General features: G+C 47.3%; 1 long non-coding RNA gene across 1 annotated transcript; it reads left to right on the top strand.

Annotated features, from left to right (window-relative positions):
- The first annotated feature begins 40,613 nt into the window (after positions 1 to 40,613).
- Positions 40,614 to 67,179, top strand: LOC146809704 (uncharacterized). Its single transcript, XR_014966476.1, has 2 exons — positions 40,614 to 41,316; positions 65,290 to 67,179. It is a non-coding gene; the product is annotated as an uncharacterized LOC146809704 (long non-coding RNA).
- Positions 67,180 to 72,089: the final 4,910 nt, after the last annotated feature.

Genomic DNA, 72,089 nt, shown 5'->3' with positions numbered 1-72,089 from the left:
TTAGGGAAGTATTGTCTAAATATCAATCCTATGCCGAGGATGAGCTTAAATATGTGACCAAGCGTACAACGGCGCGTCAATATGGAGAAGGTGGTAGACCGGGTAGGAGCTTGGCAACTAAAATCTGCTCCGGTTCTCGGACACACACGGTACATGCGGTAAAAGATGCCACGGGTACACTAAAGCACGACATGCAGGGTATACTGAGTGAGTTCATGGGCACATACGAAACATTGTATGCCTCACGACATACAGCAACACCGGACGAGATAATGAACTACCTAGAGCACGGTTACTCATAGTACGGCCCGCGGGCCGCCAGCAGCCCGGCAAGCCTTCCTTGGCTGCCCGCGGACCTTGCAGACAGCCTCCCAGTGTTTAAAAAAAAAAATTAAATAGTGTGGGCATACACTGCCGGGTGCAGCAGCCCGGACTCTGAGACTCTGCTCTGTGGGGGCCTGGGGATTCCAGTGTTGTCAAAGTGGAGATGCTGGGGCCTAAGAGGTGAAATACAACAAAGCTTTATTAACATGTAAATGGTCTTTTAAAGACCTGTGAAGTACTCGGGTGCGGCTGTGTTAGTGCGCTGGGAAGCTGTCTCAGTGGGCTTTGTGTGCATGCTGGGAAGCTGTCTCATCCCCGGCTGAGGGCTGACACACACACGGATTGAGATGACAGAGGGTGACGGAGGGAGGAAGAGGGAGACAGAGGGAGGGAGACAGAGGGTGACAGAGAGAGGGAGATACAGAGGCGCAGTATGGGGTAGACAGAGGGAGAGAGACAGAGAGGGAGGGAGAGGAAGGGGGACAGAGAGAGGGAGGCAGAGAGGGAGGCAGAGAGGGAGACAGAGGGAGGGAGATGGAGGGTGGCAGAGAGAGGGAGATAGAGAGGTGCAGTCTGGGGAAGACAGGGAGGGAGACAGAGGGAGAGGGAGGGAGGCAGAGGGAGAGGAAGGGAGACAGAGAGAGGGAGGCAGAGAGGGAGACGGAGGGAGGGAGACAGAGGGTGACAGAGGAGGGGAGGGAGCGGGAGGGAGACGGGAGAGAGACCGAGGAAGAGGGAGGGAGACAGGGAGGGAGACGGAGGGAGGGAGGGAGACAGAGGGAGGAAGAGGGAGACAGAGGGAGGGAGACAGAAGGAGAGAGACAGAGGGAGAGGGAGGGAGACAGAGGGAGGGAGAGAGACAGGGAGAGATAGAGGGAGGGTGGCAGAGGGAGAGGAAGGGAGACAGAGAGAGCCAGAGAGGGAGGCAGAGAGGGAGACGGAGGTAGGGAGACGGAGGGTGACAGAGGGAGGGAGACGGAGGGAGAGAGACAGAGGAAGAGGGAGGGAGACAGGGAGGGAGACGGAGGGAGGGAGACAGAGGGAGAGAGGCAGAGGGAGAGGGAGGGAGACAGACAGAGGGAGGGAGAGAGACAGGGAGAGATAGAGGGAGGGAGACAAAGAGAGAGACAGGGAGGGAGACAGAGGGAGGGAGACAGAGGGAGGGAGACAGAGGGAGGAAGACGGAGACAGGGAGGGAGATGGAGGGTGTGAGAGGGAGGGAGAGTGAGACAGGGAGGGAGACGGAGGGAGAGAGACAGAGGGAGAGGGAGGGAGACCGAGGGAGGGAGACCGAGGGAGGAAGGGAGGGAGAGGGAGGGAGACAGGGAGGGAGGGACACGGAGGGAGACAGGGAGGGAGGGAGACCGAGGGAGACGGAGACAGAGGTAGGGAGACAGAGACAGAGGGAGGGAGACAGAGGGAGAGAGACAGAGGGAGGGAGACAGAGGGAGAGAGACAGAGGGAGGGAGACGGAGACAGGCAGGGAGAGTGAGACAGGGAGGGAGACAGAGGGAGAGAGACAGACAGGGAGGGAGACAGACGGGGAGGGAGACGGAGGGAGACGGAGATAGAGGGAGGGAGACAGAGGGAGAGAGACAGAGGGAGAGAGACAGAGGGGGAGGGAGGGAGCCAGGGAGGGAGACAGAGGGAGAGAGAGAGAGACAGAGGGAGAGAGAGAGGGAGAGGGAGGGAGACGGAGGGAGGGAGACAGAGGGAGGGAGAGAGACAGAGGGAGGGAGACAGACAGGGAGGGAGACAGACGGGGAGGGAGACGGAGACAGGGAGGGAGACCGAGGGAGTGAGGGAGGGAGACGGAGACAGGGAGGGAGACGGAGACAGGGAGGGAGACGGAGACGGGAGGGAGACGGAGACAGGGAGGGGGACGGAGACAGGGAGGGGGACGGAGACAGGGAGGGGGACGGAGACAGGGAGGGGGACGGAGACAGGGAGGGGGACAGAGGGAGGGAGACAGAGGGAGGGAGACAGAGGGAGAGAGACAGAGGGAGGGAGACAGAGGGAGGGAGACAGAGAGGGAGACAGAGGGAGTAGGGCGACAGAGGGAGGGAGACAGAGAGGGAGACAGAGGGAGGAGGGCGACAGAGGGAGGGCGACAGAGGGAGGGAGACAGAGGGAGGGAGACAGAGAGGGAGGGAGACAGAGAGGGAGGGAGACAGAGGGAGGGAGACAGAGGGAGGGAGACAGAGAGGGAGACAGAGGGAGGAGGGCGACAGAGGGAGGGCGACAGAGGGAGGGCGACAGAGGGAGGGCGACAGAGGGAGGGTGACAGAGGGAGGGCGACAGAGGGAGGGCGACAGAGGGAGGGAGAGGGGGAGACAGAGAGGGAGACAGAGAGGGAGGAGGGCGACGGAGGGAGGGTGACAGGGAGAGAGACAAGGGGAGAGAGACGGGGGAGAGAGACAGGGGGAGAGAGACAGGGAGAGAGAGACAGGGGGAGTGAGACAGGGGGAGAGAGACAGGGGGAGAGAGACAGGGAGAGAGAGACAGGGGGAGAGAGGGAGGGAGGGGGAGGGATGGCGAGGGAGGGGGAGAGAGGGAGAGGGAGGGGGAGAGAGGGAGGGAGAGGGGGAGGGAGGGGAGGGAGAGGGAGAGAGAGAGAGATGTGTGTATGCCGGGTCTGGTGGTTCAGTGGACGTAGGCGTCTGCTGCAGGGACCTATATTCAACCTCATGGTCACAATTTGTTCTTGCTTTAGCCCCGCCCCTCCCCCTCTGACCCCGCCCCACCGGTGCGGCCCTAGGCCACAAACCACACTGTAAATTTGGCCCCTGAGAGAAAGTCTCTGAGTACCCATGACCTAGAGGATGTTGCCATAGCATGGATGTCGGACAGACAGAGAGAATATCTATCACTCCCAGTCACGGTGGAGGAGGTAACGGAGGTGATTAAATCCCTGCCGAATGGGAAGGCCCCGGGCCCGGATGGGTTTACATGTGAATTTTACAAGGCATTTGTAGACCAGCTGGCACCGCATCTAGTTGAAATGTATGGGGATGCCCATGAAAAACAACGACTGCCGCCAACATTGCGTGAGGCCATGCTGATCGCATTGTTAAAACCGAATAAAGACCCTGAACACTGCGATTCATACCGTCCTCTGTCCCTAATTAATGTGGACACCAAGATCCTGGCTAAGCTTCTCGCGACTCGGCTGCAGCCTCTAATGCCTAAATTGATACTGCCAGATCAATCGGGGTTTATACCCTCCAGGTCCACATCCCACAACACTAGGACACTTTTCGCATTATCACACTACTTGCTTCCCCATACCAAGGCGGCGGCGGTGTTGCTGGATGCTGCCAAAGCATTCGATTCGATCGAGTGGCCTTACTTACATACTATCTTGCAACGTATGGGCTTTCCCCCACTATTCCTGCGATGGGTGACTCTCCTTTACACAGAGCCGACGGCACGGATAAAGGTTAATAGATACATATCCGACCCGATCAAAATTGCGAGAGGTACAAGACAGGGATGCCCGCTGTCTCCATTATTATTCGCAATTGCGCTGGAACCCTTGGCCTGCAAAATAAGACAGAAACACCATTACTCGGCGCTCCAGTTTCCACAAAGACCACTGCACATCTCGCTATATGCCGACGACATGACACTATATGTGCGTGATCCGGAGTCCAACCTGAATCCGTTATTGAGGGAATATATAAAATTCGGCCAACATTCAGGTCTTACAATTAACTGGTCTAAATCGGTGATCATACCCTTGACAGATACCACTGACCCTTGTTTAGTGGACTTCCCACTGGAATGGCAATCGGAGCCTGTGAGATACCTGGGCGTCTGGTATCACCGAGACCCCGAAGTGGTGATTCGCACAAACTATGGACGGGCGATCGAGGTGCTGGAAGGTAAAATAGGGCGCTGGATCCAGCTGCCATTGTCACTGGCCGATCGCATAGCCATTGTAAAAATGGTTATTCTTCCAAAGCGGTTGTACCTTTTTAACAATATCCCAATTCAGCCCCCGTCCGAGGTTTTTCGCAGGATTTCAGCCATGATCCTCCGCCTTATCTGGGCGGGTAAGCAAGCTAGGATCGAATTGCGTGCTCTCACGCTACCGTACATGCAGGGTGGGTTTAGGGTTCCAGATTTCTTACTCTATTATTTATGCGCACAAGCGCAATACGCGCATTTTTGGTAACATCCGGTTCCATTCCTTACACACGCTGCAATTGAAGAGGGAGATGCACACCCTATCCCACTGAGTGCTATTATAACACATAAAAGACCTCCACTGCACAATCGGGACATAAATACTATCGACACGACAAATAAAGCCTGGCAAACTATGGGTAGAAAAGCGCATAAACTGCCGTTGTATGCTCCGGCGCTGCAGCTACAGCATCACCCTGAGTTTTCAGTTACTCAGGAGAAGGTTGGTATGGCTTTGCTCAAGCAGATAGGCCTGGATACTATGGGAGATCTGTATGAAAATGGTTCCTTCAAATCACACGAGGCGTTGACATTCATTAGCAACCCAACGTTATTATTTCAGTTCACGTACTATAGACTACAGAGAGCATTGAGGAAATTATATCCGGCATATCCTGCTGAGCTACCCCAATTGACTGCTTTGCAGTTGCTGATCACTACCCCTACTGCTAAAAAGTTAGTGTCCAGACTATATGCAGCACTACAGACAGACATTGCTGACACCACGCACAAGGCAATGGAACGGTGGAACTGTAGTCTACTAAGCCCATTGACAGAGGAGGAATGGGGTATGGCTTGTTCAATCACTGGTATGTTGACACCGAATGGGAACTTGCGTATGCTACACTATAAATACCTCCACCAGACATATTATACCCCAGCACGGCTTTATGAATATGGGTTAAGGTCCGACGCTAAATGCCGTCGCTGCGGGGCAGACTCTGCAGATTTTATACACCTGGCATGGCACTGTGTAGCAGTGACAGAATTCTGGAAAAAGGTAATACATATATTGGGTGCCATGGTGGCTGCAGACCTTGAATGCACTGCTCGTACATGTCTGTTGGGCCTACTGCCCGGGGTTAGAGCAAACAAGCGTAAATTTTGTATGATTGCACTGCTATTCGCCAAACGGAGAATATCCTTGTGTTGGGGTGGCAGCATGGTACCCAAGGTTAAACACTGGATTCAGGATCTGACTTACTGTAAGGACACACTGCAAACATATGAGGAAGAGCTGCCCACAGGGTCCAAGCCTAGGGACTACTGGAAATATTTAATTCAATATTTGCAAACGCACCAAGTTGACTAACTGTATTTTAACGAGAGACACCAGGTATATCGAACTATCAGTGTCATTGCATGTTGTTACATGCTGGATGAAGGATGTTGTTGTACCATGATCTGTAAGTTGTTTACATGTTGTCATAGTATGTTTTGCCTATTTTTGTTACAACATGCTACTAAAACCAATAAAAAAAAAAGAAAAAAAAAAAAAGAAAAAGAGGAAGAAAAACGTGGTGGATTATCCCGTGTGTATAGGTGTGTCCCAAATATCTGGGCAAGAGAGTCCTTAGTGTGCACGGAAAAAACAAGGTTTAACAGGAATACTGTGTGCCCAAAAGAGATAACAGGTAGAACTATTGTAACTAAGCACTTACGATTTTGGAAGTTGCGAGTAGACAAGTCGTTAAGTACAAACGTCTCAGCAAAGGTGGGCAGTGTTACGGCAAATCCGGAAGTGTCAGCCCATGTCAATCAAAGGTAGATTTAAATACACCCAGTGGTTGCGCGAGCAAATCAAGGGGGACGTGAATATGTAAGCGAATCGTATAGGATTTCGACACAAAGGAAAGACCAATACATTAGCGTGTATGTTAAACGTTAGATAGCAGATAGGTTCAAATTCACCACGTGATCATGCGGAACAAATCGCATTGAATAAAAGGGAGACGAAAGTTGATAAAAAAAAAAAGAAAAAAAAAAAGATACTCAAGCTGGATGATCTCCCAGGACCTAGTGGTTCTGGTGGGGTAGGCAGAGTGAGCGGGGCAGCAGCTGAGGGTGGGCCTAGTGGCGGAAACTCCCCTGACGCTACCTCTAATGCTGACCAGACTGATGACATTGATCAGGATCTGGTGAACATAGCTCCCCTGAATGAGGATGAGGAGGATGACAACAATGCTCCCTCCTTTATTCCTCCAGGAAGAGTTGAAAGTAGGGCTAGAAGGGATAGATCTCTCTCAAGGGGATCTGTCCAGTCTAACTCATCTATAGGGACCTCTGTCTCTTCTCACAGAGGGAGGGAAACCTCCCAGGAGAGGAGAAAGAGACTGCTGAAGTATGAGCAAAACAAGTTCAACCTCAGAAAGCAGCAGATGGCCTTAGATAGGGAAGCCCTAGAGCTCTACAGAGCTAGTAAAAAGGAGGGACTAGAGTCCCTTGGTGGCAGCAATTTCCCTAGAGATAGGCAGAGGTCTTATGACCATAGAAACCTAAGTAAGATTGTCCCTCCTTACCAGAGTGGGGATGACATCCACAAATGGATAACTGCCTAGGAGAGGGCCTGTAAAGTACAGAAGGTCCCTCAAGGTCAGTGGGCAGCAATCTTATGGCTCTCCTTTGCAGACAAAGGTAGAGAGAAGCTCCTCACTGTAAGAGAAGAGGATGCTGATGATTACCAGGTCTTGAAAAGTGCACTGATAGATGGGTTTGGCCTAACCACTGAACAATACAGGTTAAGGTTCAGAGACACCCATAAAACACAATCAAGACTGGGTTGACTTTGTTGACTGTGCTGCTAAGGCTCTGGAAGGTTGGTTATTGGGCAGTAAAGTGTGTGACTTCATAGGATTGTACAATCTGAGCAGATTCTTAATAACTGTCAAAATCAGCTGTTGCACCAGTACCTGGTAGACTCTGATCTGACCTCTCCCCAAGAATTGGGAAAGAAGGCAGACAAATGGGTCAGAACCAGGGTGAGGCAGAAGGTACAGAACCAAGGTGGTGACCCAAAGAAGCAGGATTCTAAGAACTCTGACAAGGGTGGGGACAAGGGTAAATACCAGAAGTCTTCTCAAGGGCCCCAGAAATCTTCTTCTAATGGGGAGTCACAGTCTAACAAGGGAAAAGACCAAAAGAAACCTTGGTGCAAAATCTGTAAACAGAAAACTCACTGGACCAGTGGCTACACCAAGTCCAAAGAATCTACTCCAGCCACCATTGCCTCTAAGGTAACTGTTCCCCCTAGTACAGCTACAATAGGTGGTGGCAATGTGCAGAATAAGGGTGTAGTGGGGTTGCCCCTGGGTTCTGAGATGGACTCTGGCCTAGTCAGAGTTCCAACTCAGGCTGAGCTTGTCTGTGATGGGGGCATGGATATGTCCCCCTTTGTGAGTCCTAGTAACCTGGGCAAATACAGACAACAGCCTTTGATAAATGGAGTAGAAGCTTGGGCATTCAGGGACACAGGAGCAAGTGTCACAATGGTGACAAAAGATCTTGTGGATCCTGGGCAGATTATACTTAGTGAAATATACCAAGTGACCACTGCTAGCAATGTCAGAATAGTCTGTCTGGCAGTTGTTAACTTCTCCTGGGGAGGGGTAACTGGCCTTAAGAAGGTTGTGGTAAGTGCAGACCTACCAGTACAGTGCTTGCTTGGCAATGATCTAGAGACTTCAGCTTGGGCTGACGTGGAGCTCAGGACACATGCAGAAATGTTAGGGATCCCTGCCCATGTATTTGCTGTGACTAGGTCACAGGCCAAAATTTCTAAAGCTGGACAGGCCCTGGATTCTGGAATAATGCACCAGGTGCCTCACAAGAGGAGGAGCAGTAGGGTTAAGGCTGAGCATTCCCACCTGACTCATAATGCTGATCAGTCTCCTCAGGGAGATGATCTTGAGCCTGAATAAGGAACTGTCCCAGATGAGCTTGAACCTGACCAGGTTGAGTTCTTGGGGACAGGGAGCTCTTCCAGGTCTGATCTGAGCCAGGAGCAGAAAACCTGCCCCTCTCTTGAACCCCTCAGAAAGCAATTTGCTGATGAGGCTGCTGGGAATGCTAGTGGCACCCATAAGGTTTATTGGGATGATGGACTCCTTTACTCAGAGAGTAGAGACCCCAAGCCTGGTGCATCCAGAAGGGTGGTTATACCTCTGAAGTTTAGGGGCTTCCTAATGACACTAGCCCATGATATTCCCCTAGCAGGACACCTGGGCCAGAACAAGACTTGGGACAGAATTATCCCAAACTATCACTGGCCCCACATGTCTGAAGACACTAAGGAGTTTTTTCGCTCCTGTGTAACCTGCCAAGCCAGTGGCAAAGCAGGTGGCACTACAAAGGCCCCCCTGATACCACTACCTGTGGTGGGGGTGCCCTTTGAAAGGGTAGGGATTGACATTGTTGGCCCCACGGATCCCCAAACAGCATCTGGGCACAGATTTATACTGGTGGTGGTGGATCATGCCACCAGGTACCCAGAGGCAATTCCCCTAAGGACCACTACAGCACCTGTAGTGGCAAGAGCTCTCTTGAGTGTATTCTCAAGAGTAGGCTTTCCTAAGGCGGTAGTATCTGACATGGGTGCAAACTTCATGTCTAGTTACTTGGCTGCTATGTGAAGGAGTGTGGAGTGAACTACAAGTTCACCACACCCTATCACCCACAATGCAATGGTTTAGTTGAAAGGTTCAACAAAACCTTAAAGGGCATGATTAAAGGACTCCCAGAGAAGCTTAGGCGAAAATGGGACCTACTCTTGCCCTGCCTTTTATTTGCATACAGGGAGGTGCCTCAAAAGGGGGTTGGCTACAGCCCTTTTGAACTTTTATTTGGACACCCTGTCAGGGGTCCATTGTGTTTGGTGAAGGAAGGATGGGAGTTACCTCTCAAGCCCCCAAAGCAAGACATAGTGGTCTATGTACTTGGTCTCCGCTCCAGGATGGCTGAGTACATGAAAAAGGCAAACAAAAACCTTAAGGCTAGCCAGGAACTGCAAAAAGCCTGGCATGACCAAAAGGCTGTACTGTACTGACTGTTTACCAACCAGGACAGAAAGTATGGGTGTTGGAGCCTGAGGCCCCAGCAGCCCTCCAAGACAAATAGATTGGCCCCCATACAATTGTTGAACAGAAAGGGAAGGTTACCTACTTGGTAGACCTTTGAACCCCTAGGAGTCCCCACAGGGTACTTCATGTCAACATACTTAAACCATATGTTGACAGGGCAGATATGGGCTTGCTCATGGCTACTGATGAAGGACAGGAGGAAGAGAGTGACCCACTCCCTGACCTGCTTTCTCAGAACCCTGATGATGGGTCAGTTGATGGTGTAGCCTTGGCAGGCAGCCTCACTGCCCAGCAGCAAACTGACTGCAGAAACCTTCTCAGCCAGTTTAGACATATGTTTTCCCTGACTCCAAGTCAGACCACCTGGTGCACTCATGAAGTGGACACTGGGGACAGTCTACCTGTGAAGAATAAGATCTACAGGCAACCTGACCATGTCAGGGACTGTATAAGGACAGAAGTCCAAAAGATGTTGGATTTGGGTGTGATTGAACCCTCAGTTAGCCCTTGGGCTAGTCCAGTAGTTCTGGCACCTAAACCTCACACCACAGATGGAAAGAGAGAAATGAGGTTTTGTGTAGACTACAGGGGTCTCAATGCAGTCACTAGGACTGATGCCCATCCCATCCCCAGGGCAGATGAGCTAATAGATACTTTGGCCTCAGCCAAGTTTCTAAGCACATTTGACCTGACAGCTGGCTACTGGCAGACCAGACTAGCTGATGATGCAAAGCCAAAGACAACATTTCCTACCCCTAGTGGGCACTATCAGTTTGTGGTAATGCCCTTTGGTTTGAAGAATGCACCTACCACTTTCCAGAGGTTGGTGAATCAAGTCCTTACAGGCCTGGAAGACTTTAGTGCAGAATATCTAGATGATATTGCTGTCTTTAACTCCACCTGGGGGTATTACCTGGTCCACCTGAGGAATGTTTTGGAGGCCCTGCAAAACGCAGGCCTAACTATCAAGGCTACTAAGTGCCAGATAGGGCAGAATCAGGTAGTGTACCTGGGCCACCTTGTAGGTGGAGGCCATGTTCAACCATTCCAGAGCAAAATCCAGACCATAATGGACTGGGTTGCTCCAACTATCCAGACTCAGTTGAGAGCCTTCTTAGGCCTGACTGGGTACTATAGGATATTTGTCAAGGAGTATGGATCAATAGTGACACCCCTGCATGACTTAACTTCTAAAAAGATGCCCAACAAGGTTCAGTGGACAGCTAGCTGTCAAAAGGCATTTGATCACCTGAAGCAGGCCATGTGCACTGCTCCCATTCTGCAGAGTCCTGACTACTCCAAGAAGTTCATTGTCCAAACAGATGCATCTGAATTGGGGGTAGGGGCTGTACTGTCACAATTGAATGATGAAGGTCAGGATCAGCCAGTAGCTTTCATAAGCAGAATGCTGACCCCTAGAGAGAAACGTTGGTCAGCCATTGAGTGGGAGGCCTTTGCTGTGGTTTGGGCTCTGAAGAAGTTGAGGCCATACTTGTTTGGTTCTCACTTCCTTGTTCAGACAGACCATAAACCCCTCTTATGGCTAAAACAAACGAAGGGTAAAAACTCCAAACTGCTTAGGTGGTCCTTTCCCTACAGGGGATGGACTTTACTGTGGAACATAGACCTGGGAGTAACCATGCCAATGCAGGTGGACTCTCTAGGTATTTCCACGTAGAACATGAATACTCAACTGGTCAAGGTTAGATTAATGTCCTGTGTTGGGGGGGGGGTTCTGTAGGAGAGTAGGATCTGCTTCACATGGGTACCCCCACTTTTTGCTGGTGTTTCACTGTTTTGCGACCTTAGTCTGGCTGTGGCCCTGCTAATCAAGACTCCAGCCTAGCTGCTTCCTCTCTAAAATGGTTTCCATGTACATTAGGTACATATCTAATTGGATTCTGGAGTGCCTTGTAAACCCCTAGTATATGGTATACTATCTACCTAGGGCATAGGTACTTCAGAGGCCTACCAGGGGCTGAAGCATGTATTATGCCACCCCTGGGAAGCACTCAAAAAATGGCACCACAGCTCTGCTACTGCAGCCTGTGTAAGGTGGTGCTTGCACCCCTTACTGTGATATAGGCTACCTATATCACTACCATTGCACACACATATAAAACCTATAAGTCACTCCTAAGGCAGACCTTGACAATCCTGAAGGCAGAGTGCTTGGTTTTTATGTGAGAGGGTGCCCCTGCATGAGCAGAGCCCCTCTGCAGCGTTCAGAGTACCTCCTCTGATGCTGTTTGTGGTGCATCCTGACCATATGCTCTTAAGTGCATTGTTAACCTCACGGTAAATGCTACCTTTGGGATGGCTGCACGGAAACATGTTGTGAGGGCACACTTGGTGTCCCTGTGCATAGTCCAGTTCAAACCGGTTGTAGGGGCTACCTACCCCTGCTCTGGCGCGAAACTGGACAAAGGAAATGGGTGTAACCACCCCTCTTTCCAAACCCTCCCATAGGTGGGTCCCTGGAGTATGTCCAACCCTCAAACTTAGTATAAGTATGGGAACCCAGTCCTTGTGACTTTAGATCACCCTGGACGAAACTCTGCAACATTTATCCTGGACCTTCGACTTTCTATCTCGACTAGAAGATGGAAGAAATCTCCCTTGGGGTCAAGGAGTGACTCCCCTGCTTGGCAGGCACCAAAGAAGCAACTGTCCGGTCTGCAATTCTGAAGCTCCTGTTGGAGGCTGAAGTCTCTGCATCACCAGACGTGGATTTCCTGACTTCCCCGAGGCTACCTTGAGTCCACAGCAAATCTGGGGCCTGTGGCTATCGAGGGTTACGAGGAACCGTGACCCCTGGGCACCGCGTACTATTGCTGGTACATCAACTTCCTGTTTATCCTTGAAGTTCTGCTTTGGGCTCCGAGTAGCCCCAGCTTGAGCACTGACTGCACTGAAGAATTCTGGCCTCCACTCCACGAGTGACCCGGGGGCCAGTTTCAAGTGCGACCGCTCGAGGCTCCTTCACGATCGCTAGCCCGTTGGCTAGTAGGTCCCCACGAAGGCAAATCCTCTTCTGATTGGGCTTTCCTGGTTGCTCCAGATGTGCCCCAACTTACCCTCGCTGGGTGAGTCCCTCAGACCTTGCTGGTCTGCACCGCAGTCCTTTCTCTAATTTCCAATAACTTGCCGTTGCCAAGGCGTGTTGGGTCCAATCTGGTCGCCGACACCGCAGCACTCGACAGACTTTGTTGCACAGCTCAAATCCAGCTCCTGGTCATCATCGGCGCCTCCTGGACCTCGTGGCTGAAGAGTCAAGACACCCATCAACTCACCTGAAGCACCCGACATCTGTGGCCATTGGTCCATCCTGCCCTCGGTCACTGGCAAGTGACCCAGACTCTGTCCCCTCTGCTTTCAGGTTCCTTCCATCCTAGATCCAGGCTTGGATCTCTTCGGACACTTTTCCTCTTCACGGCGGCAGCACTTCTTCGCCAGCTGCCATTGAAATCGACGTGACCCGACACCAAAAGACACCTATGCACCCGGCTTCCCTGGGTGAGGTAACACAAGTACTCCGGTGCTCCCGTGGGTGCTAGCCCTAGAACTTCCTAAGTCCAAAAGGGTTTGGTCCTAACTCGATTCTAAGTGTCCCTAATCTTTAATTTTCCAACCGCGACATTGCCCATAGAAGATAAAGGGAACCCGGGGTTGTGTTTACACACTGCACACGGCCCCCGTGGCTCCCCTGTGTCACTACCATGGGTGGTTCCTTGGGTTCCCAGTGATTCTACAGGCTCTAGGCCTTGTGTCTAGGTCAGTCGTGGTTCTTATACCACTTTATTGGTATATGGTTTGGTACGCCCCTAGGGCCCAAAAGCGTATTTGTGCTATTACTGTTGATTGCTAACTTGTAAATTAAGTACTTCGAACTCCAGTCTCATAAAGAGACTAGAGAGGTGTGTTTTATCTTAAATACATATATTTTAAATATATACCTGGTGTGGTTGTCCTTTCATTTGGTCATTCAAGAGATGATAGACTGGTAAAACAAGCTGCTTTACATTCCTTCAAGACTTAGCCTGAAGGCTGCTCTCCATAGCTACCACTAGGATAGCTTTCAATAAAGGTTGTCTTTAACCTATTCACCATAAGGGGTTGTTTGGACTGATACAAGGTGCCCACTATAATTAGTGGACAGCATATATCAGGCCAACTTCTCACAGAGGTGACTCACCAGGTTCTGTTACCCAGAATCCTCAACATTTGTCCAAAAAAAACACATTTTCCTCACATTTCTGTGGTGGAAAGTTCTGGAATCTGTGTAGATCCACAAAATTCCACCTACCCCGCATTTCCCAAAGTCGTACTAGAAAAATGATACCTCACTTGTGTGGGTAGGCCTAGTGCCAGTGACAGAAAACTGCCCAAAACGCAACACACCACATTTTCGCAGTGAAAACGAACCCTTTATTTGCAAAGTGCCTAGCTGTAGAATTTAAACCCTAGCCCTGCCGGCACCTAGGGAAACCTAGCAAACCTATACATTTTTGAAAACTAGGCACCCAGGGGAATCCATGGTGGGGTGACTTGTCTGGCTCTCACCAGGTTCTGTTACCCAGAATCCCTTGCAAACCTCAAACTTTGTAAAACAAAACACATTTTCCTCACATTTCTGTGGTGGAAAGTTCTGGAATCTGCGTGGATTCACAAATTTCCTACCACCCAGTGTTTCTCCAGGTCTCCCGATAAAAATGGTACCTCACTCATGTGGGAGCCCAAAGTACCCGCGATAGACAAGGGCCCAAAACGTATTGAGGAGACATCAAAATGACCTATCACAAAACAACCTGGTTTTGCATGTGGAATCATCTGGGGTTTTGGCCCCAGGCTCGGCAGCCATCTTGGGAAATCTAGAGATCTACCAAACCCACACATGTCTGTAAACTATACACCCGTCCAGCAAGGTATGGCTTGTGTGGGTCCCCCAATGTTTTCTTACCCAGAATGCCCTGCAAACCTGAATTAAAAATAAAAATATTCCCTGATACCTATTGGTCTTTCTTCCCCACGGGAGGCAGATAAGGGGCTTTTGCCCCTATCTGTCTCCTGGGGGGAGGGGGGGGGGGACAGAAAGACTCTGGCAATTTTTTGGGGGGTGGGGGCAATGACATACCCATTCTGGGCAGCCCCCACCCCTACATATATATTTTTTTTAAATCCCTGGTGCTTTTTGGGCTGTCAGCCCCCACGGGGGGCACATCAGGGGCTACTGCCCCCATCTGACTCCTGGGGGGGCAGAGACTGTGGCATTTTTGAGGGGTGTGAGGGCATTGGCATGCCCATTCTGGGCAGCCCCCACCCCGAACTTTGGAGAAATAAATCCCTGGTGCCTAGTGGGAAGATCTTCCTCACCTCCCAAAGCAAAAACAAAATGGGAAATCTCAGCAGATGGAATTTTTAAATGTGTGCTCATGACGGAATGGTTCAGTCATGAGCACACTGGCACTTATGCTCATGACGGAACCATTCCGTCATAAGCATAGAAGGGGTTAATGGGGGATTACTGGCACTTCTCAGCAGCAAACAGGTACTCTACATACAGAATACCAGCACTTCTATATTTCCATTTCAAGCACTGTGTGAGGGTTCAAATTCTAGGCCTCTATTTGCGCTCTCTAGATTTCCACTCTTTTGGAGACTTCCCATTACAAGTGTCAGAAATAACAAACCTTGCCCCTTCTTTCAAAAAAGAAAAAAATAGAGAGCCTGGTGGTAGAAGAATTATGTATAAATTAATGGTACTTCTCACACAGCATGTTTGCCTGAAGGCATCTTGGTGCTAGAGCTGTCTGGCCAGGTGAAAAAAACTAGGAAACCAAAAACAATCAGATGTACCTCTGATGAATGGGTTTTAAGGGTTTACCGAAAAACACCTACAAAATAAATTAACGGACTCTAGGGGCAGAATCGCACTAAGTGCCCTGAAAATGCAATAGGTGTTTGAGTCCACTTTTTGCAGCCCTGAGGGGGTCGCGTTGTCATATGCTTGTGTGGGCTGTTTTACAATATGGAACGTACAGGCACCCATTTTGTGCCAGTGCGATCACAATGGGGAATTCGCTCACTTGTATTAGGACATGGCTCCTGTAGTGTCTTGTATTTACTTGAATAGGGGGGCCCTTCTGGTCCCCGAAGGACTCCACAAACTCAGACACAGATGGTGAAGAAAATGGCTGTGCGATGATTGTGTCTACGAGTAAACAACGTGCACATGTAGGTTTGGCCTCATACAGAGAAGAGTCCAAATCCAAGAGAGGTCATCATGTGGAACAACTAAACTTCTTTGGACAGTACCTTAATATCACACTTTTATCATTGACAGTGGTGCACTGATAAACATCATGCCGGCAGAAAAATATCATGAACTGTCTCTTGTGCCCTGCGTGTCGCCTTCAAAGACAACGGTAAACATGTGGGCTGCTTCGACGCTATTACAGAGTCAAGAATCTTTTGTACCAAATAAGCGGCACAAGAAGACGAAGGTACAAGTGCGGATATATGTTCTTCAAGGCACTTCATCAAGCGCATGTTTATGCAGTTTCAACACTGCTGCTGACATGGGGGTCTGATTTCTATCAATTACAACATACATGCACATGCAGACATAGTAAGTGAGTTCCTGTCCTTATTTCATGGCCTAGGAAAGCTTAAAACCATGAAGGTGCAGCTGTACATTAATGAGGACTTTTGTCCTGTTGCTCAACGACAGGAAGCTGTTGAAAAAGAACTGGAAATTCTGTTACAGCATAACGTCATTGAACGCTCTACTGGTCCGACGGCATGGGTCTTACCCATAGTGGTAGTGCCAAAAAAGGACATTGGAGGTGCTCTGTGCATCTGTGTTGATATGCGCCAGGCCAACAAGGCATTTGACAGAGAACAACATCCAGGGCCACACACTGCAGACATGATTACACAGTTGAATAGTGCCAAAATATTTTCCTGCCTTGATCTGAACAACGGATATTATCAACTCGAACTGGAAGTAAATTGCAGGTACATTACAACCTTTTTGACCCATGTTGGTTTGTTCAGATATAAATGATTAAGCTTTAGGGTATCGTCAGCAGGTGAACTCTTTCAGGATGTCATTCGCCATATAATACAGCCTGCCACACATGCCTTTAATTACAGTGATGATATACTGGTGTTTGGTGCTACTGGAAAGGAATATGACAAAGCCCTGACACAAGTCTGCAGTTTACTTGCTGATGCAGGTCTCACATTGAATGCAGAAAAGTGTGAGTTTCCAAAAAAAAAGTTAAAATTGTTTGGACATGTTTTCTCTGAAGGGAGAATGACACCGGACCAGGCTAAAGTACAAGCTTTATCGTCCACTAGTCCCCCACAGGATGTGACCATGCTATTGTCCTTCCTTGGCATGGCCAGTTACTGTTCCAGATAAATTCATGATTTTGCCACGGTCAGTGCACCATTGAGAGACCTGACAAAATAGAACGTGTTCAGGTGGTCGTATGAATGGGATCGTAGTTTCAAGAAAATCAAACATGCAATTGAGAACACTACTGAAATGGCCTATTTTGATCCAAAATTGCATACTGAGATTGTGGTCAATGAAAGCCCGGTGGGGTTGGGTGCAATCCTGGCTCAGCACTACGGTTGTGAAAATACACAGAGACACTTTCTGGCTTATGCAAGAAGGAGTTTGTCACAAACTGAATGTGCTTATTCCCAAACTGAAAAAGAAAGCCTAGCTGTGGTGTGGGCTTGTGAACACATGTGTTTCTATACAGAAAATATTTCCCCCTTGTCACTGATCACCAGGTGTTGCTTACCATTTTTGGTAATCCAAAAGCCTAGATGCCTCCTTGAATTGAGAGGTGGGGATTGAGACTACAAGAGTATGATTACACTATTGTGCACCGGCCCGAGAAATATCAAAATCCCACTGACTTCTTCTCACGAGTACCTTTGCAGTCTCATGATACAGTGTCTAAAGTGGCTGAGGCCTATGTGAACTTAATAGTCAAATCCAGCATGCCCTATCAGTAGAACAAGTTCTGACTGCGACAAACAACGATCGAGACATGATTATTCTCAAAGACATTATTTCACAACAATACTGGACAAAACATACTTGACCTCTAACAGATGACTTTGAATAGCCAAAGTTCGAAAATGTCAGAGAAGAACTTTGTTACTAAAGAAGGCATTATAGTACGAGGATTTTCATTCCTGGGAGCCTGAGACAACAATTTATTGAATTGACTCACAAGGGTTATTGTGGCATTGTCACCACTAAGAGAACTAGTTCACAAGGGTCATGGTGTCATTGTTGCAACTAAGAATGCCTCCGAGACCAAGTGTGGTTTCCTCGCATTGATGAAAGAGTCGAAAAATAACTGAAGGCCTGTGACCTGTGCATCTGTCTTTCTCCCATGACAACGCAGCAACCATTAACAATGTCTGATCTTCTGAAACATGCTTGGAAGCGGATTTCTGTTGATTTCTTCTGACCCCTCAATAATAGCCAAAACAACAATTGATGGACAGAATGCAGAACAATGTCATACATTCACCCCAGTACAGAGATCTGGGCCTAAATCCATCGTTTTTTTGCTCACCCTGCCGTTCCAAATTGAACCCAGCCATATGCAAATCAGTCTTGACCCTGTGCCTCATGGGAACAGTCCAGCCCGAATTGCCAAGCCAGGTCCTCCCTGGACTGGAAACAAGCATCCTAGGACCGGTTTCTGGCATTTCAGCCGTCTTCAGCCAGGCTTACTTGATTTCCAGTGGCATGGAGAGCAAGGGACCCACGTCTGGGCATACCCTTTCCACTCGGGGTGACAATTGCAAAAACAACAATTGATGGACAGAATGCAGAACAATGTCATACATTCACCCCAGTACAGAGATCTGGGCCTAAATCCATCGTTTTTTTGCTCACCATGCCGTTCCAAATTGAACCCAGCCATATGCAAATCAGTCTTGACCCTGTGCCTCATGGGAACAGTCCAGCCCGAATTGCCAAGCCAGGTCCTCCCTGGACTGGAAACAAGCATCCTAGGACCGGTTTCTGGCATTTCAGCCGTCTTCAGCCAGGCTTGCTTGATTTCCAGTGGCATGGAGAGCAAGGGACCCACGTCTGGGCATACCCTTTCCACTCGGGGTGACAATTGCAAAAACAACAATTGATGGACAGAATGCAGAACAATGTCATACATTCACCCCAGTACAGAGATCTGGGCCTAAATCCATCGTTTTTTTGCTCACCATGCCGTTCCAAATTGAACCCAGCCATATGCAAATCAGTCTTGACCCTGTGCCTCATGGGAACAGTCCAGCCCGAATTGCCAAGCCAGGTCCTCCCTGGACTGGAAACAAGCATCCTAGGACCGGTTTCTGGCATTTCAGCCGTCTTCAGCCAGGCTTGCTTGATTTCCAGTGGCATGGAGAGCAAGGGACCCACGTCTGGGCATACCCTTTCCACTCGGGGTGACAATTGCAAAAACAACAATTGATGGACAGAATGCAGAACAATGTCATACATTCACCCCAGTACAGAGATCTGGGCCTAAATCCATCGTTTGGGAATACCCATCATAAGTGGGATGGGTATTCCCAGACGTGGGACCCATGCTCACTACGCCACTGGAGTCAAGCTATCCTGGCTGATGACGGCTGATAGCCAGAAACCGGTCCTAGGATGCTTGATTCTGGTCCAGGGAAGACATGGCTTGGCAGTTCGGGCTGGACTGTTCCCATGAGGCACAGGGTCAAGACTGATTTGCATATGGCCATGACTGAACTGGGGTGGTGTTGTGGGCAAAAGAACGATGGATTTAACCCAGATCTCTTGACTGGGGGAGAATGTATGCATTGTCAGCATTCCGTCCATCATTTGTTTGTTGTAACGCTTTTCGCCCTAAGTGGGATGGGTATTCCCAGACGTGGGACCCGTGCTCACTACGCCACTGGAGTCAAGCTATCCTGGCTGATGACGGCTGATAGCCAGAAACCGGTCCTAGGATGCTTGATTCCGGTCCAGGGAAGACATGGCTTGGCAGTTCGGGCTGGACTGTTCCCATGAGGCACAGGGTCAAGACTGATTTACATATGGCCATGTCTGAACTGGGGTGGTGTAGTGGGCAAAAGAACGATGGATTTAACCCAGATCTCTTGACTGGGGGAGAATGTATGCATTGTCAGCATTCTGTCCATCATTTGTTTGTTGTAACGCTTTTCGCCCTAAGTGGGATGGGTATTCCCAGACGTGGGACCCGTGCTCACTACGCCACTGGAGTCAAGCTATCCTGGCTGATGACGGCTGATAGCCAGAAACCGGTCCTAGGATGCTTGATTCCGGTCCAGGGAAGACATGGCTTGGCAGTTCGGGCTGGACTGTTCCCATGAGGCACAGGGTCAAGACTGATTTGCATATGGCCATGTCTGAACTGGGGTGGTGTAGTGGGCAAAAGAACGATGGATTTAACCCAGATCTCTTGACTGGGGGAGAATGTATGCATTGTCAGCATTCCGTCCATCATTTGTTTGTTGTAACACTTTTCGCCCTAAGTGGGATGGGTATTCCCAGACGTGGGACCCGTGCTCACTACGCCACTGGAGTCAAGCTATCCTGGCTGATGACGGCTGATAGCCAGAAACCGGTCCTAGGATGCTTGATTCCGGTCCAGGGAAGACATGGCTTGGCAGTTCGGGCTGGACTGTTCCCATGAGGCACAGGGTCAAGACTGATTTGCATATGGCCATGTCTGAACTGGGGTGGTGTAGTGGGCAAAAGAACGATGGATTTAACCCAGATCTCTTGACTGGGGGAGAAATGTATGCATTGTCAGCATTCCGTCCATCATTTGTTTGTTGTAACCCTCAATAATAGCCATCATTGCATGGCAGTAATTGATGAATATTCAAGATTTCCCCTCATGGAAGACACGTCGTCAACTATACATGATAAAGTCATTGGGGTATTGAATGATGTTATTGCAGCATGGGGTGTTTCATCCGTTCTTAAGTCTAACAATAGCCCACCTTTCAGCAGTAGAGACGAATTTTCCAAAATTCTGACTTCGGACCACGCCGCTAAACGACATTGCGCCTGGTCTTGGTTATCAAACCTTGGTTTACCTATTTTCGACAACATAATACAGTTGTACGTCTTTTCAATACAGAGATTTATGATTATCAAACACTCGTCTATACAGTATTTTGCGTTACATTGGATCTTGCACGCATCGCTTTTGTTGAGCCATGAAGAAGTCCCATTGGGACGAAATGCACTGCGTCGGCTATGAACTGAATGCTGTGCTTTTAAAAAAAAGATCAGAAAATTTGGAAAAAAGAATAAAGGAAAATCACATCATTAATAAACTGAAGTCCATTGTGAATCCTTTGGGAGACATTGTGTTATTGTTCATGCATTTATTACCATCTGTTACTGACGTATATAATTGTTGATTATCATACTATACATAACTATAGCTGTGTGCTGAGCCATTCCTGCCTCTTTTATTTTTGGCTTTGCCAAATAATAGGGACGTAAGGAGGTCACGCCCCTGGCTCGCTGCACCGCACTCTTGCAAAAAACTATCAAAAACTATACTGACTGGTGCAGGCCCCTAGTGCCCTGACCTTCTGTTCTTTGCTTTAGATAAGCATACCTCTCTGGCACCAGATGAACTGGGTTGTTGAACATTGAGAGTGATTCAAAACGCTGTGCTAGAAGGAAGTGGCCTCCGATCGGCTCTGTATATTCGTCGCTTTGTGGATACAGGTCCACTCTCCAATCCACAACAGGTGAACGCCCTGCCACCTTGATGTTCGGGAGACCCATGGGAATGAAACTGCCACAATGGACTCAGACGAGGTCGACCCATGCTGATGAGATACGCAAAACAGATAATTTGAACTAATCCAAGATAAAAACATAAGCTGATGAACACCGAGGTACTCAGGACACAGTCTTCAAAGAGGGAGACCAGGCCTTGATCAAGTAAAAACAAAAGTGCATATCTGATGCTCAGATCGATGCCGACCCACTGTGGGTCATGATGAGGAAAGGACATATGGTGACTGCTCAACGTACCGGAAAGTCCATTACAAGAGTGTCGTCACACTTCAAGCTCCTGACTAGATGTTCGTCGGCTCCAGATATCCAAACTGAGATCTGTCCACCCAAGAGTCCATAGAGTATAACTCCTACACCTGCCTCTGCATCACCTGCACCCTGTGCAGGCACCTTTCCTTTGCCATCTGCAACCTCAGACAATGAGATGTGGAAGGCTAATTTGAATGCTTCTATGACTCATTGAGGAGCTATGATTATATATATATATATGTGATATCTGATTTTTTAATTTAACAAAGGGGGAGATGTAGTGTCTTGTATATATTTTTATAGCGGGACCCTTCTGTAGGAATTACATATGCGTTGGGGTGTGTCTATGTGTGGTTAAAGAGAGTTGGTGACGTATTGCGAATCAGTTAACTGTTGCACTTTGAAGAATAAAGACGTCCACTACAGAGCTCCGTGTGTGGCATTGTTATTTGCATGCTACCGGGCTGGGAAGGATACTACAGATCCTGCACAAATGAGGGAACACTTTGTCCTTGCACCCACTTCATGGTATAGAAATAGAGGTAAAGAAGTTGTCAGGAGGTGCCCTCACAGTGCTTCACATAGAGGGGGCCGTACCCCCCAAACAAACGGACAGTGAATTTTACTTTCAGTTGGCAAGTCTCAACATGACTTACCATCACACTTCTCAGCAAATGCCTTACAAATACTTCTGTTTTTAGAAACTGATAAACATCTGAGCAAATCAGCAGTAAATTCAACACAAACAGGATTTACTGTTACTTGATAACTGTTGTTGGAAGCATTGTGACGGACGACTATTTGGCATATTTGAGCAGTGCTTGATGAATGGGAGATGTCAAACGCGTTCAGTTAGAGGTTGTACTGCACTTTGAGAATGATAAAAAACAGTACAAACTGTACAAGCTTGACATTCTATAGAAACATAGATCAGCTAGCAAACTAGTTATGACAAAACACTGAATCAAACAGGCTAATACGCATAAGCAAAGCTTTGGGAAATGAAGCCATGGCACTGGCAGCCAATCTCGCTCCTCACCTGTGTAGGATCCCTCCATAACTTGTGTTGTGAGGTGAGAAAGCAGCACACTGATGGGTGCAGGCATTCGTCACTGAGGTTAATGCTTAGAGCAGCGTGTGCTAACAGTACTGGAATAGTAATGGGCCAGACCTGATGTGCAATGGCAAACTTCTGTAGGTCCCACCATGGGAATAGAATGAAGGCTACATGCCAGGATTGAGGTGCACTGACAGAGCTGTGTATAGTATGAAGATTATAATTGTAAGAAGGTCATGTGCTAGGGTGACCAACTGGCATTAGTGCAAATCCAGGACGGTGAGTGTAAAAATTACGGACAAAGGGTACAAATTCAGGACAAAAATTCAGGACATAAAGTCAAAATTCAGGACAAACATTCGGGACAAAAGGTACGTTTGACAGACACATCAGAGGAGGTCATGCAATAGTATATAAGTAAGTAAATAGGCAAAGAACATAAGTACAAGTCACAATAAGTTTATATTAGGTTGAGACAACCGTGCACTTCACTTTTTTTGGTATGCACGCAGCTTTGAGCAACTGTGCAGGTTGTTTCGTGGTATTTCATATAATCATAATCTATTTATATGGTTACTCTACTGGGTTTTCCAGTCTGATATTTTGTTTACAGCTCATGGTCCTGAGCAAGCATGTTTGATGACAGAAGTGGTCGGAAAGATCTGCTCGGACAAACTTTATTACTAGCATCTCATATCGGAGTGCTATTTTGAGATGTAAAGCAGCACGCACAGAATGTAGCCAATTGGACCTGCAGTACTGGACTAGAGTGTAGTCCTCTGAGTGGCCAGCTTTATGTAAGATGGAGATGACTGGGTTAGGGGCTGGTACAGTACTGAGTGAATGATAAGACCCATAGCAGACAAGTCGTGTGTGAGGGTAAGAGCATTAAGCAGGAAAAGGGAGTTATTAACCACCCTGCATGAGCTAGAACTGGCTGCAGACAGCTTAGTGTTATGGTATTAAGCTGGGCCGGAACGGTTAGATAGGAGTTGACATTACTATATAACGCCCTGGCTAGCCATATATCAGCCCTCCTTATTTTACCTGTATATGGGAAATATTGAACTGATTGGGCTGTTTCTTTTCTGTGAGCTCTAGACTGTAGATTCTCATTGATGCACAGAAGTGTTTTACAGCCCGAGGTGCTGCAGCTCAAGACCCCCGAGATTCTGGCCACACTGGCACAGTGCTATTAACTCCTCTGAAATTTTGGTCCAGCAATCGGTCAGTGCTTGGGCTGATCACACCAGGCTATGAAGTATCATACAAAAGGCAGAAATCAAGAAACGAGCCCCATGTGTTACAGGATAGCCACCTTCCACGTTTGTTTTTCTTAACTTTTTGGACCCTCTGAGTTCCCCCAAGGATTATGACAACCTGAGTCCCGGTTAGACCACAGTCGAGCACTGTTCCTGGCCGTATCTGAGGCCTCTCCAGACTTTTTAAACCCGCATTCATTTACCAGGTGTTTTTTTCCTCTCAGGCGGCTGCAAAAAGTTATAGGGCCTGAAATTTGCCCTGCTACTTGCCTCCACTCCCGATTCCCAGTGAGGTCACAATTGAGCACTGTCATGGCTGTTTTGGAGGCCTTTCTTGTTCTTGTTTGTCTCTTGTTTTCCCTCCGGGACAACCATGGGAGTTCTAGGGCCTTAACTCTCTCCCTGTCGCCGTGCAGCCACAGTTAGACTACTGTCTAGTGCTGTTTTTGGCCGTGTCTGAGGCCTTTCCTGACTTTCCACCCACAATCAGATACCTGGTGATTTCCCTCCTGAATGGCCGCAGCAGATCTAGGTACTGAACTATGCCCTCACTGCAGCGCAGCTTCAGCCTGTTGGCCACGACGAGTGGTCTCTTGCCCTCACGCCTGTTTCTAAAGAAAGCCACAATAATAGCGCTGTCCTAGCCGTGTTGGTGGCCCTTCCTGTTCTTGTGTTGTTTTCCTCCCGAACAGCCAGAGATGATCTAGGGCCTAAATTGTCACCCGACCGCCGTGCAGCCCCTGACTTCTCTGTCCACTTTGAGTCGTTCCCTGGTCTCCACGCCTGATTCCCTATGAGGACTCAGTCGAGCTTAGCCCATGACCGTTTTGAGATGCTTTTCAGGTTTGTCCACCCTGAGCGGCCGCAGGTGTTCTAAATCCGCATTTATGCCCTGCCACCACCAAATCCACATCCTGGCTGGCCGCGGCCACCATCACCGTGTTCTGAACTTACCCTCGGATCTCTAAATCCTGGATCTGCACCATCCCACTGCGCTACCTTGAACCTTCACTTAATGCTCCAAAGTAACAGCTGTAATCCCTGTTCCCCCCAGACTTGTTTTTCCTAACCCGCGGTGCCCCACCGACCGAATATAATGGGTTCCCGCTACTAACTTTTGACCACGTTCCTTGTGCCGTCTTTGAAGTACTCTTAAGTTACTCTTGTATTTGCTATTTGGTTGTTCTCCTATTGTTTTACTCTCTGCTACCTAATATATTGACTATTTACCTGTGCTTTCCACCTCTCATTATCTAACCCAGCTATGAACTTCTGATCATTTTCCTCGTGCCGTCACTGTAGTACTCTTGCTTTTACTACTTTGGTGTTCTCCAATTGTTATAATCTCTACTACCCAATATATTTAAGCTTTAACCCCCCTTTCTTTCCACCTCTCATTTCTCTCCTCTCGCCCCTAAGCATTTTTACCTACAATACTCTCCCCCCCTTAGTTTGCTCTATCCTTTCTCCTCTCTACTTTACCCCCTGTCCCCGCTAGCGTCCTAAGCTGTCCATTTTCTCTCAGGTATGATGTTCCCTCATTGTTATTTTCTTAATATATGCCCACTTTGATAAACCCACCCCTCCTCCCCCCTAATCACTGACTCTCCTCTTTCTCGGTTACTTTTCTGTCTTGTTTCCTCACCCACCTTCTTTCTACTTATCATCTTTTTATTTTCTCCCACTCTTTCTCTTCCCACCAAATCCTCTTATAATGACCTAACATGACCCCCCCAATCCCGACCTCACACCTCTTGACCCTGCACTCTACAGACATGACTCCAACTCCTGGAACATCTTATACCCTTCCAATCTTTCCAAAAACTCCCCGAAAAAATGTAAACACAAATTATTGATTCGTCACCCCAAAACTTTAATTGTTGATACCTACCATAGCCTCACCTCCCCTATAAAAACTAACTTTATTTTCTACTCCAAAAGCACCTCCAAATGGAAAAGTATTTTCCTTCTCCATTTTACAGTCTCTAAATCTATCAAAATCCCATATGGAGTCAAATTATCTACATCCATATACGCAGCTTTCCACGGTGAAACTGACATTTCCAAATTTAAAACTGGTAATATCCTCATTCAAGCATCAGAATTCCACCTCAACATCTTTGACCAACATTTCAGTACCTTGGCAGACCATCCATCCAAACCACTCACCAACCCTTCTTCTTCTCAATTGTCTGACACCCGACGGGTGTCCCCCTCCCCCCCGGTTCTGTCCCCCCCATAGACTTCCCTGCCGCTCACTCCGTCATCCAAACTCACTCTTTATCTAAAGACCAACACCCTCAATCCCCTCTCCCCATCCCTAACCTCTATCCTACTTCCCGAACCCCTCACCCAGTACCTCCGACTTTACCCCCCCGCGCCAATATCTCCCTCTCTGAACGGCACTCTCTCCCCTCAAACTGATATAATTACTTCCCGGCCCCTCACCTAGAACTTCTAACTTTATCCCCCCGCTCCAATATCTCCCCGCCGGAACTTAACTCTCCTCCATCCAACTGATGTAACTCCCCACTACATCCCTCACTCATTCCCTACCACTAGGCCTACTATATGATTGACCCGTCTTTTTCCACGTCCAACAACCCGTACACTCCTCTGACTCCCCCTCCCAGCCTCTCCCCCCTCCACACATCAGACTCTCTCCCCGACTGACACGGAACCCTCTCTCCCCCCCTTCTTTTCAACTGAGCTCCCCATCAATTTTATTGCTCTGACACTATCTAACATCGAACGTCATCTCTCAACTGTGGAACTAACGCGACTCAGAGAGGATTTCAACACCCTTAACGCCAGGACCATCCTCAATCATAGTGACCCCGCCTGTTCTTGCTTCCCTAACATCCCCCAACCTAACCGTTGGAAAACCACACCCCTTCTCAGACGAACACATAGGCCTCTCCGTGCTATGAACTACCTCTCCGCTTCTGACCTTATTGACCTTTGCAACTCCTACCTGCCTTTTAGACCTGGCACCATTGGCGTGGGTCTCCCTTCCATTTTTGCTGTTGCCTCTTGTATTTTTGCTATGTGTTTTGCTGGTCTAAATGCTTTGGGCACTGCTATTCAGTGCCACAGTGCAAGTGCTCCCTATTGTAAAGTATTGTATTGCATTAGTGACCCCATGATTGGTTCATTTGATTTACTTGTCAGACCCTAGTACAGTGCACCATGTGTGCCCAGGGCCTATACATCAAATGCTGCTGGTGGGCCTGCAGCACTGGTTGTGCCACCCACAGAAGCAGCTTGTAAAATGTAACTCAAGCCTGCCATTGCAGAGCCTGTGTTCAGCCTGGTGCTGCCATGTCGGCTTGGCAAGTACACCCACTTGCCAGTCCCTAAACCTTCCCTTTTCTACATATTAGTTACCCCTAAGGTAGGCCCAAGGGCAGGGTGCATTGTAGGTAAAAGGTAGGACATGCCCTGATGTGTGTAGCATGTCTTAATAGTGAATTACAGCCAATTTCATTTTTCACTATTGTAAGGCTACCTGTTCCAGAATGGGCAGTGTGATTATAACATCTTATAATCCTAACTGACTCAGTGAACTAGGTAGAAATTCTAGTTTATTATGCCTGAACTCAGAGTGATAAAATACATCTTTTAGTGAAGTTGGTTTTCACATTCTGTGTTTGACAATACCACTTTTAGAAAGTAGATATTTTCTTGCCTAACCATCCAAGCCTGCCTCTACTAGGTTGTGTATTCCATGTCTGTTTTGAGAGTGACAGGGGCTGGGGGGTTCCAGGAGACACAGTGAGTCAGCACAAGGCTGAATAGACCTATCTGCATGAGGATTGGTGGGAGGAGTAGCACCTGGGCCTGAATAGGGCTGTGCCTGCCTTCCACAATGTTGACTCCACCTCCTGTGGTGTGTCTGATGACCCTGGCCCACACTGACAAAGGAAGAAGTTGTGCACTGGCAGAATGCACCCAGGACTGGTTTGGACTAGGTACAGACACTCTCTGCCTGCAGAGAACAAAGGATTTTGGTGTATAAAAGGGGGACCCCAGAACTTTAGATCACTTCTGGGAATCAAGACAACCCTTTGCCAAGGAGAAGAACCAAGGAAGCTGAAGTAGGAGACTTTCCCTGTGCTGTGCTGTTGGGGTTGTCCTGCAGTGGTTACTTTATTGCCAAGGAAAGGAGAAAAGGAATTTTGTGTGTACTTTTGCAATCTTGAAGAAGAATCTCCAAGGGCTTGAACTGTGCTTGCCTTCTGCCTGAAGTCTCATGGATACAAGACTTCTCCACCAGCTCCCCTGAATTCCCTTGCTGTGGAATTCTGCCTGCAGAGAGGTGGCTACTGTTGTTTGGGCCTTCTGAGAAGACTGCGAGTCGCTGGGAGCTGGAAGCGCGACGCAACGAGAAGTGTGTTGCCGCCGCAGCAGTTGCCGTCGCATCGCCGAAGAAGCATGCCGCCGCTGCAGCTGTTCGCCGTCGTATCATCAACGAAGCACGGCGCATCACCGGAGAAGCGTGTCGCCACCACAGAGGTCGCTGTTACATCACCGGAGAAGCGTGTCGCAGGGCCTGTCGCGGCTCAGAAGTTACCAGGTTCGCCGCACGGCCGTCGGGTGGGCAAGCATCGCTTCCACGTTGTCGCATTGCATCAAGACGCCATTTTCTCGCATCGTACCGGATCGTCGCATCGCATCGAGGCGCCATCTTGTCACATCGCACCGGATCACAGTAAGAAACCGATGCATCACCTCCTCTCCGGTAAGGAACCGACACATCACCTCCCCTGCGCTGCAGTAAGGAACCGACACATCACCTCCCCGAAGCAAGGAACTGACGCGTCACCTTCCCTGCGACCCTTTTGTTTGTATTGCCTGACGCATCCAAGGTACTATGAGAGTATTCACCATCTACATTGAACTATGCTATTTCCTGCCATTTTAAAGTCTAGTTTGGATTACAGTATTGTGGATTTTTGTCGTTTGGTCTTGTGTTAAGTCTAGTAAACATTACTTAGTTTTTCCAAACTAGTGTGGTGTCCATTAGTAGTGTTTTTACTGTATTACTGTATGTGTTCACAAATGCTTTACACACTGCCTCTGAGATAAGCCTGTCTGCTCGTGCCAAGCTACTTTTAGAAGTGTACCCTGACTAGAAGCAAGGGTCCCTATTTGGTCAAAGGTACCTACCTCTGCCAACTAGAGACCCCCAGTTCTAACACTACCTAAACGCTTGATTACTGAGCATCCCCTCCCTTATTCCAACATCCCAGTGATTTTGGGAACTAGTAGAATCCCCTCCTCTCCCATCTCCCCAAAACCCCAACTCAGCTTACCACCATACACTCCTTCTTTCCCACCACAGTCAACCCTAACCCCCTCTCCTGCATGCTTGTTAACTGCCGCTCGACTGTCCGACATGCGACTGAAATTTCTGAAACCATCCTCAGTGAAACTATCGACATCGCCTTCCTTACAGAAACCTGGCTTAATGACCACTCGACGGCCATCCTCGACTTACTCACCCCCCCGGTTACTCTATCATTAGGAAAGACAGACCTGACAGAATAGGGGGTGGTTTAGCTATCATCCATAAAAAGAACTTCAACGCTCCCTTGTTAAGAACACAGACCACTTAACCTTTGAATACCTTGGCACTGAACTCACGGTGCAGGGTTCTTCTCCAATTCACCTACATAACATCTACCACCCCCCGGGCGATCCTCTTGCCTTCGCTGAGAAACTATCCAACCTACTTACACAATCCTCACTTTCCAACTCGAAAAATCTCTTCTTAGGAGATTTTAACATCCACTGGAAAAATGTTGATGATTTCACAGTCAGCCATCTCACTAATCTTCTAGAGATTAATGACCCTATTTAACTATGTCACACTCCCACTCATACCAAAGAAGCCAACCTTGAAGCCATCATTTCCAACAAGGACTTGGCCTTCCTTTCCAACATCCTCCCCATCGACTGGTCTGACCATCACCTTGTTTTGTTCACAATCGCAACCACTCCCCTCCTCCCCCCCTCTAAAAATTGCAAACCCATGAAATGGACCAGAAATCTTAAGCACAACTTCTTCTCGCCCCTCTCCCAAGATGTCAATGAGCTCACCGAGCTTTTCAACAAGACCGGCAATTATGTCGTAGACCTATTAGCCCCTCCCAAATTGCAAAACCATGAAATGGACCAGAAATCTTAAGCACAACTTCTTCTCGCCCCTCTCCCAAGATGCCAATGAGCTCACCGAGCTTTTCAACAAGACCGGCAATTATGTCGTAGACCTATTAGCCCCTCCCAAACTAAAAAAAACAAATAAATATTCCACCCAAGTCTTGGCTCAACTCAGATCTTAATAATGAAAGATGCTCACTTAGAATGATGGAAAGAACATGGAGACAACACCCCCCCATCTTGCCCTCCTCCGATCCGCTAGATCTACTTATAAGAAACAGATTTTCAATCAAAAAGCAACCTTCTTCTGAACTTAACTCGATTGTGCCAAAAATAGACCCAGAGATCTGTTTAACATAGTTCAAAAACAAACATCTTCCTATAATATCTTGTGTACCACGCTCCCCTTGCTAGTAAGCTAGTTTTATATAATAATAGAAGGTCTCTAGGTTTGAATGGGGAACTCCATACCTCAAAGATCAGCTTAGGTGAATCACCGCACAGGATCAGCACTGCTCTATGTGTCTGGAAAGGTTTTCTCCAAGAGTGTCTGAATCATGCATGCAAATGCAATATTAAAGGCACCCGAGTTTCAGATATTTGCAGCTGTGTGCTTGTTATGTCTAGAGCGTGAGCCGATCAACCTGAATTCAACAGCATACTTTGTTATTTGACCTTGACGGTTTCTGCACACAGTGTTCAGACTAAGGTCATGGTGCACGTCTAGGGATGTGAAAAACAGACCGTTCTCATGTGAAGAAAAAGCAAGCAAGCAGTTTTACTTGTAATAACAACTACCTATAGTGTCTTATGCAAATGCAGCAAAGTGGCAAGATGATGCTAACATTTAAAACGCTTACGCTAACATAGCAATGTGTGCAGGCAAAACCCTGTCTCCACTACAGAAATTGCTAACTTCTTTGCGGATAAAATCGCCAATATAGACCAATCCTTCCATCTAACTCAAGTTCCATCCAATCCCCCATTTGCCACAGACATTACCTTAGACGTTCCGCCCCTGTTGACTCTACCGCCTGATTCATCCTCTCAACAACACGTTACAAGCCCTCCTAAATGCAGCATTCCCAATTTACAGCTGAAAAACAATGCATCCTGGTTTTATTTCCACCCCGTGACCGAACTCAAAGTCTTTAACATCATTGCCAAACTAAAGCCGACCTCTCACACCAAAGACCCTTTCCCCTATAACCTTGTCCAAGATCTAAACCACATCATTGCCCCTTACTGGACTACTATCATCAACACCTCCCTCTCCACAGGATGTGTCCCGGTTTCCCTCCAACTCAGACAAATCACTCCTATTCTTAAAAACCTCTCTGCTGACCCTAATGACCCGAACAATCTCCGCCCTATCTCTAACCTCCCACTTCTTTCCAAAGCCCTTGAAAAATGTGCTTTGCTCCAAATGGATAAACACATTAACAATTTCAATCTCCTTGGCTCCTTGCAATCCGGCTTCAGAAAAGACTGCAACACCGAAACCGCCATGCTTAATATAGTTGATGACATACATTGTTCCCTTGACAATGGCGAGTCCTGCCTACTCATACTCTTCGACCTCTCTGCTGCCTTTGATACAATCAACCACAATTCCCTACTTAACTCGCTTAAAACTCGCTTTGGCTTTAACGGTCTTGTCTTCAAATGGTTCGCCTCGTATCTCCAACACAGAACACAACAAATCAAAATCAATGACTCCCTCTCAAGCCCCACACCTGTCGCCCTTGGTGTCCCTCAAGGCTCTATTCTCTCCCCCTCTCTCTTTAAGGAACCCCTTACCCTCATTCTGAAACAAGCTGGAATCAATTATCACCTCTATGCTGATGACACCCAACTATTTTATAAGATTAAGTCCCACTCTGACGTACTCCATCTTAACAATACTCAAGCAAGATCCAAGCCTCGTTCAACTCCAATCGTCTCAAACTTAACCCAAAAAAAAAGAAACTGAAGTCATCCTCTTCTCTCCAAAAAACAACAGCCTCCCCATTCAATTCTGGATCTCTGACCTTAATGCCCTCAACTGTTCGCTCTACTTATCCAATTCAGTGAAATTACTTGGTATCACCATTGACAATAACCTAACTCTCAACGAACACATAAAAAACTCTGCTAAAAGAGCTCTCTTCACCCTCCGTCATCTCAAAAAAATCAAACCCTTCATTCCTCCTGAAGACTTCAAATGTATTGTCCAGTCACTAGTACTTTCGAAAATTGACTATGGTAACGCTATCCTCACAGGAACCCCTAAAGTACACCCAGCCCCCCTCAGATCTGTGCTCTACTTAGCGGCCAGGCTAATCACTGACTATAAACGTTTTGACCACATCTCCCCAGCTATGAAGGCCCTTAGGTGGCTACCCGTGGAAGGTAGATCCTCCTACAAGACAGCATGCATTACGCATAAAGCTCTCCACCAAAATACCCGTTCTACCGCACAAACAAACTCAAAATAGCAGGCTGCTCCAGACCAATGATAAGCACTAATGCTCTCCTCCTCGTCCCCCCTTTGTTAAAAAAGAAAACTACACAATCACGCTCCTTCTCTGGAAATGCCCCGAACATCTGGAATGCCCTCCCCAAGGACCTGGGATGTAACCCCTCTTACCTCATCTTTAAAAAAGACCTTAAACATCACCTTCTCAGCAAGTATTGGGGTCCATAATCCCCGCCTCTTGATCCTACACTCTACCTCCACCGTCATGATTCTCCTTTTTAGGTCTCGCCTGAGCCAGCGCATGCGTTGCACTGGCGAGACTTTTAGTAAGTGGGCTTCAGAAAATGCTACCACAGCTTTTTGGCTGGCATAAGGTGTGCGGTTACGCGCACAATGACGAGCAGAGGCGCCATCTGGCTTTCCTCTCTTGTCATGGTGCGCGCACATCGCACACCACTCGCCAGCCTGCTTTGACTTTTGCCGCCGTGCATGCATGCACCACTCACGTCCTTTTTTCTTTTACTTTCTTTTTACTTTCTTTTACTTCCTTTTTCCTTTTTTTTTTTTATGGGCACGCACGCACCTCTCGCGTGCTTGTTTCCTTTTACTTTCGCGGCCGCGTCACTTTCACTGCCGCGCGGCCACTGCCTGTTATGATAACTTTTTCGTTATTGTATTAGAGGGCTTTCTATCACACTTCCACCGTATATCTGCAGGTAGCAAGTTGCCACGTTTAATGGTATTAGTTTAAAGACTTTGGCAGGCAGGAAGGGTGAGTTAGCTTTGCTTGGGCTTATGCATTATGTCGTCGTGCACTCTAATCAGTGGTACCCTATTTTCCTTAATATGACACCACTGTCTCGTGTCACTTTTCATTGAGCTCCAGACGCGTCACACTCATTTTAAGTGTCCTGAACACCTTTTCCATTTGTACCCAATTCACGCCAGCTGAGCCGCAAACAAGACTACCTACTTTGTGAGCTGAATTGCTACTTTCTCAGCAGGAGTGGATTTAGGTTGGGCCCCGACCCCAGTTCACCCATGGCTGTGGTGGGCGCAGAAGGGGTGTTGTCCTACGATTTGGATAACCGTGACACCCCATCGCACTCCGCTGCATCTTTGTCGATATTGGGTTTATTTTTGCGAAGGAGACAGCATGTACATGTTTTTCTAACAACCCGTATCCCCTGGCGCTCCGAACACGTCTGCTATTCCACATTCTTTCCCCGGTTTGCTAGCGACGTCATAATTTGATTAAATGCGGGTGCTGAGAAGCCGCGTACTATAGCAGCAGCAAACCGTGTTGACACCCGCCAGCTGTGCATTTTTCTGCATTGAGCTTGTGGATACGTCACGGTGTGCACTTTTGGCAATTGTAGCTTTTTTTTCATGGCGCCCCGTTTCTAAGCCTCGAAGTAACGGGTGTTACAGCTGCCATGGACCAAAATGTAATCCAGGAAAAATGGTCCTGGTCCTGGTCCCGGGTTTGGTAGTAGACGGCTATATTTGTGGAGATCTTGTGAGCCCCAGTGCCACTGCACGCTATGCACTGGTGATGGGCATGCCCCTTGTTAATGGCCCTCATTTGTATTATACTTTGTCTTAGGTGACTAGAGATGGACTACTTATTGCACAATACACAGCACACTGTGCAACAAACAGGCTTGAGGCTGCAGGCACACATTGCCTCTTTATCGCCGCCTTTCAGGTGTGTGCGGCGGTAAGGGCGTGGCTTCCATCGGTGCAGCCAGTGCAGTGGCACCGGGGCCCAGAGGCAAATTAACCCAGATTATTGTTGCCTTCCGCCAGGGTCCGTGGCACCCTGGCTAGGCTGCTGTGCGGAGCATGAGTTGCCTGCTCCGTGCCCAGCAAGGCCCTTTGTTACACATTAGCGTGGCACACGGGCTCTTAACGTCGGGCCCGTTGCGTATTAAGAGCTTCTCAGTGGCTCACTTATTCACGCAATTACGTGCCGCATGCGAGCGGGGGCCGAGGCCAGAATGCGGCTGTCCACATCCACGGGTCAGGCGCGTGCTGTAGGGAAAGTGAGTCCTTGGCGTATTTGGGAGGGGTACTTGATATGCTGTAAAGCTGGCTGCGTGGCATAGAGCGCACTGGCTGGCAAACACGGGGCTTGAGTTTGCAAAGGCCGCTGTGTTTAAAGTGCACTGCTTTTCAGTTGCATGTGTTTGTTTATTTCGACGAAGTGTGCACGTGGGCTCCTCCGCCACCCACTGCCGATTCTCTTTGATCAGTCCCTTTTGGTCAGCGGTTGGAGAGGGATTCAGCACGTCATTTCCCGGAGGTCCCGAGGATGTTTAAAGTAATGAAGGGATCCTGTACCCCTATTTACAACACCATCATGAAAGTACCTCCTTGATGGATATTATACTGCTTTGCCAGCGCCACGAGGTACTACATCTCGGGAGTCTTACTCCGGGTGCCCACTCTGCCGAAATGAAGGTCTTTAGACAGCCGGGTTGTGAGCCCTCCTGGGATACTGTTCTTAATGATCGTGGCTCTCCTAGGTCACTGTTGGGCAAGTACAACTGAAGTGCACCCGTAGGTAGAGCTATTGACTTTGCCAGTGTTACTAAGCTGTGCTGTAGAGAAGTGTGGCTGCTGTGCAGCATGCTGACAAGTTGTAATTAAAAAGTGTAAGAAGCACTGAGTTCTGCTGTGGTGTCGTTGAGTGATGCTGTGCTGGCCCTGATTGATGCTGTGAGGGCCCTGAGTGATGCTGTGGTGGTGCAGACTGATGCTGTGGTGATGCTGATTGTTGCTGTGGCACTGCAGAGTGATGCAGTGGTAGCGCACTCATTGCTCCTGCCCGGTCACCGCTCCTGCCACGTCAATTCTCCTGCCCCGTCACTGCTCCAGCCCCTTCACTGCTCCTGCCCCATCAAATCTCCTTCCCGGTCACTGCTACTGCCGGTCATTGCTCCTGCCCGGTCACCACTCCTGCCACATCACTTGTGCTGCCTCGTCACTTCTCATGCCTGGTCACTGCTCTTGACCGATTACTGCTCCTGCCCCGTCACTGCTCCTGTCCCGTCACTGCTCCTGCCCGGTCACCGCTCCTGCCACGTCAATTCTCCTGCCCCGTCACTTCTCCTGCCCCGTCACTTCTCCTGCCCCGTCACTGCTCCAGCCCCGTCACTGCTCCTGCCCCATCACATCTCCTTCCTGGTCACTGCTACTGCTGGTCATTGCTCCTGCCCGGTCACCGCTCCTGCCACGTCAATTCTCCTGCCCCGTCACTGCTCCAGCCCCTTCACTGCTCCTGCCCCATCAAATCTCCTTCCCGGTCACTGCTACTGCCGGTCATTGCTCCTGCCCGGTCACCACTCCTGCCACATCACTTGTGCTGCCTCGTCACTTCTCATGCCTGGTCACTGCTCTTGACCGATTACTGCTCCTGCCCCGTCACTGCTCCTGTCCCGTCACTGCTCCTGCCCGGTCACCGCTCCTGCCACGTCAATTCTCCTGCCCCGTCACTTCTCCTGCCCCGTCACTGCTCCAGCCCCGTCACTGCTCCTGCCCCATCACATCTCCTTCCCGGTCACTGCTACTGACGGTCAATTCAATTCATAAAGCTTTATTCGGTACATTGCATCAATGACCATAAAAGCACATACAATTTATAAACACAAAACATCATACAGAATACAGAGGTACAGATCAGTCATATAAATAATTAAAACATTAAGCTTTTCCTTGTTTGGATACATTTAAAAAGGTAGGTAGCAGTAAAAAAGCAGATATCTACTTCACGCATATTAAAAAGCAATTTCATGGAATCGTGCACAGTACGTACACCATATTTCACAAAAATTGGTTTTAAAAGGTAAATTCGCAAGTAATAGTACAATTTACAAATTAAAAGTAGATGCAAAGTGCTTTGTGCAGAAGTGCCATCACAGGGACAGGGTCCAACCGGGTGTGAATTAAGAGAGGGGAAGGCTACCAAGTTGTGTACAATACCAAGTCTTAGTCTTGTCAACACAAACCGGTGGGAAGCTCTGGTAACATTACTGAGATATAATTGAAACCCTTCTCCCTCCACATGTTTATTATAAAAAGTGCTGGTAACTAAAAGATCAGCCCTCACCTTCCTTTTCTCCCCCCAATAAGTCATGAAAGTATTCTTCATCTCAGCTTTAGACAAAACTGAGGCAGCATGACAATCCTTAATAACGTCCAATCCATAGATATCTCTAAAACTAGAGACAACATATTTTAGCCAAGGAATGTTGAAATACTTATCAAGTGAAATATAATCCGTAATTACTGCCCTATTAAAGGGGGTCTCGTCCTTCAACCAAACAGATCCCCACAACATCAATGGCTTTAAGGAAATCAGATCGGATAAATAATAATTCCCTAACTCTCTATGGATTAATTCATTTGGGGCGGATTTGGGCAGGCATAACAACCTTTTGAGGAAAAGATTTTCCTCTAGTTGTAAAATACTGGTCGGGGAATATCCTACTGCCGCTCATTGCTCCTGCCTGGTCACTGCTCCTGCCACATCACTTGTGCTGCCTCATCACTTCTCATGCCTGGTCACTGCTCCTGACCGATTACTGCTCCTGCCCCGTCACTGCTCCTGCTCCGTCAGTGCTCCTGACCCGTCACTGCTCTTGTACTGTCACCGCTAATGCCACATTCATGCTTCTTGCCCTCCCCAGCTCGTGGTGTCTGCACCCTCATTATGCCATTATTTTTTATTAATAAATGTTATATAGTGAAACATATGGCAGTTAAATAGGTTTCAAGGCACTGTGTGTAAAACATTATTATTAATCACATAGGCGAAACCAATACATTCAATCAATCAATTACCAATCATTGTTTAACTTTGCAATCACCATTTTGGGTAGAGAACAATAAAAACATAATTCACAACTTTTTGTGCATCACTTTTGCTGCATGTTTTTTGTTGGGTAAAGTGAATTTTAAAAACATGTGCTGGTGGCTAGCCTTTTGGCTTTTTCAAGGCTTATGTTGTTTTGTTGTGATTTTTGTAAGACTAGATTTGTGGTGAAGTTGCTAGACCCTTGAAAATATATATTAAAAAATATTGGCTAAAATCAAAAGTTTTTTTGGTTTCAAAAAGCATGCATTTCATTGCCCTAGGAGTTTCTTTACTCATATGTGGAAGGTGTGGTGATTTTTAGTATACTGTGATTTACGTTGGGCTCTCAGTCAACAACACTGGCAAATTAGACAAGGCCACAAGTTCCCCACAGTACTCTGTTTGGGGAAAGCTCCTCTGTAATCACTAACTAAATCTACTTGCTCCAAGTGAGTCATTCGCCTCCAAGGCACTCATTTGCATGCATATGTTATGTTACAGGGAGATGGTGCAGTGTCATTCTATATGTGATAATGAGCCTCAGTTAGGATGAAAATGGGCCTGTCCACAGCCTGTGCGAGCTCGGGGAGGGGCTTCTGCACAGTGCTTAATTTGTAAAATATTAAGTGCCAGGGCTCTGACTAGGAGGCCACTGCAGCTTGCACCACCATCCGCCCTTATCATCGCTGCCAAAACAACTACTAACCAGCTCTCTCGCACATAAATGCGACAGTTCAGATTATTCCAAGTCCCCAAAGCTTAAGGAATGGATGGGGAGGTAGATATTAGCAATTTTACTGTATATTGTATTCCTAAACTACCATTGTTCTGCTCATCTCTAAATTAGATGAGCAGCGCCACCATGTGGTGAACTGTTCTAAGTATGATGTTGACAATAAGGTGCGGGTGCCGAGCACCGGAAACCAATTAAGTGCGGCTGCTTAGCACCGGAAAGCCCCAGTTCAAATTAAGCACTGCTGCTGCATCCTGTGGAGTTCATAAAAGAAGTGCGAACTGGCCTCCAGAACTTTTAAACTCTTGGGGCTTCTCACAGGGGAACAGCACAGCTCGCTTTAATGAATCCCCCAAATTAAGGACAAAAGCAGGGCCGGACTGACTACCGGGCGTTTTGGAATGCTGCTGAGCTGGGGGCTGATTTCGTTGATGGGGACCTGCGTTAACTGAACGAAATTCGTTTTGCTTTAATTATTTCGAAGTACACGCAGGTCTCCATGAACGAAATCAGCCCCCACCACAGTGAAATCAGCCCCCTGCTCGGCAGAATTCCAAAACGCCCGGTAGTCAGTCCGGCCCTGGACAAAAGGCATCCCTAAAAGGAATGATGCCGGACAACGGACATGACACCAAAATGATAGACGGTCCATGAAATTTACGGACAGTTGGTCAGCCTATCTCATGCCAGCATTGGTGAGCTCTGGAAGAGCTAAGCATGTTACCAATAGAGTGACAGGTTGTTGTGCAGGAAAGGTGCATCTGTTTTCACTGACTGTTACTTCTCAGCACACATGCAGCTGTTTTTATACGGCACGAATTTGACCCACAGGAACTAAAGGGCATTACATGAGCACCAGTTACATTACACAAGGTCATGTTCATTTTTTAGTCGGGGGGAAGATTACATGATTTGCCCAGAATCACAGGATGTTAAACCAGTGCTGAGACACCAACCTGGTTTCCCAGTGCCAAATCTGGTGGCTCTGGCCGTAACGCCACCTGTAGGCCCCCTTCTTTGTACAGAAATAGATACTGCCCCTGCCTCAGATCAGTCTGAGGCCTATCTGTGTGTGGCAGATTGTGAGAAAGCTGATAAAACAGTGCCTTAGCTGCTCAACACTCAGGGCCAGATTTTCAATGTTTTGCGCTAGATTTGCTTTACAAAACTGATGCAAACTCAAGCAAAATGTTTTTTTTCATTTATTTTCCAACGCAAAACTTGTACGCAGGAAAGCTGTCTGAAAATAATGCCGAGCAGAACGCTGCTTTGAATTACTCTGCATCAATCGGGTGTTTAATGGGTGGTGCATGGGCGTTCCCATGCAACCACCCATGGTTTTTAATGCAAAGCCCTATCTACCAGTAATAGTAGATAGGGTTTTGCACCAAAAGAATAACACCACTTGAAAGCCGGCATTACAAAGCAGAAAAGCTTTTATTTCTCCTAACTTTTCCCACTTATCATGTATGATGCACTGTGCAGCACAGTATTGAACGAGAAAGTATCATTCCAGTATAAAACCTATGCTAGACTTATGCAGACACCTTTGCACTGTGGCACAAACGTGTGCGCATGGCGGACGGCAGCCTAATTGTGAACCAACACTAGGGAGACAGCAGGATAGTGCCACATCTCTGCAGTGCTTGAAATGGTAAAATAGAAGTGCAGGTACTCTAACGGAGTACCTGCTTGTTTCTGAGAAGTGCTGGTACTCTCCAATTAAAAGTATTACGTCACCTTTGAGAAGTGCCAGTGCTCTCCCTCTCAAAATAAAAAAGTGCTGGTACTCCGTACCGAACAGTACCGGCCCATTTAAAGCACTGCATCTCTGTAGATTTGGCGTTCCTGCTTTCTCCCTGTCATGCAACGCAGCATAGCAGCTTGGGTGCAGAGCTGCGTTGTGCGACAGTTTTGTAATCAGGGGAAAGGGACCCCGTGCTAAATGTTATTCTGTGTACAGCGCTTCGAGTTTGAGGTGCTCTCCATACAATAAAAATGTTCCTCGTGCGTGAGTAAACTGCTCACTGCAGCTTGGTTGCAAACACCAGCTTCGATCCACATCTGTCAGTGCGTGGATCTCTCCAAGTTTCAGGTAAAAGTAGCTCGTGCAGCCCTGATTTTACTTTACAATCTGGTACTTGCACTGTCCCCATTGTAAAACCAGGACTACAAGCACCAGAGTGCACCGGCAGTGCCAGGCCTGGGCGCGTGGCTTTTCACCGGACATGCTTCGGACGGAGTTTTCTGCTGAGTTCATTCGGCGCCACTTGGGCGCGCGGTCCCCGCTGGCACAGGCCTGTCCTATAGAATTCCATAGGTCCATTCTTGTATTCACCGACACGGACATCCTCTGGGCTAATCTGCTGCTGTTAGTCCGCGTCTGTTTGTTGTTGGCCCGGGCTGGTAACGCGGGTGGGTTGCGGAAGAATCCCTCAACAGCACAGAGCTGGGGTGGGGCGGCCCCGGGCATTTCAGGGGCAGCGGAGGAACTGGCTAATTGGCGCCCTTATCATGGCGATCTCTGAGACCGGACAATCATCGAAATGGGAGGTAATTGGAGGAGGAGGAGGTGACCCGGGGCAAATAAATAAACACAGCGTAACGGCTTCTGAGGAAGCAACTGTGGAGAGCTCGAGTGACGCTGATAAGAGTGTGAGAACGCGAGAAAGAGCCGGCACCAGCGGGCAAGAAACAGGGCGCAGCTAGAGGGAAGGGAGATGGGCACAGCAGTGAGAGGGGATAACGAGAGGTAAAAGCGAAGAAGAAAGCCAAGCACAAAGAAATCGAGGAATAAAGAAAAGCGAAAGAAAGAAAGGTGGAGAAGATAAGAAAAGAACAAGAGAACGAAATGGACGGATAAAGAGCGGTATAATGAAAGAAAGCGATTAGTAGCGCAGAAAAGAAACATATGGACAAAACGGAAGAAAGTACTAAAATAAGAAAATAAACAGATGAGGCGTTAGAGTGAAAGAAAGAAAACAGCAAAGAGAATATTAAAGAAGCAGGGGTAGAGAAAGGAACATGAAAGAAGATTGATTACAAGGTAGAAGAAGGCGTGGCGGGAAAAAAAGAAAATACCTGAACTCAAGAAAAAATAGCTGAAAAGGAGATAACAGAGGAGACGAAAAGGACCATGGCTGATTTGGCAATTTTACAGACATAGAGAAATAAGAGGAAGAAATTGAAAAAAGGGCTCGCCATTCGTCTGGGAGCGAGGAAGGAGCGATTGCATCCCAAACATCTGTCTAAGGGGCGCCACATCACTCTGCTCCGAGGAGGAGGCCTGGAGGCACCTGCTTACTGCTGCTCGAGAAGGTAACATGAACCCTAGGGGCACGGCACGCCAGGCGCGCGCATTAGTTCGCATTTACTTGCATTTTCGGATTTGATAGGCAGATTTTTTCCAAGCTCGGTGACCTTTGCATTTAATAAACAGCTATCCCGAGGGCGCACTTTACATATTCAGAGAACATTTAAAGTAATGGAAAAGTAGCCATGCGAATAGTCGTGCAAATTCGGCACATCCACTAATATATAACATATAGCTTCTCACACCAGCGGCGTTCTTTATCACATTCAGTGATAATAACAAGCATTTAACACATCCACCTATAATGATCACCAGCCATACACACAGAAAGGCAAACTTTCACTTATCCACAAAGTATAAGTAGCCATGCACACAGAAATGACACCTTCCACGCAGTAACTTATGCAGACACCTTTGCACTGTGGCACAAACGTGTGTGCATGGCGCGCGGCAGCCAATTGTGAACCAGTCTAGGGAGACAGCGGTATAGTGCGAAATCTCTGTACAGTTGGCGCTTTCCTGCTTTCCCCCTGTCATGGAACGCAGCGTAGCAGCTTTGGGTGCAGAGCTGCGTTGTGCGACAGTTTTGTGAATCTGGGCCTTAGTTTCTACTCTTCCTTTGCACGAATGCTTTGGATCAGTGCGAAAGGGACCCCGTGCGAAATGTTATTCTGTGTACAGCGCCTGGTGTTTGAGGTGCTCTCCATACAATAAAAAAACGTGTCTCGTGCGTGAGTAAACTGCTCACTGCAGCTTGGTTGCAAACACCAACTTCGATCCACATCTGTCAGTGCATGGATCCGATCTCTCCAAGTTTCAGGTAAAAGTAGCTCGTGCAGCCCTGATTGTACTTTACATTCTGGTAGTTGCACTGTCCCCATTATAAAACCAGGACTACAAGCACCAGAGTGCACCGGCAGTGCCAGGCCTGGGCGCGTGGCTTTTCACCGGACATGCTTCGGACCGAGTTTTCTGCTGAGTTCATTCGGCGCTGCTTGGGCGCGCGGTCCCCGCTGGCACAGGCCTGCCCTATAGAATTCCATAGGTCCATTCTTGTATTCACCGACACGTTTCTCCACGTCTGTTTGTTTTTGGCCTGGGCTGGTACCGCGGGTGGGTTGCGGAAGAATCCCTCAACAGCACAGAGCTGGGGTGGGGCGGCCCCGGGCATTTCAGTGCAAACTTTCACTTATCCACAAAATATAAGTAGCCATGCACACAGAAATGACAACTTCCACGCAGTAACCAATAATTAACAAGGACATATTCACAAAAAATGAGAAACCCATGCATTAACTAATGTTCAAGAAACACACACAGAAATGTGACCTTCCACGCATCCACTAACAGTGAACAAACATACACACAGAAATGTATTCTTCCAACACACCCACTAAGAACGAATTAGTTTAATACATCCAACCATTAGACCAGATAGCTATCCACACAGAAATGCCAGCTTTAGCACACCCACCAATAATAACACGAAGCTAAGTCCACGTGACACAGAACAGGGCACTTCAATATATCCACTTACCCTTGAGCAAAGAACTTGAAACAGCCCTACAGTTTAACTGGCCACACTTTTCAGTGCGATACCAAAGGGGATAATGGACGGAGCATTTGAGCAAATCAAACACTCACCCCCAGTCAACTGATCTAGGTTTAATCCATCATCATTATTTAGCTCACTCCACCACCCCAGTTCAAACATGGCCATATGCAAATCAGTCTGACCCTGTGCCTCATGGGAACAGTCCAGCCCAAACTGCCGAGCAATGTTTCCCTGGACCGGAAACAAGCATCCTGGGACCAGTTTCGGGTTCATAACCCTCATCAGCCAGGCTATCTTGAATCCAGTGGCAAAGTGAGCAAGGGACCCACGTCTGGGCATACCTTGCCAACTTAGGGCAAACAAAGCGATACCAAAGGGGATAATGGACGGAGCGTTTGAGCAAATCAAACACTCACCCCCAGTCAACTGATCTGGGTTTAATCCATCATCATTCTTTAGCTCACTCCACCACCCCAGTTCAAACATGGCCATATGCAAATCAGTCTGACCCTGTGCCTCATGGGAACAGTCCAGCCCGAACTGCTGAGCCATGTCTTCCCTGGACCGGAAACAAGCATCCTGGGACCGGTTTCGGGTTCATAACCCTCATCAGCCAGGCTATCTTGAATCCAGTGGCAAAGTGAGCAAGGGACCCACTTCTGGGCATACCCTGCCAACTTAGGGCGAACAAAGCAATACCAAAGGGGATAATGGACGGAGCGTTTGAGCAAATCAAACACTCACCCCCAGTCAACTGATCTGGGCTTAATCCATCATCATTCTTTAGCTCACTCCACCACCCCAGTTCAAACATGGCCATATGCAAATCAGTCTGACCCTGTGCCTCATGGGAGCAGTCCAGCCCGAACTGCCGAGCCATGTCTTCCCTGGACCAGAAACAAGCATCCTGGGACCGGTTTTGGGTTCATAACCCTCATCAGCCAGGCTATCTTGAATCCAGTGGCAAAGTGAGCAAGGGGCCCACGTCTGGGCATACCCTGACAACATAGGGCGAACAGAGCAATACAAAAGGGGATAATGGCCGGAGCGTTAGAGCAAATCAAACACTCACCCCCAGTCAACTGATCTGGGTTTAATCCATCATCATTCTTTAGCTCCCTCCACCACCCCAGTTCAAACATGGCCATATGCAAATCAGTCTGACCCTGTGCCTCATGGGAACAGTCCAGCCCGAACTGAGCCATTTCTTCCCTGGATCGGAAACAAGCATCCTGGGACCGGTTTCGGGTTCATAACCCTCATCAGCCAGGCTATCTTGAATCCAGTGGCAAAGTGAGCAAGGGACCCACGTCTGGGCATACCCTGCCAACTTAGGGCGAACAAAGCGATACCAAAGGGGATAATGGACGGAGCGTTTGAGCAAATCAAACACTCACCCCCAGTCAACTGATCTGGGTTTAATCCATCATCATTCTTTAGCTCACTCCACCACCCCAGTTCAAACATGGCCATATGCAAATCAGTCTGACCCTGTGCCTCATGGGAACAGTCCAGCCCGAACTGCCGAGCCATGTTTTCCCTGGACCGGAAACAAGCATCCTGGGACCGGTTTCGAGTTCATAACCCTCATCAGCCAGGCTATCTTTTCAGTGCGCCCGCTCAGTTTCTCTGTCTTGTTCTGTTTTCCTTCTCATGTGCTCCCACCTGTATGCCACTGTTGGCTCTATCTCTAACCTCACTCTTTCTCAATCTCCTCCACATCGCTCTCTCACCTCATAGTGGCATTCCTTTCCTTTCCATGTCTGTCTATAACATACTCTTCTATTTCTGACTCTCGTATCACTCTGTCCTTTCCATACTATCCATCTTTTTCTCTTCTTCCCCTCTCACCTTACACTGTTTTGGTTTCCAGGCGCATAATATACTTGAATTATGTCATATAATCAAATGAGTTCTCACAATTTACAGGAATTATACGAGACCAGTGAAATATTGATCTCAACAAATCGGAGTCATAAATGTAATATAAAATCAGATTCTTAGATGTAAGGTTTTTCCCAGAGTACATGAAAGCAGTTCCAAATCTGCAGGGAACAGAGATATTAAGTGACAATGGCCTTCATTCTGTACATTATTTCCCATTGCAAGATGCAGGATCCGGAATAGGGTGATAATACCACACCCTGTGGTTTTCACTGAATGCAGTACAATCACCCTTCCAAACACCGGTCAGTTAGCACGCACATTGGGAGTCAACTGTGTTTGCTTCTGCGTTTGCACAGGCAGCAATCACCAGCTGGTGGGATCTGTCCATGCGGCAAGCAGGTTGTGGCTGCCCGTGAGAAAAGGAGTGGATTTTATTTATTCATTTACTTAGTGTTTATGTGTTTGTATAGGACAGACTTTGATGTGTGGAAATTTTATAGACCTAGCTGAAGCAAACAGAGTGCAAGTAGTAAAACGTACACATAAAGGTTCATGTAATTAATCATTATTTGCTTGACATTGATCAAGCAGTACACAAGACCCGAAGTAGAAAGGATTGTAATATTCAGCACAGACCAGGGGACAGAATTACATTTTAAATAGTGAGATTTAAAACAACAGGATGCAGTGTATGGGGAGTAGAGTTGCACAATATACATGCTTGTTTTGAGGGGACGCCGCAGAACCTGGAAATAGCCTTGTTGAAATGTTTGCCTCACAACAGGTGGCTGACAAGTCTGTTTTAGGTGGGCGACCATAGAAGGGTTTTTTGCCTTGAAAGTCCCTATCTGCTTGTAATGGTAGGGTGGGTACAGGCCAAGAAGGCCTTGTGGACTAACAAAAGGGGTTTGAGTTAGCCTTTTCTTGGCTTGAAGCTAGTGAAGTGAAAGCAGGTGGAGGGAGACGAGGTGGGTGAGTTTCAACCCCAAATGTGGCAACCTGCGCTGTTGTAGTCCGCGCACTTGCTGAGAAGCTCAACAGATGCACTGATGTCATTGCAATAGTCGAAAGATTAATACTAACTGTGAGGGGAGTAATGGCTGGAATCCACTTAAGATGTGACTGTGCAGAGTACTGACGTGATGTCACTGAAGTGTGAACTGAGGGAGACATTGACATCGAGAGTGACTCCCAGAGTGCAAAGGTTTGGGAAAAGATGTGGGAGAGGATTTATAGGGGCCCGTTAAACAAGCTTGAAGTTGGATCGCCTGAGCCGTGGAGTAGGATCTCTGAGGCATTAAGAAAGAATCAGGACGTATGCATCCATCTTTGGGTCTGGGAAGATGACACATAAAGTGCAGATACTCCCATTGTCACAGGATGTTCCAATGTGAATCTGGGTATTGTGGACATACATGCGGATGCCTAGGTTGCAGCTGCCAAAGATGCCTCCAAGTGGTATGATTTCATGTAGATGTTAAACAAAATGTTGACGGAGATAGAGAGGAAGGATGCTAGTTTGACCTTGTGAGTACTTTGGATAGGTAGTAGATAAACCTATGAGCAGCAGAATGCCAGTTCCTCAGTATCACAGTGTAGGAGAGTAGGGTCTGCAATCCTATGGTCACCCCAAATTTTTGCTTTTTGCTTCACTGGTTTTTGACATATTGAGGCTGTGGGCCTGCCAATCAGACCCCCAGCCTGCTGTTCTCTCTACTAAATTTACACTATGCACCCTAGGTGCATAACCAATTGGAAGTGGATCACCCTGTGAGCCCCTGTACCAGTGTACACTAGGTACCCAGGGCATTGGTGTATCTAAGGCCTGCCAGGGGCTGAAGCATGTATTATGCCACCCCAGGCTTGGCCTAACAAATTTGACACAACTGGCTGATCACTCAGCTGGGGTAAGTTGGTGTAACCACCTCTTACTTGGGTGTAGTATACCTATACCTAACCTTAAATGGGACACATGTTAACCTATAAGTCACTCCTATGGCAGGCCTTAACAATCCTGAAGGCAGAGTGCTTGGTTCCATGTGAGATGGTGCTCTGGCATGAGCTGAGCCTGTCTGCAGTGGTCGGAACAACTTCCTTCTACTGTTTCCAGATATCGTCATACCATATACTCTTAAGTGCATTATGAACCTCGCGGTTAAATGCTAACTTTGGTTTGGCTTTATCAAAACATGTCGAGTAAGGTGTCATACGAATTGGAATACTAACCCCTCGCCAATTCTGGAGATGGGGTTAGCATTCCACCCTTCTAGAGGGACACGACATGTACAGTACCTAAAACCCGGGTAAAATCAGACATAGCCTCAGCTCCACAAAATGGATGCTGCCACCACAGACACAAGTCTGCCCTCCTGCTGCTGGGAGTCCTTCCAGCTTGGGAGGTGTGGACAAAGGGTTTCCTGCCAGGGGAGGTGCGTGCACCACCCCAGACATGATTTTGTGTATTGGTCAGGTAGGGCTTGAAAGAAACCAGACATGCCTGAGGCTCACAAGGAGCCTCGGTGCATATGCCAGTTCAATCCGGTCCTGGGGCACACCAGTCCCGGGCCTGGGGCGAGCTGGACAAAGGATTGGGGGTGAAACCACCCCCCTTCCTGGTCCCACCCTTAGGGAGGGACCTAGCAGGTAGTCCGGCCCCTAGAATCCGCTTAAAGGTAGGAGCTGTGTCCTAAGACTTCAGACATCCTGGAATCAACTTAACTACAAGAAGAAGACGGGAACTTCGACGCTCTGCCGCACAGAGGACTGAAGCCAATCTCCCCTGTGGTCAGGGAGTGACCACCTTGCTAACGCAGGCACCATCCAGCGAATCAACATCTGCTTTGCCGCCGCCTCTCGCCGGAGCCCGAGCCCAGAGACTGACAAGACCTGGACCTCCAGACCTCTCACCGCCCGATCCACAGTCCCTGAAAAAGAGGAACCCGTGGAGGCACCGAGACACGTGGAGCCAGCCATCTTGAAAAGACCACGACAAGCTGCAAGCGCAACAACCGAGGCCCCCTCCAAGTTGTGCTTTGGGATCTGAGAAGCCCAACACCCGAGCAGCATCTGCACCAAAGGTGAGCCCTCCAGCATCTCCACGATCTGCGTGGGGCCCTTCCGCATTTTGCCACTCGACGCGCCTAACCGGTTGCTGGCCCGCTGGCTAGTGGCCATCTTGGCGACGAACTTCAAGAACTACACCACTGGTCTGGTTGCTCCAGACTGGCCCTTGCTCCTCTCCAAAGGAGCAGTCCCTCTGACCTTGCTGGTCAGAACCATCAGCTTATTTTGTTTTCCACAACAATTGCTTTTGCCAAGGCTTGGTTGCTTCGATCAAGTCGCCGACACCGCCGACAGCGAGAGCCTGCGTAGGACAGCTCGTGAACCAACTCCTGGACGTCGTTGACCTTCAGGGACCACGTGGCTGCAGAGACAAGCTACACCTTTCTTCCTGTTTGCACCCGACATCGCCTGGTACCCACCTGGTGCCACACTGGTCACTGGCTAGTGACTGTGAACACTGTCCCCTCTGCTTACAGGTCTTCTACAACTCCGATCCACTCTTGGATCCACGCATCTCTTCTGGACCGGTCGCCTGCAGCATCTTTGACTACAGGCTCCATTGAACAGATAGAAGAAACCCGACGCACTTCGAGACCTATGCACCCGCTTCCTGTGGGTGAGGTAAAGCTGGCACTCCGGTGCCCAAGTGTAGAGTATCATCTCTAGTGTCTGTGTTTCCAATCTTGAGTTCATAGTCCATCCGGAAGATCCTTTTTGCAGTAACTTTGTAACTTTTACGCACCCATTGAAAACCTATGGGAGCTCGCGTGTGACTATTTGCTCTGCACACACAACCCGTGGACCTCCTGGTCACTAACTGAAGTTAGCTCCTTGTAGGCCCAGCGATTCTAGAGGCCCTAGGCCTTTTCCCTTTTCTGTTCGTGGTACTTATACCACTATTTTAGTATATGGTTTGAGTGGCCACCAGGGCCTATCCATATAAAGTGCAACTTCTGTGTATTCTAATGTATTCTTGTTTAACGATTTGTGCTCCTGTGCTCATAAAGAGTCTAGGGGATACTTTGAGAAATAAATACATATATATTTTGAATATATATCTGTGTGGTGTCCTTTCATTGGTATAAAAGGGGGTTACATTTGGTAAAACAGCCTGCTTAACACGTTTCACGAGTTTAGCCTCAAAGACTGCTTAGCCTACGCTACCACTAGGGCAGCTGGTCCGAAAAGGTTGACTTACAACCACACCATAAGGGTTGCTTGGCATGGTACAAGGTGGTCACTTTAACTAGTGAACATCATATACCAGGCCAACTTCTCACACACAGGAGTCAGTTCAGAAACATTTAGGGGTCAATTGTGTCTAAGACTGCAGAATTGTCCAGTGGCATCCAAGGACAAGTCGGGCTTTCGCCTAAAAAGAAGATTTCTTTGTCTGATGTCCAAGATGATGGTCTCAGTTCCCAACTGAGGGAGGGAGTCGGTGAGGAGGGTATTCTGTTTCAGGTGGGTGAGTTATCATCGCTATTCACAAGAGATAAGAGGATCAGCACCAGCATCAACCTTAGGCTTGCTTTTTAGAAGCCATGTTTTTAAGGCATGTCTGAGCTCTTGGGAGATGTCTTTGTATTCAAGAAGGACAACAGTGAACTTATTGATGACAGTAGGTTGGCTTAGATTGATGACTTTTGCTTTACAGATTTTGTTTAATGGTGTATTTGAGCAAGGTCATGATTCGCCCTGTTGCCAAATCTTGGACGTGAGTCCTATGTAAGAGAAGGTGGGACAGGAGCTTCACCTCCAAGGTACACCAGATAAGAGCAGCCAATGGCAGGGTTCATAACACTGAGGGATCTAAACCTGAATTGTGTCAGTATTATGTTTGAGGCCCTTACACAAGCAATGAGATAGTGCCACTATGGATGAGGTTAGAGGGTCGAGCGAAAAAATACTTTTTTTGCTCAGCTTTCCCTCTCTGATAGGCAGGCAGAGAATATAGTGGGTGTGAAATGCTGTTTGATCATCTGGAACTTTACATTTTTGCCTAGCTCCCCTTATGATCTGCCATAGTATCCCACAAACGGGAAAACAGTGTAGCACAATTTCTTTATTGTTATCTTCAATTTGGCTTTTCAGATAGCAGTGGCATCCATTTGGTATCAGGCATACAATATACTCCATTCGGAGAGTGCTAGAATCGCTGATGGGGAGCTGGTCAACAGTGTTAGTGGATCATTCCGAAGTGTGTCTGCACTGGTGTTTTCCCACGTTTCTACACCAGGTAGTGCTGCCATGAGGGCTCTGCAGAGGTGAAGTTAATGGTAAGTGCATCAGGGGTGGTCAGGAGTTTAAGTGCATAAAACAAGCAACATGGTTCTTAGTCAGATATGCAAAGGCCAGTCATTTGGGAGAAGGAGAGGCTGTGACTAGCATCATGGGTGGAGCTGACTGAGAAAAGCCAAGATTGTTTATATTGTAGAGTAGTTCTTCGTCTTATTGAACGGAAGGGGTGTCAGCCAAATATTGAGATTTTGCCGGCATATGGACCATTTCAAGCTATTAAGTAGAAGTGAGTCCAGTTTCAGTGGGTGGGTGAATAAAGATTTTCTCATCTGTTAGATAGAGTGGCGCCAATTGCACAGCAGAAGATTGAGCCCGTGTGAGAAGGTGGCCTGATATATGCTGTCCACTAGATCTAGTGGGCACCTTGTATCAGTCCAAACAACCCCTTATGGTGAATGGTTAAAGACAACCTTATATGAAAGCTATCCTAGTGGTAGGTGTGGAGAGCAGCCTTCAGGCTAAGTCTTGAAGGAATGTAAAGCAGCTTGTTTTACCACTCTATAATCTCTTGAATGATCAAATGAAAGGACAACCACACCAGGTATATATTTTAAAAATATATGTATTTAGGTTAACACACTCCCCTCTGGTCTCTTTATGAGACTGGAGTTCGAAGTACTTAAGTTACAAGATAGCAATCAACAGTAATAGCACAAATACACGTTTGGGCCCTAGGGGCGTTCCAAACCATATACCAAAAAAGTGGTTTAAGAACCACGACTGCAACAGGCACTAGGCCTATTGCCTCTAGAATCGCTGGGACCCCAAGGAACCACCCAAGGTAGTGACACAGGGGACCCACAGGGACTGTATGCAGTGTGAAAACACAACCACGGGTTCCTATTATCTTCTACGGGCAATGTCGCGGTTGGAAATTTAAAGATTAGAGACACTTCTAATCGAGTCTGGACCAAACCCTTTTGGACTTAAGAAGTTCTAGGGCTTGCACCCACGAGAGCACTGGAGTACTCAAGTTACCTCACCCAGGGAAGCCGGGTGCACAGGTGTCTTTTGGTGTCAGGTCGCGTCGTCGATTTCAATGGAAGCCTGCAAAGAACTGCTGCTGCCGGGAAGAGGAGAAGTGTCCGAAGAGATCCAAGCCTGGATCTAGGATGTAAGGAACCTGAAAGCAGAGGGGACAGAGTCTGGGTCACTAGCCAGTGACCGAGGGCAGGATGGACCAATGCCCACAGATGTCGGGTGCTTCAGGTGAGTTGATGGGTGTCTTGACTCTTTAGCCACAAGGTCCAGGAGGTGTCGATGAAGTTCATGAGCCGGATTTGAGCTTTTCCACGAAGTCTGTCAAGTGCTGCGGTGTCAGCGACCAGAATGGACCCAACAAGCCTTGGCAACGGCAGGTCACTGGAATTCAGAGAAAGGACTGCGGTGCAGACCAGCAAGGTCTGAGGGACTCACCCAGCGAGGGTAAGTTGGGGCACGTCGGGAGCAACCAGGTAAGTCCAATCAGAAAAAGAGTCATCTTCGAGGGGACCTGCTAGCCAACAGGCTAGTGATCGCAAAGGAGCCTTGATCGGTCGCACTTGGAGCTGGCCCACGGGTCACTCGTGGAGTGGAGGCCACCAATCTTTGGTGCAGGAGGTGCTCAAGGCTGGGGCTACTCGGAGCCCAAAGTACAACTTTGAGGAGGACCAGGAAGATAATGTTTCTGCAAAAGTTCACGGTGTCCAGGGGTCCACAGTTCCATGTCACCCACAATAGCCACGGGCCTTAGCTTTGCTGTGGGCTCAGGGTAGCCTCAGGGAAGTCTGGAAATCCACCTCTGGGGATGCAGAGACTTCGGCGTCCGGTGGGTGCTTCAGAATTGCAGACCGGTCAGTTGCTTCTTTGGTGCCTGCCAAGCAGGGGAGTCACTCCTTGACCCCAAGGGAGATTTCTTCAGTCTTCTAGTCAGGATAGAACATCGAAGGTCCAGGATGTACATTGCAGAGTTTCGTCCAGGGTAATCTAAAGTCCTAGGGACTGGATTCCTATACTTATAGTAAGTTTAGGGGATGGACTAACTCTAAGGCCCCACCTATGGGTGGGCCAGGAAAGAGGGGTGGTTACACCCATTTCCTTTGTCCAGTTTTGGGCCAGAGCAGGGGCAGGTAGCCCCTGCAACTGGTGTGAACTGGAGTATGCACAGGGACACCAAGTGTGCCCCCAGTGCAGGACTTCAATGCACCAGAGAGTGCTTCCGCCCAGCCCCAATATACATCAGCTTGTCTGGGGAGGTGGGGACACCTCCCCTCAACAGGACACCTATTGTCCAGGCCTCCCCTGCTGGAATTTCGGTCAGCAGCAGGAGGCAAGACCTGTGTCTGTGGCAGAGGCATCCATTTTTGTGATGCCAGGGCTCAGGAAAGTCCTACCGGGTTTAGCCAGTGTGAACATGTCTCTCCCTCTAGAAGGTTGGAATGGTACCCCCGCCGCCAGAACTGGCGGGGGGGGGGTAGTATTCCAAAGCGTTTGACACCAAACACGACATGTTTTGATGCAGCCATCCCAAAGTTAGCATTTACTGCGAGGTTATAATGCACTTAAGAGTATATGGTATGGCTGTATCACAGAACAGCCATAAGGAAGTATTTCCGAAAGCTGCAGAGGGGCTCAGGTCATGCTTGGGCACCCTCTCACATAAAACCAAGCACTCTGCCTTCAGGATTGTCAAGGCCTTTGTTTTGGTTTTAATGTGTCTGTATAGGGTAGCAAGCACACCCTTACCCAGGCTGCAGTAGCAGACCTGTGGTGCCATTTTGGAGTGCTTCCCAGGGGTGGCATAATATATGCTGCAGCCTCTGGTAGGCCTCTGAGGTACCTATGCCCTAGGTACATAGTATACCATATACTAGGGGCTTATAAGGCACTCCAGAATCCAATTAGATATGTACCTAATGTACATGCAAACCATTTTACAGAGGAAGCAGCTAGGCTGTGGTCCTGATTAGCAGGGCCACAGCCAGACTAAGGTAAAAAAACAGTGAAACACCAGCAAAAAGTGGGGATACCCATGTGAAGCAGATCCTACTCTCCAACACCCCCCCCCCCCCCCCAAACACAGGGACATTAAACTAACCTTGACCAGTTGAGTCTTCATGTTCTAAGTGGATATACCTAGAGAGTCCATCTGCATTGGCATGGTTACTCCCAGGTCTATGTTCCACTGTAAAGTCCACCCCCTGTAGGGAAATGTTTGGGGTTTTCACCCTTCATTTGTTTTAGCCATAAGAGGGGCTTATGGTGTGTCTGAACAAGGAAGTGAGTCCCAAACAAGTATGGCCTCAACTTCTTCAGAGCCCAAACCACAGCAAAGATGTCCCTCTCAATGGCTGACCAACGTTTCTCTCTAGGGGTCAGCCTTCTGATTATGAAAGCTACTGACTGATCCTGACCTTCTTCATTCAATTGTGACAGTACAGCCCCAACCCCCAATTCAGATGCATCAGTTTGAACAATGAACTTCTTGGAGTAGTCAGGGCTGTGCAGAATGGGAGCAGTGCACATGGCCTGCTTCAGGTGATCAAATGCCTTTTGACAGCTAGCTGTCCACTGAACCTTGTTGGGCATCTTTTTAGAAGTTAAGTCATGCAGGGGTGTCACTATTGATCCATACTCCTTGACAAATATCCTATAGTACCCAGTCAGGCCTAAGAAGGCTCTCAACTGAGTCTGGATAGTTGGAGCAACCCAGTCCATTATGGTCTGGATTTTGCTCTGGAATGGTTGAACATGGCCTCCACCTACAAGGTGGCCCAGGTACACTACCTGATTCTGCCCTATCTGGCACTTAGTAGCCTTGATAGTTAGGCCTGCGTTTTGCAGGGCCTCCAAAACATTCCTCAGGTGGACCAGGTAATACCCCCAGGTGGAGTTAAAGACAGCAATATCATCTAGATATTCTGCACTAAAGTCTTCCAGGCCTGTAAGGACTTGATTCACCAACCTCTGGAAAGTGGTAGGTGCATTCTTCAAACCAAAGGGCATTACCACAAACTGATAGTGCCCACTAGAGAACCCTTTAAACAGAATGAATTATAGATGAATTGATTACACCGTACCATACAGAAGTGAATAGCCTCTACAAACACTACATTTACCCGAATGTTTTGAACTTCCTCCAAACTGGGCCTTTATTGGTCACATTTAAAGTACTACAGATTGCTAAGGTGATTTGGAAATGAACGAGATTGAATATGTATAGGAAATGGTATAAAATTGTAAATAGATATTTGTTTGTAAATCTTGTAAATACGGAAATAGATATTTTAGAATTATGAGTACGCACTTTAGGTTGTTATGGTATGCACAGACAATTATAGTTTATTTTTTCTTATTGTAGGAAGTATTAGGATTATGGCTACCTGAAGAAGGCTGATCGCCGAAACGCGCGTAGAATCAAATATTAGCCATAACTCATTATTATCTTCTGTTTCTTTTGTCTTTTTGTTTTTTCATCAATTCTTGTCTCCTATTGGTGATCTATTGCATAATGAAATTACAAATGTTTACATGGATGTGTTATGACATGATGACTTTGATATAAAACATATACAAAGAAAAGTTTTGCACATGTATATATATATAAAAATAGGAACGAAAAAGTAAGAAATAAAATGAACTAATGAACTAATATGTGCAGCAGTTGTCATATTTAACCAATAGAAAATCATAATTGAATTTTCTGTATGCTTTGATGGTTTTAATTATTAACCGAATAAAGCTATTGTTGACTGACTGACATAATTGAAATGTTTTGATTGTTTGTGCACTACCTGTGCTGAATTGTTTCCTATTAAGTTTTGTCCAAAAAAAAAAAAAAAACAGAATGGGAGCAGTACACATGGCCTGCTTCAGGTCACCAGATGCCTTTTGACAGCTAGCTGTCCACTGAACCTTTTTGGGCATTTTCTTAGCAGTTAAGTCATTCAAGGGTGTCACTATTGATCCATACCCTTTGACAAATCTCCTATAGTACCCAGTCAGGCCTAAGAAGGCTCTCACCTGAGTCCGGGTAGTTGTAGCAGTCCATTCCATTATGGTCTGGATCTTGCTCTGCAATGGTTGAACCTGGCCTCCACCTACAAGGTGACCCAGGTACACAACCTGACTGTGCCCTATCTGGCACTTAGTAGCCTTGATAGTTAGGCCTGCTTTTTGCAGGGCCTCCAAAACTTCCTTAGGTGGAACAGGTGATCCTCCCAGGTGGAGCTAAAGACAACAATATCATCTAGATATGCTGCACTGAAGGCTCCCAGGCCTGTGAGAACTATATTCACCAACCTTTGGAAAGTGGCAGGTGCATTTTTTAGACCAAAGGGCATTACCACAAATTGATAATGCCCACTAGGGGTTGAAAATGCTGTTTTTGGCTTTGCATCATGAGCTAGTCTGATCTGCCAGTAGCTAGCTGTCAAGTGAAATGTGCTGAGGTACTTGGTTGAGACCAAAGTATCTATGAGCTCATCTGTCCTTGGTATTGGATGGGCATCAGTCCTAGTGACTGCATTGAAACCCCTGTAGTCCACACAAAACCCCATCTCTCTTTCCCCACCACTGGTGTGAGGTTTTGGCACAAGGACCACTGGACTAGCCCAAGGGCTATCTGAGGGTTCAATCACACCCAAATCCAACATGTTCTGGACTTCTGCCCTGATACAGTCCCTGACATGGTCAGGTTGCCTATATATCTTATTTTTAATAGGCAGACTGTCCCCAGTGTCCACTTCATGAGTGCACCAGGTAGTCTGAATTGGAGTCAGTGAGAACATGTGTCTGAACTGATTGAGAACCTGTCTGCAATCAGTTTGCTGTTGGGCAGTGAGGCTGCCAACTGACCCATCATCAGGGTTCTGTGAGAGGAGGTCAGGGAGTGGGTCACTCTCTTCCTCCTGTCCCTCACCAGTTGCCATGAGCAAGTCCGTGTCAGCCCTGTCCACATATGGCTTCAGCCTGTTGACATGGAGAACCCTATGGGGGCTCCTGGGAGTTCCTAGGTCTACTAAATAAGTAACCTCTCCCTTCTGTTCAACAATAGTGTGGGGTCCACTCCACTTGTCCTGGAGAGCTGCTGGGGCCACTGGCTCCAACACCCACACTTTCTGTCCTGGCTGGTAAACAGTCAGTACAGCCTTTTGGTCATGCCAGACATTTTGCTGTTCCTGGCTAGCCTCAAGGTTTTTGTTTGCCTTTTTCATATACTCACCCATCCTGGAGCAGCGACCAAGTACATAGTCCACTATGTCTTGCTTTGGGGGCTTGAGAGGTAACTCCCATCCTTCCTTCCCCAAACACAATGGGCCCCTGACAGGGTGACCAAACAAATGAGCTATAGCCAACCCCTTTTGAGGCACCTCCCTGTATGCAAATAAAAGGCAGGGCAAGAGCAGGTCCCATTTTCGCCTAAGCTTCTAGGGGAGTCCTTTGATCATGCCCTTTAAGGTTTTGTTGAATCTCTCAACTAAACCATTGCATTGTGGGCGATAGGGTGTGGTGAATTTGTAATTCACTCCACACTCCTTCCACATAGCAGTTAAGTAACTTGACATAAAGTTTGCATCTCTGTCAGATACTACCTCCTTAGGAAAGCCTACTCTTGAGAACACACTCAAGAGAGCTCTTGCCACTACAGGTGCTGTAGTGGTCCTGAGGGGAATTGCCTCTGGGTACCTGGTGGTATGATCCACCACCACCACCAGTATATATCTGTGCCCAGATGCTGTTTGGGGATCCATGGGACCAACAATGTCAATCCCTACCCTTTCAAAGGGTACCCCCACCACAGGTAGTGGTATCAGGGGGGCCTTTGTAGTGCCACCTGCTTTGCCACTGGCTTGGCAGGTTACACAGGAGCGACAAAACTCCTTTGTGTCTTCAGACATGTGAGGCCAGTGAAAGTGAGGAACAATTCTGTCCCAAGTCTTGTTCTGGCCTAGGTGTGCTGCTAGGGGAATATCATGGGCTAGTGTCAATAGGAAACCCCTAAACCTCAGAGGTATAACCAACCTCCTGGCTGCACCAGGCTTGGGGTCCCTACTCTCTGAGTAAAGGAGTCCATCATCCCAATAAACGTTATGGGTGCCACTAGCATTCCCAGCAGCCTCATCAGCAGCCTGCTGTCTGAGGGTTTCAAGAGAGGGGCAGGTTTTCTGCTCCTGGCTCAGAACAGAACTGGAAGGGCCCCCTGTCCCCATTAACTCAACCAGGTTCAAGCTCCTCTGGGTTAGTTCCTTCTTCAGGCTCAAGATCATCTCCCTGAGGAGACTGATCAGCATTCTGAGTCAGGTGGGAAGGCTCTGCCTTAACCCTACTGCTCCTCCTCTTGTGAGGCACCTGGTCCATTATTCCAGAATCCAGGGCCTGTCCAGCTTTTGACATTTTTGCCTGTGACCTGGTCACAGCAAAGACATGTGCATGGATCCCTAACATTTCTGCATGTGTCCTGAGCTCCACTTCAGCCCAAGCTGAAGTTTCTAGATCATCGCCAAGCAAGCACTGTACTGGTAGGTCCGCACTTACCACAACCTTCTTAAGGCCAGTTACCCCTCCCCAGGAGAAGTCAACAACTGCCAGAGAATGGTCTGTTCTGACATTGCTAGCATTGGTCACTTGGTATATTTCACCAAGTATAATCTGCCCAGGACCCACAAGATCTTTTGTCACCATTGTGACACTTGCTCCTGTGTTCCTGAATGCCCATGCTTCTACTCCATTAATTAAAGGCTGCTGTCTGTATTTGCCCAGGCCACTGGGGCTCACAAATGGGGACATATCCATGCCCCCATTACTGACAAGCACAGCCTGAGTTGGTACTCTGACTAGGCCAGAGTCCATCTCAGAACCCAGGGTCAACCCTACTACACACTTATTCTGTGTATTCCCACCACCAATTGTAACTGCACTAGGGGGAGCAGGTGCCTTAGGGGCATTGGTGGGGGCTGGAGTATTTTATTTGGCCTTGGTGCAGTCACTAGTCCAGTGAGTTTTCTGTTTACAGATTTTGCACCAAGGTTTATTTTGGCCTTTCCCTTTGTTAGCCTGTGAATCCCCACCCGAAGAAGATTTTTGGGGCCCTTGTGAAGACTTCTGGTCTATACCCTTGTCCCCACCCTTGTCAGAGTTTTGGGAATCTTGCCTCTTAGGGTCACCACCTTGGTTCTGTACTTTCTGCCTCACCCTGGTTCTGACCCATTTGTCTGCCTTCTTTCCCAATTCTTAGGGAGAGGTCAGATCAGAGTCTACCAGGTACTGGTGCAACAGCTGATGTTGACAGTTATCAAGAATCTGCTCCCTCATTATCAGATTGTACAATCCTTTGAAGTCACACACTTTACTGCCCAATAACCAACCTTCCAGAGCCTTAGCAACACAATCAACAAAGTCAACCCAGTCCTGATTTTGTGCTTTTTGGGTGTCTCTGAACTTTATCCTGTATTGTTTAGTGGTTAGGCCACACCCATCTATCAGAGCACTTTTCAAGACTTTGTAGTCCTCAGCATCCTCTTTTCTTACAGTGAGGAGCTTGTCTCTACCTTTGTCTGCAAAGGATAGCCATAAGATTGCTGCCCACTGACCTTGAGGGACCTTCTGTACTTTACAGGCCCTCTCCAAGGCAGTTATCCATTTGTGGATGTCATCCCCACTCTGGTAGGGAGGGACAATCGTACTTAGGTTTCTATGGTCATAAGACCTCTCCCTTTCTCTAGGGAAATTGCTGTCACCAAGGTTCTCTAGTCCCTCCTTTTTACTAGCTCTGTAGAGCTCCAGGGCTTCCCTATCTAAGGCCATCTGCTGCTTTCTGAGGTTGAACTTGTCTTGCTCATACTTCAGCAGTCTCTCTCTCCTCTCCTGGGAGGTTTCCCTCCCTCTGTGAGAAGAAACAGAGGTTCCTATAGAGGAGTTAGACTGGATAGATCCCCTTGACAGAGATTTATCCCTTCTAGCCCTGTTGTCAGGCCTACCAGGAGGAATAAAGGAAGTGGCATTATTGTCATCCTCCTCATCCTCATCCTGGTGGTCTGTGTTCACCAGAGTCTGGTCATTGTCACCAGTCTGGTTAGCATTAGAGTTAGGGTCAGGGGAGTTTCTACCCCTGGACCCATCCTCAGGTGCTGCCCCACCCACGCTGTCTACATCATCAGGCCCACTAGGTCTGTGATATCATCCAGTTTCAGTATCTTTATGAGATGCTGGGTGGATGGACTTTTGCCTGTCTTCAGCTTCCTAATGGTACATAAGGCCCTAAGCTGAGCAAAGGAGAGATCTTCATATTTATAGGGAAGGAGCTCACTGGTTCCTGGTAGGGACCCACTGGTTCCTGGCTGGTTAGACATTACTAATGTGGTGTGGTGTATTGCACTACCTACACTAGTGTGGCCTACTAAACTCTCTTGAGTTTTAGAAAGGGTGTGCTATCCCTTAACACACAACTCTAAGTTCAGTAGAACTTACTGTAGCTAAACTTGATATTATATGTACCTCAGGTACCTTTAGTGGTCTTCAGTTGATCAATTCAATTGAGATTATCTGGTAAAACAATAGCAAGCTGGAATCCCACACGCTGCACACCAATGTGAGAAGGTGGCCTGATATATGCTGTCCACTAGTTCTAGTGGGCACCTTGTATCAGTCCAAACAACCCCTTATAGTGAATGGTTAAAGACAACCTTATATAAAAGCTATCCTAGTGGTAGCTATGGAGAGCAACCTTCAGGCTAAGTCTTGAAGGAATGTAAAGCAGCTTGTTTTACCAGTCTATTATCTCTTGAATGATCAAATGAAAGGACAACCACACCAGGTATATATTTAAAATATATGTATTTAGGTTAACACACACCCCTCTAGTCTCTTTATGAGACTGGAGTTCGAAGTACTTAAGTTACAAGATAGCAATCATCAGTAAAAGCACAAATACACGTTTGGGCCCTAGGGGCGTACCAAACCATATACCAAAAAAGTGGTATAAGAACCACGACTTGGAACAGGCACTAGGCCTATTGCCTCTAGAATCGCTGGGACCCCAAGGAACCACCCAAGGTAGTGACACAGGGGACCCACGGGGACTGTATGCAGTGTGAAAACACAACCGTAGGTTCCTATTATCTTCTATGGGCAATGTCGCGGTTGGAAATTTAAAGATTAGGGACACTTCTAATCGAGTCTGGACCAAACCCTTTTGGACTTAAGAAGTTATAGGGCTAGCACCCACGAGAGCACCGGAGAACTCGAGTTACCTCACCCAGGGAAGCCGGGTGCATAGGTGTCTTTTGGTGTCGGGTCGGGTCGCGTCGTCGATTTCAATGGAAACCTGCAAAGAACTGCTGCTGCCGGGAAGAGGAGAAGTGTCCAAAGAGATCCAAGCCTGGATCTAGGATGTAAGGAATCTGAAAGCAGAGGGGACAGAGTCTGGGTCACTAGTCAGTGACCGAGGGCAGGATGGACCAATGCCCACAGATGTCAGGTGCTTCAGGTGAGTTGATGGGTGTCTTGACTCTTCAGCCACAGAATGAACCCAACAAGCCTTGGCAACGGCAAGTCACTGGAATTCAGAGAAAGGATTGCGGTGCAGACCAGCAAGGTCTGAGGGACCCACCCAGCGAGGGTAAGTCAGGGAACGTCTGGAGCAACCAGGTAAGCCCAATCAGAAAAGGAGTCGCCTTCGAGGGGACCTGCTAGCCAACAGGCTAATGATCGCGAAGGAGCCTCAAGCGGTCGCACTTGGAGCTGGCCCGCGGGTCACTCGTGGAGTGGAGGCCAACAATCTTTGGTGCAGGAGGTGCTCAAGGCTGGGGCTACTCGGAGCCCAAAGCACAACTTCAAGGAGGACCAGGAAGATAGTGTTACTGCAAAAGTGCATGGTGTCCAGGGGTCATGGTTCCACGTCACCCACGATAGCCACGGTCCTCAGCTTTGCTGTGGACTCAGGGTAGCCTTGGGGAAGTCTGGAAATCCACCTCTGGGGATGCAGAGACTTCAGCGTCCGGCGGAAGCTTCAGAATTGCAGACCGGTCAGTTGCTTCTTTGGTGCCTGCCAAGCAGGGGAGTCACTCCTTGACCCCAAGGGAGATTTCTTCAGTCTTCTAGTCAGGATGGAACGTAAAAGGTCCAGGATGTATGTTGCAGAGTTTTGTCCAGGGTAATCTAAAGTCCTAGGGACTGGATTCCTATACTTATAGTAAGTTTAGGGGATGGACTAACTCTAAGGCCCCACCTATGGGTGGGCCAGGAAAGAGGGGTGGTTACACCCATTTCCTTTGTCCAGTTTCGCACCAGAGCAGGGGCAGGTAGCCCCTGCAACCGGTTTGCCCCCAGTGCAGGACTTCAAAGCACCAGAGAGTGCTCCCGCCCAGCCCCAATACACATCAGCCTGTCTGGGGAGGTGGGGACACTTCCCCTCGACAGGAAACCTATTGTCAAGGCCTTCAGCAGGAGCCCAGACCCGTGTCTGTGGCAGAGGCATCCATTTTGTGATGCCAGGGCTCAGGAAAGTCCTTCCGGGTTTAGCCAGTGTGAACATGTCTCTCCCTCTAGAAGGTTGGAATGCTACCCCCGCTGCCAGAACTGGCGGGGGGGGGGTAGTATTCCAAAGCGTTTGACACAAAATACGACATGTTTTGATGCAGCCATCCCAAAGTTAGCATTTACCGCGAGGTTATAATGCACTTAAGAGTATATGGTATGGCTGTATCACAGAACAGTCATAAGGAATTATTTCTGAAAGCTGCAGAGGGGCTCAGCTCATGCTTGGGCACCCTCTCACATAAAACCAAGCACTCTGCCTTAAGGATTGTCAAGGCCTGCCATAGGAGTGGCTTATAGGTTTATATGTGTCTGTATAGGGTAGCAATATAGGTAGCCTATACCACAGTAAGGGGTGCAAGCACACCCTTACCCAGGCTGCAGTAGCAGACCTGTGGTGCCATTTTGGAGTGCTTCCCAGGGGTGGCATAATATATGCTGCAGCCTCTGGTAGGCCTCTGAGGTACCTATGCCCTAGGTACATAGTATACCATATACTAGGGGCTTATAAGGCACTCCAGAATCCAATTAGATATCTACCTAATGTACATGCAAACCATTGTAGAGAGGAAGCAGCTAGGCTGGGGTCCTGATTAGCAGGGCCACAGCCAGACTAAGGTCTAAAAACAGTGAAACACCAGCAAAAAGTGGGGTACCCATGTGAAGCAGATCCTACTCTCCTGCAGCCCGGTCTGTGCTTTATGAGCAGGTACCCAACGAACTCATAGTGCGGCCATGAACCACATAATGTAGCCAGAGAAACACGGCTGCTGCTGCAACGTTGATTCTGGGGATTTGAATGGTAGCAAGGAGGTGAAGGACAGAGGCCTTTAGAGTGTTGCAAATAGGGGGCGCAGGCTTGACTGCCTTTCTGGAGCCAAGACGAATGCCACAGCAGGTAATCGATGCAAGAGGAGGGTTGTGGCCTGTGTAGAGAGAAATGGAAAATCATAGCGCATCCCATCTCCTGACTACATATCATTCTATGTCTCCCAGAAAGATGAAAGGCAGAGCCAGTTTCCCTTGCTTTTTAACTTGTGATGCACAAATGTGTATATTCTGAATTTAAGGAGCCAAACAAGCAGTTTTCTGAACGCACTTCAGATGCTAGAAAAATCCAATTGGCCTATGTCACATTAGGTTAAAAAAATCAAAAATGTTTTATAACCGAAGATTGTTCACTTTTGTAAAATGACAATTTTTTAAGTTCTTTCACATTTTTCAATGTAAGTAGCTCTTTGGTACTGGCGGCTTGTATTTCAGTTACTTCAAGAGGACGCGACTGCTGGAATAAGCAAGGCCCTTCCTTGTGCACACAGGAAACCTGCATGAATAGTTGGCAGGTCTTGAAGCTCCTGAATTGAGCAATTTTCACAATATGTAAGATTACGCTGGGCGTATTATGCAAAGCACAATGGATTCCATGCAATCTGCGCACGGTCAGACCCTGACTAATCTCACTGAGGCCTCACAGTTGTTCCCAGCTCACTGCCAGCCCTGCTTCCTCTCACTCAGGCCTCCCCACTCCCAGCTGCTCTCAGGCCTGAGACACCAGTGATCTCTAACTCACTGATGCTGTGACTCTAGCTCCGATCAGGTGCAGATTGTCTTCGTGGTCGACCCATGACGTCTCACAGTCACCCCGGATTCCTCTCATGCACATTCACTGACTCCTCTTACCGTCACCTGATTTGGTTTGTAGAACGTTCTTTACAGGCAACTTAAGTAACATGTAGCACTACAACACATAAAGTCACAAAATACACATCATAGCAATTATTAGCCCTACATAACACAATAGTTAGTGTGAATTAACATGCAATGTAATGTGGGACTAGTTAATGTATACTAAGTAATGGAACACAAGAATACATACAATCTGCTCACACCATATATGACACTGCTTGAAATAGTAATAAGATTATGATACAATACATAATATAACAATACATGACATAACAAATCAGTGTTATGCATGCCTTACATAGGAAGCCTCCATCGTTTATACCAAATTGTAAATCCGGTAATTACTCTTTGCATCCATCTAGCAGTTACAGAGGCAGGTGATTTTGGGGGCCATACATAACATAAAATGATTGCTAGGTAACTGTTACTTACAGGGGCGTTTTTCACCTGGGGGTTCTGAGTGACATCATAGACAGATCTCGCTTCACTCGTTGTCTATATGATGTCACTCGGAATGCCTCTGCGGGAAACATCCCTGTGACTCAGAATTACCCATCTCCATCTATAATTCTATAATTAACTTATGGTTCGGGGGGAGCCACTATGTGAATCCTGTGCTTCATTGCCATGACTTGGCAACAGATGATATTGAAAGCTGTTACCCGCTGTTGCTACCTCATGAAGGAATTCCAGGCTGCCCTGACCGGCCTCTCTGAGCGCCTGTCAGAGCAGCGCTGGAAAACAGGGAGCACATCTTCTGGAGGAGAGAAAAGGCAAAGGGGGGGGGGGGGGTGCCAGGAGGCTAGGGTTTTTGTCACATTTGGGATACGGAGGAGAGACAGCCATCCTTGTAATTCACTGTTTCCCATTAATAATTCTCTGTATAATACATGGGAACATGCAATCTCTATAAAAACCTGCCTCTGTTTTACATGTTGCAGTCTACTTTTGACATCACTGGTCATTTGGAATAAGAAAATGGCATAGCTGCTCAACTGTAATATCAGAATTACAACTGCTGTTTAGAGCTGAAGATACTTCATCTCATATGTAACATAAAAAGGAGATACGTGCAAGTTTGTGAATGCAAAGCTAAATTACTGCCGAGGCTTCCCATCTCCCTCAGAGTGATCAAAGGCGGTCCACGGATGGATGGCTGCCATGCTGCAGAGCTCAAGCCACAAGGCGTGTGGAGCAGACAGGAGAATGTAAACACATATTGACTTGCAGGGTGAGAGTTGGATTAGAACTTTCAAAGCTCTGAAGGGAACGTGCAGAGAGCTGCGTCTTCCTGAGGAAGGAATGCCTAGAAGCAGAGAAAAATCCTAGATTTTATAAGGAGCTCAGGAGTAAAATTAGAAATGTTTCCATGTATATTTTATGATTGAGTGTTTCAAACTGTTAAATAAACCGATGGAGGTAAGACAGCAAAGTATTTAGAAGGGCATTGGGTATTCATACAGGCTCACTTGTGACTGACTCCACAGCAGCCCTACAGGCCTGTTGTGGAGTCTAGTCCACATGGCATCTAAGGAGCAGGAACTAGGGCTTTACGAAGTCACTGTAAAATTACTGATTTTTAGGATTATTAAGATTGAACTTCATGATTTAAAGAAACTTGAACTTCAATGCATGGACGCAAGTGCTTTTTGAAGTTGAAATAATTGATCAAACTCGATTTATCGCATGGCACTTACTCTCCTTCACTGATGCACTGATGCACTCACCCATTCAGCTCATCACTTGTTCATTCCCTTAGATAATGTCATAATCATTAGGTGCGTCCCTCATTCTGTCTATCGCTCATTCACTCTATCATATGCTTTCTCATTCACTTACCATGTCTTTTATTCACATACTCATTTGCTCAATCACTCATCATGTCTAACACTCACTCAATTATCCTCTCACTCATCCCAGCTATCATTCACTCACCCAGTTTATGCCTCATTTGTCTCTTTTTTCTCTCTAGTCAGGATCTTCTTTCTGACCAAGCCCTCAAGGATCTTCTTTCTGACCAAGCCCTCAAATGGCCCATTCGTCGCAAACCGACATGTCCACTGCAGAGACCTACGAAGAAGTAACACTTAACCTTGGCAATAATGACGGACAGGCCCAGAAAAGCACAAATCCACAGCTTGTGAGCACCACCACCGGTGGCGTGGAAAACTCCTGGCGTATCTGCACGATGGCCTTTGGCTCTGTGATGTTGGTGATCGGCACATCAAGCACGGGTGTGGCCTTGTTCAATGACACCCCAAAATCTACCTTGTTCATCCTGGGAATGAGCCTTGTGGCAATTGGTGGCATCATGGTAGTTTTTAGCTGCCTGCGAAATGTTTTCAAGAAGGAGAAGCCGGGGAGGAAGGAGAGCTTCTCCATGCTAGTCTGTGAGACAGAACAGAAGACTCCCACCGTGTAGGCCAAACCCTGCTGTGGACAACAACCAGCACTCAGTCTAGACTACTAACACATCTGATGCCAGGTCCTTTTCTCGCCTCACTCATTGATGGACCAACTCGAAGATGTAGCAATGTTTGACAAGACCAAGTCATCATCAATCCCTAGACGCGAAGGAAGAATTTGTTCTATAGCAATAAAGTTTGAGAACATTTCTCTTTATTGCTTGTGCAATCTTGCTGAGAAGTGGAGATTTTCCAACAAAGGTGATCTTATAACTTCCTTTACCGCTCTGACACCACAGGCGTTGTTCAGTTGGATCAAGGTACAACCACCAATGCAAACATTTGACCAACACATTGTTGCTGAAGGACAATATGATATATGTTTCTTGGGGAAATTGTTTCACAGTCTTTTGGCTAAATTAGATGTTCTACTATAGACAATATTATTTACACATGTATGTATATATTACTGCCTTCTTATTTGAAACTGAACGCTATGGACGTATTATAGAAACTGTACACTGGTGAAATAAACCAGAGCAAATCTAATTTCATGATTTTCATGCTTTTGCAATAGGTGAAGCAAATGATATTTAGCACCAGAGAATATATGGAAAGTTGGGCGGAATAGGGTTTGGTTACTACAACATCTATTAAATACTATTACCCCACATAGAGTTATTTAGCATGGGTGGTACATACCTCCTATTCCAAGTTTTTTTACTTCAACATGAGGCACAATATGCAGAATCTGTATTTAAGACACCAAAAGTTTGAGGATGTGATAATTATTATTCAACCCGCAATTCCAATCTCTGTGCAAACAACTGTTTGCACACTCAGAGGAATTTAGTCGTGAACTTGTAATCAGGGCATATAGGATATCATTTTATTTTCACTGTGTTTACGTAACAAACTTTTCAAATTTAATAGAAGGAACTATGTTTAAATCATAACCAGTGTGTTTTATGTTTTTTTTAATAACATCATTAGCAAAATCAGTTCAACATTTTGTGATGGGGTTACCCATGAAATAGCCAACTCTGATATCATTTATTTTAATACATTTGAATCTTTTAGAAGCAATTCATACATGTTACATATTGTTTCACAATCCGTTTTCTCAGGCTTTGCAATTGTTCCCAAAAGGTTTTGTAATATAGACTGGAACAAAATCGTTTCGCCCCAATGCACATTTAAAGAAGCAGCAAAGAGGTGGCAATGTAACTGCTCTATTTTTTTAATTTTTTTGCGCTTGTGTAAATTATATGTAATATGCCCAGAGACGACCTGATTTGCCCTTTTCAAAGAAGCAATGCTTTTTCGTACTGTACACCGGCTATTGGTTGGTGACTGATTGGATTTTATTTCACCAGAATCACACGGATTGTAGAAGTGGCACAGCACACCCTCTGATCCCCAATGGTATTAAATAAAGTGACATTGCACAAACCTTGGTTTTGAGGGTGAGTGATTCTATATTTTGTTAACAATGTTTTATGGAACCCAGATGACCGCTTGTTATGACACCGTGTTTGGCAGCACAGACAAAAAATTACTACTAGAAAGAACAAAAGCTAACTCACACTTATTACCAAATATCAGATCACAAGGGATGCGAAGAGATCCAGAGGGTTTGAAGGCAGCACCACAAGCGAAGCACTAGCATACCTAAATGGACATGCAAAGGCTTTTACAAACTGAGTATTGATAAAAAAGAAAAAAAATATTTTTGGGGGGGAAAGATGTGGTATAGTAAGGCCACACGGTTTATTATGTCACCAAACATCTCAATAACAATATAGGGGCATATTTACCAGACGCCAAGCAGCTAGACACTGCACCTCCTCAGCTGGCTGGAAGGGTCAACCAACCCTTGGGGTGAGCAAGACTGTTTGCCAAAATGGAACACAGTGCAAGCTGCTCTTCTTTAGTCCACCTGCGGAGCAGATTTACTTTAACAAACTTTGGAAAGCCCTTGGTGGACAGACTAGAGAAAAGGGCGGCTTCCATGTGCAAACACAGAAAGCATATTGGTTCACTGCGTCTCGCTGGCTTCAAAACACGGTACAGGAGATGCTGACTATCCACAGTTTTTTCTGATTGGCTGCCACACACGAATCAGAATGGTCCTAATTCAGCGACCTGTTCTTACTGATTGAAAGGGTGGCCAATCAGAACAGCATGCTGGTTCATCAATATGCTAGGTCATACTTTCAACCAATCAGAGTTGGGCTTTGTGTTAAGACTTTTCTAATTGGCTGTTTTCAGTGGTCTAATAAATGAAGATATCTGATAGTCTGTCTCTGGATTTGTGTTTGCCTTTCACATGTGGGCATGTGAAGTATCTTTACACTACACCCCACAACTTTGGCAACTAACAGCTTCCTCTGCTACTGATGACGGTGCGAGGGTACTGTTGAACCAACAAATGATGTAACTTCTTTGCAGAAAGATATCCAAGCTTTCAATGTCAAGCCCCACACTCACTCCCAATAGACACTCGCTTTCCCAGTCTGATCTTCTTGTTGCCCTGCCGCGATCTCTTCGGCACCCATGAAGAGAGCTCTGCTCCATTCCTCATCACTCTTCCCATGTTTAAATGCACTGTGCAAATCTTCTGCTTGTGTTTGTCATGTTTTTTTGTGTTATAATGTTGACTGCCTAAATCTGACCAATGTAAAATAAATTTCAATATAAAAATTGTACTGTTATATTAATTACTCAGTTTTGGCCCAGGCACCACAGCAACGAGAAGCTCCTCAGAAGTAACCCTGGGCGTAGTTCGCGAAGTTGGACTATGCAAAGCTACGCAAAGTGCACTTCGCACTACGCGAGCTATGCGTAGCACTTCGCGAACTGCGTAGTACCCTGTTCGCACTGTGCAAGATGTCGTTTTCAATGATTGCACAGTGCGGACAAGAATCCGGCACTGTGCAATCATTGAAAATGGCATCTTGCACAGTGCGAGCTGTAGTTTCCTGCTGCTCGAGTAGATTTTTACTCGAGCAATGCTACGCTACGCATGTTTGCACTGTGCTAAGTGCAATTCGCGTAGTGTGAAGTAGCGCAAACTTCGCAAACTACGCGAGCATAGCGTAGTGCTTTGCCCAGGCTTACTCAGAAGTATATAAAGATTTTTGAAATTAAAAGATGGACCAAGACTCACACGATCCCTTTTACTTTATTTATATGCTTAAAGTGCCATTAAGTTTTAAAATGGGATCTGAGAAAAATCCTCACTTATCGGCACTGCAGTAAGCTGTCTTGGTGGTTCTAGGTTTACCTTTAAAAGTTAAATTACATTGGTATTAATCAGATGTGATTAGGCTTGAGATTCTAATCTTATTATTGTTTTTCCCAACATTAAGGACACTTTGGTGATACTTTGAGTTAAATCTATTTTGTTTTTTACAAGGAGGTGTCCCCTTTATTTTCCAGTCCTCAACTTAAACCTTCTCCTTACCTTGTTCACCGAAAACGAATCCTTACTCTATTCCTATCACTCACTTTTTAGCCTACTTGTAGTCTTTTCCCTCACCCAATGTTATACTTTATCCTCAAATTTGTTCCTACATCAAACTCTTCCCCTTTTTTTATTCTGATCCCAAACCCTTTTCCTTATTTTAATACTAAACCTACACTTAACCCTACCTTACTTAAGTATACCCTTCCCGATTGTTTTCCTTCAAGGATTTTGTTATGTACTGATTTTCTTTAACGCAAGATTTTTCTTTAGCAAAATAGACATCATCGTCTTGCCTGCATGCACCACAGTGAAGATGCACCAGTGACCTCCAGCAGCATTGAGCAACAGTGTAAATAGGTTTACAAGCATTAGAAATCAGAACATAACTTTAAACTTTACAAGTGTTTACAAACTAGTTCGTGCACATTTTGAATCCTCTGATACTTATAAAAAGATATGCTTTTTTCTAACCACAATAAACAACAAGGTGATGGTAGGAACGCTTGAATTAATCTCGGTCACTGTGATTGCTCGGGCCACATTCCATTCCATCGTCTTTCACCCACTATGCACCATAACAGAGACCTGCAATATGCAAAGCAGGTTTGGTCCCGTTCCAATAAGAACAGTCCAGACATAACTGCTAGGCCACGTCCACTGCAGACAATAATGCAAGCAACCTCAGACTGGCAGTGGCCTAGTGCGGCCTCGTCGGTGAGGCATAGCTTGTATCTTGTGGCACAGTGGGCACGGTACACACGTCTCGGCATACCTAACTGTATATAGAGCATCTACCTCCAGAACACTTACAATAATATGTATGCATACTTTTTTTATCACCCTAATATATATCTGGAGAATTGATTCCAATAAATCCTGGAACGTAAAGAGATCAGTATTTGAAGTATGCCACACCTTCAAGAATTCAGTGGGTACATGTGGTCCTCTTCAGTGACAATGTTGGTCCTTGGTCCTTAGTGAGGCCATTCTGAGTGAGGCCTAAGTGACAGGATCTCATTCTATCACACACCAATCAACATCCTTGCATCCAGGTTAACAGATGGAACACATCCTATTCCTTCAAGTTCCACTCTGGTTCCAACGGTCATCTGCAAATAGATCCCTCCTCCAAACCCAACCTTGGTGCCAAGGGAGGAATGCTCTCTCACTGCTGGGATTTGCTTTTCTAGCATGCTTTGTAACATTTTTGCTCAAGAGGTCGACATCTTTGAGCCTTCTGTTGGTACTCCACATTTTAGTTTCTCTCATCAGACATAGCACAAGCTCCTGATTGCCATCAGTACTCCATGGCGGTGAGTGACTTATAGGGGTGGAATATGAGTTCCAACCCTAAATTGCATGGAGCAAGCGACTATAGCAAATAGGACCAACCCTTTCCAGAACAGTTTTGGAGGATAACTCCCTTAAATAATGTTTGGGAAAAATAGGGCAAAGCAATATATTCCACAGCACAAACTGTCGAATGCTTCAGATAGAAAACAATAGAACTTCTGTGCAGTTCTGAAGGAGAACCAATTCAATATCTTATGACCCCACCTTGGGAAGGCCAGTAGCCACAATATCCCAGTACGTACAGCACCATGCTCGGGCCAGAGTGTGGACTACCCTAGTACTCAAGGCCCCATTCGCAGGTCACTGGCCATACTGCATCATCATTTCAAGTAAAACAAGCATTTGCAATGCATTAGGTCTCGCACTTACGCGAGTTTGAGCTATTGACATTACAAATAACAATGCCTATTGGCATTGTCATTTACAATGCCAATAGCTTTAACTCGTGTAACTGCGAGACCTATTGCATTGCAAATGCTTGTTTTTCTCGGCGAACTAGCATTCACTTGGAAATCTTTCCAGAGAGGCCATGGACTGCATGGGCCTGGAACTAGTTGGCGGTTTTACAGCAGAGAGAAACTGTGCGTGTTCTGTTCAGTATTAGGGCAAGTGGATGCATCAGAGAGGGTTCAGAAAGTTTAAAATACCTACAGTTCGTCAGAAACGACGTCAGCAGACGTCATACTCGAGTCAGCAGAACAGCGAGATGATATCCCCTTTGTCATTAGTAGCTTTAGTTACATGGGCATTTCCAAGGCTGAAAATAACGTAATCCCAGACGCACCGTCTTTGAATACCTGCAGAGCGCCCTGTGCGCTCGGCGCAGTCAAGCGAAGCAGAATACTCTTTTTTTTTTAAAGGTAATATTCCAAATTAAAGGAAATAAAAAAATTATGTTTTCTCAGTCGTCCACGATGGCTTACCAGTTTGTACATAGTTTACAGCCGTGCAGAGCGCTCAGACTCGAAAGTAAACAAGTGTTTTGGCCACATGTGAGAGTGTACTCGATGCTGTATTGTAGATGACCATCTGTGTGTTTGCTTTTGGGTGAACAAGTGCAGTGTTCTGTAAATGCCGACAACCAGCTTGCCGAGCCAATACAATTCTGCACATGTAATAACTCCATACAGTACAATTATCCAGCACATATACATATATGTACAGAGGCGCAACTAGAGTGAAATTTCGGGGAGGGCTAATCAAAATTTCGGTGTGGGGGAATCTAAGAAAGGGTGAAACAACAAAGACTCATTTACAAGTAAATGGTCTTTTAAAGACCTGTGAAGTCCTCGGGTGCGGCTGTGTGTGTCCGGGAAGCTTTCTCAGCCGGGCTAACACACACGACAGGGGGAGTGTGGGGGGGGGGGGGGGGGGGGGGGGAGGGGGGCAGGGGGTCTGAAGCCCCTTGATCCCAATGGCCTGCATATGTAGCGTAATACTTGGCTAGACTGTCTTTGAGCATCCCATTTCATAAAGACGGCTATTCAGTGAAAATGCGGACCTTAGAACTCTGTTTGTGCTCCGTGCTGTACAATACATTATGGA

Source organism: Triturus cristatus, chromosome 7, assembly GCF_964204655.1.
Source record: "Triturus cristatus chromosome 7, aTriCri1.1, whole genome shotgun sequence".
In the NCBI taxonomy this organism is placed as follows: Eukaryota; Metazoa; Chordata; class Amphibia; order Caudata; family Salamandridae; genus Triturus; species Triturus cristatus.
The sequence above is the reverse complement of the archived record's forward strand: the minus strand, read 5'-3'. Positions and strand labels throughout refer to the sequence as shown.